The sequence below is a fragment of the Accipiter gentilis genome, chromosome 9 (genome assembly GCF_929443795.1).
Source record: "Accipiter gentilis chromosome 9, bAccGen1.1, whole genome shotgun sequence".
Taxonomy (NCBI): Eukaryota; Metazoa; Chordata; class Aves; order Accipitriformes; family Accipitridae; genus Astur; species Astur gentilis.
In genome coordinates this window covers 38319650-38391738 of record NC_064888.1, presented here as the reverse complement: position 1 = coordinate 38391738, position 72089 = coordinate 38319650, and the positions used below count along the sequence as shown (strand labels likewise).

The 72089-nt window shown below is 37.7% G+C and overlaps 1 protein-coding gene across 6 annotated transcripts; it reads right to left on the bottom strand.

Moving 5' to 3' along the window:
* Positions 1-21085: 21085 nt before the first annotated feature.
* WDR11 (WD repeat domain 11) lies at positions 21086-71639 on the bottom strand. Of its 6 annotated transcripts, none has more exons than XM_049809542.1 (29): positions 71466-71639; positions 70338-70449; positions 62838-62991; positions 59048-59221; positions 57722-57908; positions 55587-55752; positions 54760-54874; positions 53600-53795; positions 51589-51692; positions 50211-50390; positions 48273-48357; positions 42947-43053; positions 40672-40747; positions 39090-39198; positions 38640-38764; positions 38136-38283; positions 37176-37282; positions 36623-36737; positions 34691-34862; positions 33000-33108; positions 32161-32223; positions 30857-30922; positions 29956-30127; positions 29591-29686; positions 27988-28153; positions 26964-27061; positions 25812-25957; positions 24885-24964; positions 21086-23864 (listed from the first exon to the last, which is right to left on the bottom strand). In XM_049809542.1, exons 1-29 carry the CDS (start codon positions 71549-71551, stop codon positions 23707-23709), a joined length of 3672 nt encoding a protein of 1223 aa, XP_049665499.1. In that variant the 5' UTR covers positions 71552-71639; the 3' UTR covers positions 21086-23706. The 6 variants fall into 6 exon arrangements, with proteins under 6 accessions (XP_049665499.1, XP_049665500.1, XP_049665501.1 ...); XM_049809543.1 differs by having other exon boundaries at positions 50211-50387; XM_049809544.1 differs by having other exon boundaries at positions 51589-51689.
* Positions 71640-72089: the final 450 nt, after the last annotated feature.

Below are 72089 nucleotides of genomic sequence, written 5' to 3'. Positions count from 1 at the left end.
AACGAGCTACTTTTTTCTCCTCCCCTACCTGCTGGAGCTCACCTAACGGGCAGCAGCAGAGCGTCCCTGCCAGGTAAGACCCCTACGTGAAATACTGCAAAGCAAAACACCAGCAAGAATTCCAACAAGGGTCCAACCAACAGACTCCGTCTTGCTTTACCTCCCAGAATTATCTCATGTTAGTCGGAATAGCTCCATCAGGACAGATTGCATAAACACTCTCCCAAAGAAGAGCGGTCTGGGGACAAACTCTGCCTCCGAAGACCAACGGTGTACGTTCCTGTCTTTTCTCAGAAAGAGAAGTGTCTCAAAGGCCACCAGTGGTCACTTTTTCAAATATCTAGAATTAAGAGGCTTATCGTGCTGACAAAAGCTTTCCCTCGTAAGGCCGGTGGAGCAGGTTGCCCCAAGAGGCTGTGAGGTCTCCATCCTCAGAGGTTCCCAAGGCCAGACTGCAGGAAGCCCTGCACAACCTGGTGCGATCCCAGAGCTGACCCTGCCAGAGCAGAAGGTTGGACCGGAGCTCTCCTGAGGTTCCTTCCAGCCTGAATTACCCTGGAGTGCTAAGAATTCATTCTCCCTCCCTCCCTCGTCCTCCCTCTGCCCCCCAAATTAAGCTTTCTCTAGGAATATTGTCATTTGTGCCTTAATATTTTCCTCAGGAAGCCTGCTGACATCTAAGGAAAGCTCAGTTTAAACAGAATTACATCTTTATGAACACCGTTAGCTATCATCTCAGCCATAGACTGTTACTTTGCAACTGTCAAAGCCACAACATTTTTCCCCCCCAAAGTGAGAGCTGCCAGCTGCAGCTTCCAAATGACCATTGTAATGAAACGCTTTATTTTCAAACATGTCATTTACAGAAGCAGGAAATGTTTTTCACCTCTTGAACTTTCCAATAGCTCAGGAGCATACTTTTTCCCTCTTAACAAAAGCTTTTAACAATTCAGATGTATAGTCTGTGTGGAGGAGTTTATGGCTGAACACATTGGAATAGCTGGATGCCAACTGAAACTCAAAAGGCAACGTCTTTTAAGCTAAACTAGAGAATGTAATTTATACAGAGAGTGAAAATATTTTATGAAGACAGAAGACTAGAGTGCAAGAGACCATTGAAAGTCAGTCAGTCTTCTGCCCTTGGATAACCAACCTGGGCTTTTCCAAGCATATGTGTGCCTTGGTTTCCTTAAAAATAAACCTTCTCTGGTAGAGATTCCAAAATCTCCCTTAGCAGTTTGTACTTCAAGATGTTAAATGACAAGGATATTATCACATGCTCTGATGGCTTTGGCTCTCATTGTTTGAAACGTATCTTGTTTTCAGTCTGATTTTTTTTCTCTTGTGTATATACTATCCAAGTGGAGCTTATATACCAACTGCCCTTGTGCTAAATAGCCGTGTTTACATGCTGCCTCACTAATCCATACATGTGAGGAAACCTATTCTCTGACAGCTTAGGAGTTGTTCATTTAAGCATCGAATCTCTTGACCACTAAGAGCTGAACGTTTATTTTGCAGGAGATAATAGCATTGACAAGTAGGGGCAAGTTATCAACCACAGACACAAAAATGCATATAACTTGTTGAAGCATGAGTTACTCTTGCTCTAGGATTACATTAGCTCACACATTCCTCTCTTGAAAGCTTTCTTTTATTAAGAATACACTGTGTATGCCTTAAAGCTAGCACTCCCTTTTTGGCTTCATCCCATTTGGAGTATGAATAAACCACTTCAGAGAAAACTTCTCTGGAGACGGTGAGGATAGTATCGGCTAACGCCATGTACTCCCTACTTCAACATCATGTCCCAATGCTGGCTCGAAGTCTGTTGATCTGGTTACCTTATTGCATGATCATAAGCAGACATTGCAAAGGTCTTTTGTGAGATGCTGACTCAGCAAAGATGTAACAGGGTTTAAGCCCGAGTCTCCATCCCAGCTACAGAGAGGCTGGTGGAGGAAACGGGAGGGGGGAGAGAGAGGTCAGGGGGGATTTTGAATTAGGAGTGACGAGACAACAGGAATTCATTCTGCAGTAGTTTGGAAAAACAAAAGGTTATCTGTGGATTTTTGCCCCCCCATACAATGGGAAAGCAGATACTTCTGGAGATTTAATAACGTGGTGGCCAGCTACTCACTTGGTGGTCAGGTGCTCACAGGTACGTGTGACCTCTGGGCTGCTGAGTTGACTCTGATGTCCTCATCTGACCGAGTTCCATCCTAGCCATGACAATCTTAGCCGTAAGATCTGGTTTTGCAATCAGATGCATTGCTATGAGCATTTCGGTCCAAAGAAATTGCATTTTCTGGTGAAAATGCAACCTTTTATTCAGCTTTCACCTTCTGGCCAGCTCCAGGTGAAGGTTGGTTACAGGACAGATGACTTCTTTATCCGGGCCACAGGATCAAACAAACATCTGTCAACAGAAACGCAGGCTCATGGGGTGATCAGAAGTTATGACTACTTTCCAGGGCGTAATGTAAGAGGCAATAGATTTTTTTTAGAAGATGGTAAAGAAGTTTGTGGGACTTTAGCCAACTGAAATGGAAGAGTCACTTTTTGATCAAGTAGACCTCTACAAAACTCTCAGTGTGCTGTGGGCCAGAAGTTGTCTGAAGGTCATGCAACTTCTGTCCTACGTAAACTTAGAAGACAAAGTATAAAACAACACTAAATCAAACACCTGTGGATAGCAAACATCGCTCCTCAATATTGCAGGTACTATAATAAAGGGGAAACCTCACAGTACTTTATGGACATCCCTGGCAGGAAAGATCATTTCCGTTTCCTCATGCGACAAGGTAAAATTCTGGAGTGAAGGCTTAGTGAAGAGCAGCTCTTACGACTTCTTTCCAATGCTGGCATACAACAAAGTTTCATTGACTTCAGATGACCAGAAATGAGATTACAAAGTACCTCAGTAAGGACTAATTATTCTTTTTGTGCCTGTTAATTTTGTGATACTGCTGTATATCTGAATGGATTTATAAGGGGGAAAAAATAGCAGCATGGCTTCTTTATTTTCCTTTTTTTTTTTTTTTTTTAATTGAGATTCTGATTTGTTACCTTTTAGAAAAAAAAAATCAAAATATATGAACAGATTCTTTAAATTAAGCCTGGGTCTGCAGAGAGATCAAACGGAATCTAAAGCAGTCACCACCTTAAGTAGTTCATGGTTTGGTTTGGTTTAGAGGATTTTAAATTTGGCTCAAAATGCTACCAGAGCAAAAGTATAAGCAACAATCCCCAATAAACTCAAATCTATAAGGATCAGCCATGACAATTGTAATATATTCCACTTGCAGTTTTTTGTATGAATACAATTTCACATATGGCAGAAAAAAAATGGAAGTTAACAGAGGAAACCAGACCTGGCTTAGGATAAGGTGTTTTACTAAACGCAGTCTTTGTTTTTCATTGATATTAAAATAAGCATCACTAACCTGTTGTGCATTCGTGTACACCTGAATTAGTGATGATGAACACAGTTTAACTGCCTACATTTAAACAAAAGCCTCAAAGGCTTGAGAGGGGTAGTTAAACCCTGAACAGCAAATTCTGACAATATTCACCATGATTCAAAATCATATTCACCAGAAAACTCACCAGGCCCCACTGACCCACCTCCCTGAAAGTTTTTACTGGAAAATTGTCTTGCTGCTTTTACTGCAGGGTCAATTTTGGTGAACTGTGCATATTTTTTTCATCAAGATTGAGCCAGACAACACTGGAAGAGTCAGGACAAGAGCAGATTTATGGGTACAAGTTCTTCCAACTACTTAATTTCCCTTGCCCTAAGATGATCCCTGTTGCTTATTTTTAGTGAAATTGTCCTGTTTTTCAGGAAGCCAACCTACTTTATGTCTGTTTGGAAGAGTCTGACCAGTCTTCTCAGAAGATCTGTCCTGCTTTGGAAAGCTCATCCCAGCAGCTTTGGGCGTTTCAGTCACAAGAACGTTTCTCTGCCACTAACGGATCAGAAACAGCTCGTATACTTGGAGGCTGTTGACATTGCTTTCTTACGTTACTACTTTGTTATGAAACCTTAACTTCTTCACCTTGGGATATTTTAGGTAGCATTTAGGTTTCTGCGTTGCAACCTGTGTGTGAATCAGTGGTGGCAAACACGTCATGTTCACAAGAGATGCCCACTGCAGGATTCAGTAAAGGTTCAATAAATATGACCACTGCAGTATTTTCTCATCCCATGATTTTGCAATAGCAACAACCAATTATGCAATAAAGTACATAATGTGGTTTTCCACCTTTTTTGTCTTTTCAGTGCTGAATCTGCCACCAGGATCCAGTAAACTCCTACTCTGTTACATAGCATTTTTTAACCTACAGATTTCAGACAATTTGCTATAGGAAGACAGAAATCACCCTCACTTTACAGACGGGTAAGCACAGGAGAATAAGGGGGTGACTTGCCCACAGGGCAGCTCAGGGTCAGAGCAAGGTGTAGAATCCAAACCTCCTGCCTCCTCCTGCTCCTGCCAGGAACGGCTGGGACATTACTTTTGAAATTATGCAGTCGACAGTCCTAAGGAGAAACCTTCCTATGGTAAATCGTTTATTGATATTTGCTCAACTGTACCTTACTTAACTGCCTACCTGTTATAAGTAACCTAGATAAGTTAGTCCAGCCTTTCGGAAGAAATTGTGTTATGCTGTAGGCAGAAACTAAGCTCTGCACCAGGAGCGCTCCTCCGGCCTCTTTCATTAGCTTCACGTCTGACTGACTTAAAACATTTGTTACAATTTTCCTGGAATCTTAAAGTTTAATTTGGAAGGTAGTCACGGTAAAAAGAATCTGCTGGGTACATAATGTGAAAATATGATAGCTAATAAAAAGCGCCGATTTACCAGCAAGAAGACATGACAGCTTCTGCTTAAAAAAACCCAAACCAACCAACCAAACAAATCCATCAAGAAACACTAATGATTCTACAATGTTTCCACTCAATTTGAATTCATGCTCTGGATTTCACCTGATAGCATGGGACAAAGCGAACCCTTGCAGAATCATGCTAAATGCGCTTTAGACTGCCTATTAAATGGTCTGTAAACAATATTTAAAAAGTGAACCATATTCCTTACAGGTATCGGTTGCAACTGCCACTGGAAAGTTTGTTTTATTCTGTGACCAGCAGTGTTGAACACACAAGTCATTTGCTGCCTTGTAGAAGGGAGCAGTGAAGGTTGCCTGCTTCTGCACATCATGCTAGGAGATCGTGCGGAAACGGAGAGCAACCTTATAGACGCGAATTTAGGTTTCTTTATAGCCACTGATATCCATTAAAAAAATAACAGATCAAGCTGCTATTTATGTCCAGAAATGTCACCAGAATGTGCAACTAAGGACACATTAGAGCCATCACTTTCTATCAATTAGCAGCATGGGAAACATTTTTAGCGTATCCTTGTCTGGATTTTTCTGCTTTGGGTAGGTAACTTGCCTGGTACTACAGAAGACTGCTTGATGAAAGTCTTTACCGAAGGAATCACTACCGCTGGGAAGTTCAGAAATGATTTTCAGAAACTGCAATCTGATCGCAATAAAATCTGCGTTCGGCTCTCAGACAGTCAGCGGTAAAATGATGCCTCATGAAAGCGCCTCTAAGCGGGAAGGAGATCAGCTAGCCACCTGGCAAAACTGCATGCAGCGTTTCGGCAGGGGTCTTCGAAAGAAAGAGAGCAACTCCGTTACACAAAGGCACCAGAAACGCTGAATTTCACTGCGCGCATTGTCTTAGAAAACAGCCCTTCGTACTTTGTAAAGAGCTGCAGTGGACAATGATTAAACTCTGTAACCAGGGGGACGGAGCAGTGAAAAACCTCGGGGCACGTATACATCCCGCTGTGCCCACACGATACGCCGGCAGAAAGCGGGTCGGCTCCAAATCAGGTGCTGGGGGACCCTGATAGCGCAACGCTACGTCCGAAGCCATCAGCCTTGCTCGGGGGGTCGGACCTGGCCGGCATCCAGAAGCTCTCCGGCTTTGACACGCAGGAACGCCCTCGGCTTGACATCGTGATGAATGGCTAGAAGCTGAAACTCGACTAATTCGATTGGGAAATACAGCACATGGCTTTTTAGCAGAAGCTGTAATTTTAAATGAGACTTTAAATCTGGAGAGGGCATCTCAGAGATAACCTCCTACCCAACCAGAAACCATGGGGCAGCTGCAGACTCACGTGGCATCTTGGAAGACAAGCTGGCTTTTCTACCCTAAGAATTCATGTGTATCAAATATGAACTTCATTTTTATCCTTTCCCACTGTCCAGAGATGTCAGAAATCTGTTTAATTGCGTAGACTGTCAAGACTCCCTGGGAATTATGTGTAATTTCTCTCTCTCTCTTATAGAGAATCCATCTTTGCTTTGAATAATTACTGCCAGAGCTGAATCAGAACCTGCCAAAGTTGTGGAAAAGAATCCAACCCTTTTCTACAAACTTTCAAAGCAAATATGAATTTGCTTTGCTAGTCCCTTTTTTTTTTTTTTTTTTTTTTAAACATGCACTGTTATTTGATTCTCTTTGAATAACTTAGCATGAATGAATTTAGTGAAGGATCTCTGGGCAGATCCTCAGCTGGTATACAATTGGCTTCAGAAAAGCTCTGCTCAGTTACATCCTGAAGATGCATCGCAATGAATTTGAAAAGCTCTCTTGGAGATTATTCACCTCATGTGAATGCAACTGTTCCCATCAGCTATCTTATTTTAAGGATTTTAGCTATTGAGTCATAGGACAGACAATAGTATGGGATTGAACCCAAGCAATTAACTCTTCACTCAGTTTTATTACTGAATTCTGAGCTGGACTGCCACAGAGAACCTGTAACACTATTAGTCAAAGAAAACAGAGCAAAATTTTGAATAATTAAAAGTTTGGAAGACAAAATTAAACAGCATCCCATGATATGCACATCGACCATTTAAAAAAAAAAAAACAAACACAAACCCAAAAGGACATTAATTGAAATCTTTAATCCCAACAAAGCACATTCTGAGATAATTACTGCCATAAAATCCTCTGCCACAGAGACACTGACAAGAAAACCATCTTCAAAAGTTCCATACGTAAGCAGCATGGAACTTGAGCAAAAAGTTGGCAAGGATGAAACCCTACAGAGTCGTGAAAAGAAGGAAAGATTTTGGAGGGAATTGAGCCTTTCAGCCTAAGTCATTCCTCTGTGAAGACATGTTATTTAGAAGACTCTGAAACAGGAAAAGGATGGGGAAGGTTTGCTAGCAGAAAGCCAGTTCCTCTTATAAATAAGAAACCAGTGGGTAAAAAAACATGAATAGCAACAACTAGATCTTGAAAAAGAGTTGAGTCAACTGTCCACAATACAGGCGATTAAAACTGAAATTACACAATTTCTTACTCATGGCGCATGAAGTGCTATAATCTAAAAAAACAAGAAGGTGTTCTGCTATTGGGATTCCTCCATTCTTTCCAGCTACAACAGTTTCTGAGATGCGCAACCTTAAAACTGTCACTGTCCTTTGCTCCAGTCATGCTTATTTTGGCACTTACTCAAGGATGATAGCAACTCTTGGAGCAAAGCAATGTTCAGTCCCTGCCATAGCCGTGCTTCATAAACGTTGGGTTTGGTTTGTATTAGTGGGGAAATGACACGTGCTTTTTAATATAAACAAGGTTGGCCAATATCTTAAATCACTTTCTCACTCTTTATGTGCTGGCTAAGAAGCTTTAGACTGACAAAGAAATACTTGCAAAGATCTCCAAGGCGCTCTTTTCCTCAATAGCGATATTGGTACAAGCCCCCAAAGAGCGGTGTCCATCGGTACCGTGTGTTGTGCCAACAGCTGTCCCAGGAAAACGCTTCAGTCCATCCTACCAATTACTTACTCCTATATACATTCAGATAAAGATGCCTTTGATGTAAGTTTTTGCTGAAAATTCTATATGGCAAAGGGATATAGTCATCATGGATGATATTGTTGATGTATTTTTAAATGGTTTTAACAGTTTCGTAGCTAGTCAAACATCTCTACAAACAAATGTAATTGCTGAAATTTCAAAACAAAACAATTTGGGCTTTTTTTTCCCTTTTTCTCATCAAGTCTGATTTTATACTTTGAAAGACATATATATATTTGATATACAGAGAGGTAGCCCTCTAAAAGTTACATTGAGTTACTGTGAAAAAACATTCTTTCTCTAGCAAGGGCAAAAATACATACAATATAGAATGTTAGCATTTGGTTTGGGGTTTTTTTTTTCACCTTGCTGGCTCTCAGTATTCTGAATATTATACCAAGGCATATGGTGGGTCTAGAGTTTGGTAGTGATTCCCGTGAATTTAATGCAAACCACCACATAGCTGCACCGCACATTGTAACGAAAAATTGCATACATCTTACATGCATAGACCCTTTCAGAAGCCTACCTAAAGAGACAAGTTGTTCAACTGCCAGCACTGCTCTGAATATCCATCCTGACGAGGGCTGGAGAACAAAGACAAAACTTACTTTAAGCCCTAGAGAAAATTGCTTCAGCTTCCTCTGCCGCAGGCTTAGAGACACAGAGGCTGAGCAGGCAAAATCAGGAGGCAAAACCATTGCCCAGCTTTCCTTTCTCACTACTGCTGATGCTGGGGAACAGCCCTGATTCCCGATTCCCTATCTGCAGGCAGTCCTGTTTCTGCTAACCGCCGCTCTCCAAGATTTTCTCTGTCAGGGCTGTTCTGCAGAGACACAAATTGCAGTCCCATTCAGTGCGTGCGTATATTAGACAAGCAGTGTTCAAGTGCCCGTGCATCAAGGATTAGGTACAATTTTCAAGCTTGGTTTAGTTTTGTGGAAGCCTCAGTAAACTTTTAATCAGGCTGCTTGTCTTCATGAGCCTTCTGTCCTTTCCAGCAGTCAAGGATGAATCGTGACATTTATACTTACCTGTGAATAAATCTACTGAAAGGCGTCTTCAGAAGTTCTCACCAACAGAGCGAGAAGCCATGAGAAAAGTATATTTTAAAAAGAAAGTGAAATGGACTCCTTCAGAACAGGGATTCCCGATTCATACAAGGATAAATGACAAAACCCCAGACAAAGCCAGACCTATAAGCACAGACCAGGGGAACCGACGTCGCCCTGCCAGCAGCGGCCCAACTTTGCTGCTGGGAGAGGGAAATTCATTTCTCGGACCTCTTATAACAGAAGAGCTAAGCACAGACTGCATCAGCGAACCCAGAACTGCTTTTGGGAGGGAGTTTCCCCAACATCGCCAGTGTTTACATCATCTTTATTTATGTAAGCAATTTATCACTCTCTGGGCTGCAACCGCTGTCGGGCTGAGCTGCCTTCAAACTAGACCTGCAGGTGAAAGACTCAGTAACCCTCATTACTCAGAGCACCTTACTCCCTCCTCATGGCAAACAAGTTCAACGCAAGCACGGCTCCCAGGAGCCAAGAAAAAGCAGCTCCCAAACCCATGGAGCGAGGGGACACCTTTCCTCCATCCCCACGCCGTGGTGGGACCAGCTCCGGCCAACAGCCGCGGAAACCAGCCCTCCCGCCGACCGAGCGATGCTCTTGCCCGCTGCCGTTCCCTGGTCCCTCGGGCAGACACCAGCTGGGAGGAGGCCAATTCGATAAGGACCATGAGCTTCTTGTATATAATCATTCCTTAAAGCCCTAGATTCAGGGCGTGAGCACAAGCAGGTCCGTGCGTTACAGTAGAATTCGTTGCTTCATCAAATAAATCATCTGTACACAAAGAAAGGATTAGCCAATACTTACCTTCATGTTCATCACAAACCTGTCTTCTGTAAAGACGTTGCCTAGTATGTGTCTTCAGGGTTTTGGGTGTGTTTTCTTCCTGGTTAGTTATCTTCTTTTCTGAGAAATGGTGTGAGTGACATCCAAGGTACAAACACACCTTCCTTGGTCCCCAACCCATGTAACTCGTGAGCCTGCAATACAGAAAAGGCAAGGAAACGAAGGGGTTCTGGAGAGGTCAGAGGATGGCACAAACTCCTCGGAGAGGCTGTCAGGATAGAGGTGAGAGTACTTTCGATATCAGATGCATCGCTGCCCTTGTTTTCCTAACGCTTTTGACCATGTTAGCTGAAGAACTATATCTAGCAAGTGAGATGCTTTGCTTTAGGCAGAAGAGCAAACCTCCCCGTACCTGCCATCCACCGAAAGATCCATGGGGATAGGCACCTAGTTGGAGCAAAACGATGTGCTTTGCGGAGCTGAGCCTCAAGAATCAGCACCACTATGGATTCTCGTCACTAGTTGCAAATATTAGATGCTTCTACCAAAAAAAAAATCAACCCCTTTCTAGGTTGGTTTTCTTGCTGAAAATACAGGGATTGCTTCCTGATGAACTAAAACTGCTCTGGGCTCAGAATCATCTCACAGGGCTTTAAGCACCGTGGCAAGTCTGCACTGAAAGAGAAATAATTCAGTTTGGTTTCCCTTCAAAGGGGATGCCGATAGGAGCATTCGGCGTGGGATGCAAGAGTTAATAAGCTTTAATAACAATAAAACAACATTATTTCAGCGTATCTGTTGTTCAAAACACACCGGTGCCTCCGGTTGGTTGTGCTCCCAGTACTTTTTAGTTTACTTAAATATGCTAAAATCATACCAATTCACAGACAACAATTCGCCGCTCACCAAAAACACCCATGCCAGCAAGTGCTGAGGTATATTTCTTTTGAGACCATCAGAGAGAACTTTTCCTGTCATAAATTTTCTCTGCTCCTTTCTTCTTCCTACACGTACACACAAAAAATAAGCTACTGTGATCTCTGCTGGTCCTCAGGAATGTTGCCAGCAATTTGCTGTGGATTATTGGCACAAGCATCCTCTGATCCCCCAGGTAAATGCAGAAACAGTTGTCACCTGAAGATAGGATACACTTGCTATAATTTCTGCATGCAACAGATCTGCTCTCCGTATTTTCTAGAAAGGAAATCTTCCCTTTATTTTAAATAATGAATAATTAAGAGGCAATCCTTCAACACAGAAATAAACTGAACTAGACTTGACCACAACCAGCCACCAAGTTTTAAAGCAAACTCTACCCCGCCTGCATTAGATGCAAAGTAATGCTTTAAATCGTACTTATTTATGCATTTTCAAGCATTTCTTACTTGCCAAATCAAAACAGATTTCGAGTGACTTGCAGCCTCATGTTTAATAACAACCCTCGCTCCTATTCCTTGCTGCCTTAGAAGAAAACTGAACGCTCCCGATGTCCTTCTTTCCAAAGAGCCTGTAGCTATTTATAAATGACACTGAAATCCATAACTGAGATTGCTCCTGCTTGGCTGGTGCCTTGGAGCTGCCACTCTTTAAGGTCTGAATATAAGGAAAGAAAAACCCCAACCCTTTGGTTCACGTTATTTCACTGGGCAAGTGACTGTTCCCCCCAGCTCCTGCATTTGCTGATCTCTGCTGCCCTCTCCTGCAGGAGCTGGAAACTCTCCTTCGAGGATTTTAATTAACTAACACGTGATTAGGGCTGTTAATGGTGACGTTTAAAGGCCGAGGAGGATGGGGCAGGAGTTTTAGAATTAGGGAAAACTGAAGCTGAAAAGCGCTCATGACAGCTTACTGAATGGAGTTAGGGACAAAATAATGATGATGATGATGATGATAATAATGAATAAAAGGAGAAGGAGAAGGAAAAAGATATATCGAGATATTGATATATATTTGAAGGCTCTGCTAGGGAGATAGCCATCAAGACAACAGAAAATTTAAAAGTGACAAGCTTCTCTCTTATGTGTATATAAGGAGGTAGATGGTCTGTTGCTCCCAGGGGAAGCAGAACAGATCTTTTTTCTGCTTTGACTTTCTCGTGTAGCCACAGCGCCAGGCAACGGCTCCGAACTGAAGCAGCCCAGCCTTCACACTACCTTCAGGTGGTAGAAGAGGAGTTTTGTAGCTTCTACAGTGTAGAGAAGAAAAATCCATCTTATTCTGCATACTGAATCTGCATACATCTCTCTCCTTTCCTGCAGAGTCCAATCTCCTTTATTTCCATCCTCAGTCTCGGCATTTCATCCTTCACTGACTTTCACTCTACCTACTGGCTTTTTGTTTGCCCCCCCCCCCCCCCCCATCCTGTCTACCTTTTCTTTTGTTATTTAACTTATTCAGCATTTCTTTGAATAAAAGCTGAGGAATAATAAGAACTAGATTGCCTATGAGATCTGCTTGGGACAATAATTTTTAAGACTGATTTCATATAAGCTGAAGTCACATAAGATCTTATCACAAAGTACTGGAATTTCACAGAAACACAAACATTTTAAAAGTTCATCAAAAATGAAAACGTGGTGGGATGGGAAAGAGAAAAAATGGACTTTGCAAATAATTTTGTGGCCGAGGAATTTGCCTGCAAAGCAGTCAGAAAGGATAAACAGATGATTTCAGTTCAGTTCAAAGAACGTGTCTTGGCTTTTTGATGAGATGGTTGTGGCATAAAATAATAATAAAACCTCCTACACATTGGCTTAGTCCTACTGGGAGAAAAAGCTGCTACCAGAGAACATCACAACCAGGACCAGGCGATCACTGACAAATTACCTTCCTGCTCTCTTTTTGTATTAGCAAGGCTGCTTTTTCTTGCAATGCATTAATCTGCCTTTCAGCTTGCTTTTAATCAAAACCAGGCTTAACTTTGCAGAATGGAAAAAGAAAGCAGATGCTGAGGTAAACCACAAAATAGAACTGGAAGAAACAGTCAGAAAGAAAAATCTCTTTGGCTTGATAAGTATTTAAGAACTATTTTTCTAGAGGGAAGGGAAAAAGACAATACTCCATTTTGTTCATTTGGGAAAAATGGCTATGCCTGCCTTCTTTTCCCAAATGTAGGAAGAATGAGCTGGTTTGTACAGTATTGCATGCAGCAACTCCTATTTAGTTGTGTAACATTCAAAAAGCAAAAAACCCCTATGTTGATAATTTGCAGAACAGTCCTCTCGGGTTGTGGAAATAAAATTTTTGGGGAGTCAAGAATTAAAAACCAAGCAAACAAGTACTCCAAATTAATCAGTCATTCTGTGTTCAGCTAGGGAGGGATTGTATGGAGGCACCAGAAGTCAAGATACAATACTTCAATTACTGTAGATAGCACTTAAAATTTCAGATGCAAGAAATGACTGAAATAAGAAGATGGTAAGGTAACCGAGACTCAGATATTGGCAACTTCATACCTTGTTATTTTTCTTTGTGGGTTTTTTTTATTTTTTCCTTTTAATGATTTCCAGCTACTGAAGCTACACACAGTGAGCATCTGATGTACGCTACCTCCAATGCAAGCGATTGCGTTGGTGTCTTCAGATATGGATGTTGGAAATCAAATTTTGTAATTCAAAATAGAAAACAAACCCCTCACATATTTCTCTCTCCCCAGGGGTTTCAATCGAGAGCACGGTTTCATGTCTGCACAGGCAACCTGAAGCCAACCTACCCTAACCCCAAACCCTCACATCTGCATTCACCTCCGTGCCTTTGTAAGTACACGGCGAACCAGGCCAGGGAACTGATCCAGCAAAACGTTAATCTAAAAAAGCCACAAAGACCTTAAAACAAACCAACCCCATTACTTTCCAGCCAGTTCAGCCTCCAGCCCTCTCTCGCGACTCTGCCACACAAGCACCGGCGTGACGTGAGCGAGAACGTGCGGAGGAGCGTGGGCACGAGAGAAATGAACACGGGCACGAGAGCACATCATTTTCTGATCCAGCTGACCAGGGACTGACTTAGCCCTGGGCTTGTGCGACTACGTAGCTCGTAGCCAAGAGGATGGACAGTGCACGCTCCTTCGCTCCCCAAAAGACATTAGATATAGCCAAAGTGCTGTAAAGTTATGCCAGATTATTCAAAGAATTAAGAACAGGACAGAAAAGGCATTTGGGGGAATTCTCCTATCAGGCACGGGAAAAAAACCTAATCAATGCTCCTTATATTCAAGACAACTGGCTTATCTCAAATTGTTCAGGAGAAACTGCAGAGTAATGACGGGGTGTTCTTGGCTCAGCAGAGATGTGGATGCTCAGGGAAACTTTTCTTCAGCACGTGGCTTTGGCTTTAGGTTGAAACCCTTCCAACCAGCGCGGTTCTGCCAAGTCTCCTCTCTCCAGCCAAAAAGCATGTGCTAACAGCACAGCTCAGCCCTGTTTGGCCCCAAACTAGGGAGCAAAGCAACAGATACGCAGCAAGAGAAGTGTCAAAAGCCACTGACCTCTTTAATTAGAGAAACCCTGCCTTGTCATTCTGAGAGGTCAAGAAAAGACTTTCTGATTTTGTTTACAGTCGGCAAAGGCCAAAAATAATTCAGAAGTTGTAAGGGTGCTTCTGATTATGAGGAAAGATCAAATTATTCTTAAAATATGAACTTACGTTCACATGACTCTTGACATGCATAATTCTCTGTTTTCAAAAGATACTTCCTCCGGCAGGCCAAGGCGTGGAAATCCTGTGCAAAAGGGAGTACAAAGCTGCTGTATTCGTAGCCAGTGCCCAGGATGCCCTTATCGCCCAGAAATTAATTTGAAACAGCTTCTTTGCAAGTATTTTCTCAGGCAAGTGGAATTCTGTTAAAGTGGACAAATAACGTATTATTTAATAAACCATATTTTCCACCCCTAAAGATCCCCAATTGTTCTCCAAACATTAGGTCCATTGCTTTAATACGTGTCCTCTTGCTCCCAGGGCCATTTTCTTCTGTGACAGAAAGGTGGCTGGTTACCAAACCACCAAGTAGTACACAAGGCAGAAATTCATCTAGGAGCCAGAGAAGAAAATTGATCAAGAAGATTGCGTAAAATCTGTTTTGACAAAAAAAAAAAAAAAAAAAAAAGAAAAAAAAAAAAGAAAAGAGTTTCTTTTAGCCCAGATTATGAGTTTTCATAAAGCTTGCAACTCTACAGTGCAATGGACGATGTGGAACTTGACTGATGGAGTAAGTCAACGTACTTTAAGAAAGTCTTGTATTTTATGGCTGCAGGTGATGAGTCCTGAACCACCCTCTCTTGTATGTACAAAATTAAAGTACAGAAACAGAGCAAGCTGAGGTGGGGAGAAAGACAAAGATGCCCATGGTGCTACTGGGCAGAGCCAGGTTTGCATCTCCTCCTCCTCCTCTTCCTCTTCATTTCCCCAGCATGGACTGGAGCTTTTATTGTCATTGCAGCAGCCATAGCTCCAACTTGGCTTAGGAGGTGGTTGCTTTGTTTTATTTACTGCTGCCATTTCTGTGCTGGTGTATCATGGCTTAGTAGTAGCAAAGAAAGCAAAAATGGGAGGGTAGCACAGAGGCAGAGCTAGGACAGAACAGACTATTTCCAGGGTCATTTTGCTGCCATTCATCTGCCCCTAACTTCACACTTTGCTCTTCATCTGAAAAACAACTTCTTTGTAAAAAAAAGGGAGGGAAAAAAAAAAAAAGAAACAAAAAAAAAGAACCCCCCCACCTTTCTCCCAAACATAAGAAAATGATATAAAACCCCACAAAAATCAAAACAAGTGTTCAGAGGCGGAGTCCTGAGAACTGAGGTTGGAAGATAAGACCAACTTTTTGACACGGTGAATAAGGAGTACAAGAGCAGAGTGATGTGATCAAAGCTCTGGTCTTGGAACGTGACAGCTGCAGCAGCAATCTTGCTGGTTTTCCAAAATACGAGACAATGCTAGGGCTGAAGCAAGAGAAAAGAATTACACAGTAAATCCAGACAAGAGATACAGAGCTTGAGGAAGATGCATTATACGGAAACCATCACCAAAACTTTCTGGCACAGCTCAGATATAAAGACTAGATACTAGTTCTGCAAGTAACATAAAACACCAGACTAATTTACTGCTTATATAAAACATTGCTAGAGGCAGGAACCAAAAAGGTAGAGAGAGATGTATCTAAATAAGTGGCAGATGTAGAAAATTTGAAAAAGAGAACACGGATACTTGACAATCACTGTTCTCTGGCACATTAAAAAAAAAAAAAAAATCAATCTGTCTCGGTAGCAGAATAGCCTGACCATTTGGAAATGTGCTGAAGAGAGTTAATATTTTATTTGTAGTTAAGTATTATGCCTCCAAACCTGCATGCGTTGTACTGCACTTTGCAGTGAAAATACGTTTGAAAACTTGTTCTGACTCCCAGATAACGCAGGGACCACCTTTCACGGATTCTCCAAGAGAACCAATCTATCTGCCAGAGAGACACCTCGCACCTCCCGTACAGACCGCAATCCGAGAGGCCACACCGGAATGAAGAACAGAACCTGGAAGTCTCAAGAGCCCAGCGTACTGGAACAACCTTGAAGACAGTAACTGAAAAGCATACTCGGAAAAAGACAGGTACGCAGAAATGCAGTAACCTTTGCCTTTATATCAGCGAGCCTCTAGATCCTGCAACCATCAGTGGTGGCAGAGCATCGCTGTGAGACGGCTAGCAGTTTCACCGAGAGGGGATTATGAATATTGGGTATTAAACTACCAAGGAACTGTGATCTGTGAAGACAAACGCTGTGCACATTTTTCTGAGTCGAGATCTGTGCTTGTTACAGGCTACTGTAAAATCTCATTCACAAACAATGGTGGAAGAAATCTTTTCAAAGGGTCAAAAATAAACTGCTATTCATGAGCCTATGATTGGATTCAAAAGAACAGGCCTCACCACAATGAAAGATTGACTCACTAGGGTCATAACTATGAAACAAGTGTTTGACAAAAATGACCACTCGCCAAAAAAAAGCACAAAGACAACCTTCTTTTTGCAACTGACATTTGTTGCCTATAGCTTTTTATTAGTTACAGCACGTGAAATAGGAGCCAGGCGAGTCTAATATAACTCTATTATCTCCTGCTACACTAGGGTGAAAAGTAATGACAAAACACAGCTTTTTTTTTTTTTTTTAAGCACCTGTTGGCATCTAGTTTGAACAATATATAATACTCCCACTCAATAACCCTCTGGAGAGCACTCGCTGAAATGGAGTTTGTCAGTGGGAACCGCGCTGAACTACAGGCAGTATTTGCTAAATGAAATAGTGGTGACAATGACATGGGGAAAAAAAAAGTATTTTCAACTTACGGATCCGATTCCCTGAAAGAAAACCATTCGGTTGGGCCAATAAAGTCACTCTGAAGAAGCATTTAAATGTCCTTGCCTTTACCCCCTGCTGAGTTTGGGGTCTAATAGCCCACCCTCGCTTTACCTGTAGCATCTGCTGCCCCGCTCAGCGGCCCTTCCATAACACGGGTGATTACGATCCCAAAATAGGAAGGTGGAAGGGGAAACTTCCCCTAGGAAAGGGGACCAAAAATTTCAATGAATAGCATGGAAATAAACCTAGTATCACCTAATCGCTTCTGGAAGATTTTCAAGCCTGAAATCAAATTTAAACTTCCCTTCCTCCAGCAGGCATAGGGGGGCACCACTTACCCTCTGTTAATTGCATTTTGAATATGTTTGTTGGTTCCCTTCCCTGAGTATACACGTTCTTCCTTTCCTTCCACAATTGTTATGTCCAAGCTAGAAAGCCATTTAAATCTTAAAACAATTAAAAAAGTTAACAGCAAGTCAAACACAAACTCTAGAATTTAAAAAAAAAAATAAATTAAAAAATCTAGGTGCTCTAATTTGGATATATTTGCATATTTTCTATTATTATTCTGCCAGAGCAGATGGAATCAGACAGACGAGGTACCAGCTGTAATCCCTCCTAAGGTCTACCTATGGCCCACACCAAGGTGTTAATGTTACCCTTTTCAGCCTTTCACAGTTTAGTTGTCCGGTCATTCCGTACCCAACGCATGACAACTTGATTTGTTCGGATGGACTGAGGAGACAGCAAAATAAGAGAGAGCTCTGAAAAGGTCAGTGTTCTCTCTGACAGGAGGTTGGAAGCTGCCTGGTAGTTGATTCTTTCCAACAGACCGCATCCCTGCAACTTCAGTCTCTCTCCGTTGTCCGTTACTGTTAACATTTGCAGGAAGTAAATTAGGGTCTTCCATTTAAGTTGTCAGCATGGACTTTCATAGGATCTCTTAATTCACTACACGTAATAAATACTCGTCAGAAGTCTGGCATTTTTAAAAAGGTAGACCTTGTCTTTTGATCAAAGGAGAAAAATACAATAGGGAAGGACAGTACTTTGCACGTGGACAGCAAAGTTTAATCCTATGTCTGCCAGCATCTGCCCATCCTTTAGGGAAGCCAGGTTTTGGATCCGCAAAGAAAGTTTGTACACGGGTTCCGCAGAAAATAACTTCAGTGTGTCCAAATCCACCAGTCTGCTTCAAAAAAAAATTCAATTTCAGATTTTATCAAGGTCCTCCTTCTCTCTTTGAATCAACAGGTGTGGACAAAATACATTTTGCCTGTGGGGTAACTTACTATTTCTATGAGATTCCACCTACACAAAGCAACATATGACATACCAGCAACTCATGCAAGTAGGTAGGAAGTTGGAAAAGAATCTGAATTATCTTGGGAAATGAACATATACCGACTTTGCTACTGAATTTTTTAGCACTACAGCCTTTGAAGAGGTAAGAACACAGTTCTGCTGAATCTCTTTATGAATAATCCTTTACTAAATCTGACACCTTTAAGCAAAATGTTTATGCTTTGAGTATCTGCAAATACATCATCAGCATCCATCCCAATTTTGTTTTGCTATTCTCCCATTCCTACATTTTAAAAGAAGCCTTCTAAACACTCTTTCTGCCTGACACTAAGAAAAAGGACTTTCAAAGACTTTTCCTCTCTAGTTCAATTTAAGAATTGGCAAGTTCTGTTCCCTTACCAATTTCTGTTAGTTTTTCTCATTCTTCTTGGAAATTTATGCTGAGCTTTGATATCTTTCCGCACCTGCCTTACTGAACAAGGAGGCAGAGATCGTTCTTCCCACAGGATTGTCTCTGTGCAGTAAATTGCTGATATTCTCTCACTTACAAATACACCTCAACCTGTGAAAAATCCTGCAGGATAAGGCCTTTGCACAGGCAATTCGAGCCTATTCGATTTTCCATTCTCTGATTTTTTTTCCGACTTCATACAGAAATTTTAGGTGCCAGTTTTCACCAGTCCTCATACAGTGGAATCATGAAACAGTAAGACATGCCATGTTAAGTAAACTAAATTACATGCCAGCACTTCCTAATCTTAGCTCTTTCCTTCTTAATTCTGCTTAACATTGCTGCCTTAAAGCAGAACCAGGTGAGACACTTAGAAACTATCACAGCTGTGGCTTGTATCTGCAGCGTTTAAGTAGAAACCGAACAACTTACTATCAAAAAGTTCCAACTCAAAAATACTAATAGGTCAGTATCAACCTCATTAAAGAATTTTATGCCACTAGTTAGATCTACGGATACAAAATTTTTACCCTCAACTCATCAATGAAGTTTCTTACCAGGTTCACATTAATATCAAAGTTGTGCTGAATTCTGCCGAGAAAGTAATAAATAAAATAATTCTAGGGGAAAAAAAAAAAAAAAAAAAAAAAAAAAAAAAAGCCCTTACTCTTTTCCAAGCTGTTGTTATTCTAGTGCTCGCCATCAATTAAATTTTTAATTGAGCTTTTAGAATACAATTTTGGGCAGCTAGCAATCACCCAAATGAAACCCATTTCTCATTAAAGAATCTGTGATCGTCCTTGTTTTCTGTCTCTAGGGTCAACTGCTGCAAAACATCATCCTTTATTTACTCGGACACTGAACACATCAACATTCTGGACCGGGTTTCCTTGATGTATAATATATGCCTCTATCTGGCTGCAAAGCCTCTCAATTGGCAGACTGTTTGCATTTTAATGAAAGTAAATTATAAATAATTTGCAATAAAGTACTAATCATTTTCACACTGCAATAAAATAATTCATTTTGTCATTTTCCATAGATTATTCCCCCTGAATCAAATATATGTGTGAGTGTGTGTGTGTATATATATACACACACACACACATACACAAACACAATATATAACTAAATTTTTGGAGAAGTACTTCGGAAGCTGATCCAAGTTCGGCAATTTTAGACACTGTTAATCAATATGATTAATTTACAGAGACTGGCTTTATTGTGAGGCACACCATGCTCCAATTAAAACTCTAATTAGGGCTTGCTTATACTGAAACTAAGCTGCTAGACTATTTTCTAAATTTTTTATATACAGCTAGAACAAGTAAATCCATTACCATAAAACTGAAATAATTCGGACTTTAAGAATCACATCAGGAACTGAAAAAATAACCTTGTTTTTAAAATGAAGTACTATCACAAAAGTCCCATGATAATATTTACCATAAGCTTCTCTCAGGTTGGAAAACCACTAGTTGAACGTGAGCGCACAGATCTAGAAAGAAAATGTCTGCAGGACTGAATAAGCTTCACACAGATGTACAAGTTTCAGAATGTTTCACTGTAATGAAGACAACTTATGCATCCTTGTAGACTCAAATAATTTGCATGTGTTTGTGTTGGTCATACAAGACCAAAATGACTCGTATAATATTATGACCAGGTAATCATCCTAGTGATGCTATAAAATATTCTCCACCTAGACAACCCAAACGTCAAAAAACCCTCCTTATTTATGGACAAAGGCCCTGGCCTTTTGCAAAGGAATCTTAAAATAGCTACCAAATAATCTGCTCTGATAATCAAACATCATGCTTAATTAATGTAAGACCCATGTTGAAAGAAAAATGAATAAAGAATCATTAATACATTGGCTTGCAAACTCAATTCCTCTACAGTTTCTTCATTGCCAGGAACGGCCAATGCCAGGTTCCAGAATTACGGCTGCGTTACAGACTTCACTGCTGACAAAAGCTTCAAAATGCAAAACCTGGAAAATACAGACTATACACTTCAGCTGCTACTTGAACTATTCACAGTGGTTCGAGGAATGAATTCTCAAAGGGATCTAAAGGAGTTAAAATCATATTTACTGGAAACTTTAAAAAATTCACTCCGCTCACTGTATATGTTCCAAACTCTTGGTCTTGTCCTTCAAACATACAAGTGAGAAGCTTCACACATTTCATATTGTACAAACCAATTATACATCAGACAGTTATCTGTATTTTTTTAAACAACTTCTAAGCCAAAGTGACAAAAGAATCCTAAGAGGCAAGAGGAAAGTTATGTGAACTAGGAAGGAGAAAAACAAGACTGCACTGACGTGGATCTCAGCATTGCTGAATGCATTTCGTATTTTTGAGAAGTTGATTACCTACACTGATGTAAGCGTACCTGCCTCCTAGACAAAACCAAGATGTGCAGTCTCGCTGGCATCAGCTGAGAAGCAAGGAAAAGTCTTGTATTACTGTCTGCAGGGTAGCATGAAGACAGAAAGGAAGCTTTTTTCTTTCATCACTTATTTCTGTGCTTTTAAAAAAAATCAGAAAGCCCAGACAATGTCCTGCTCTAATTTAACCTGTACAAATGTTATGTTTGCTAGTAAAGCTACTCAAACCCAACGTTTCATTAGTAATAATACAGAAAAGGTGACTAATATGTGCAAAGGATAATCACTTCCTCTACTAATACCAGCCCTGAGCGTTGTGCTGGCCCAGAAGGCAAAATGACAACAATTACACAATCAGCATTCAATCCCAGTGCAACAGATGATGTTTTTGTATTAAATAAGGACACAGAGATTTTGAAAGTTTGTTTTTATTATTGTAGTGTGACAGCATTATTATCTAAATAAACTTTTCAATCACTTTTACACTCTATTTTCATCATAAAGGTTTCACTTGGGAATGCCACACAGTATTCTGCAACTTTCACGCTTAAAGTTAATAGAAACATCCAGTATTAAAAGGCCTTTGCAATGTGTTTCTTTTAAAAACATTAGATTTATAAATCCAAGTGTACATTAAAGCAGATTTTTTTTCCAGAGACCCATTGACAAACAATTCTAAGAACAAGTTTGCATGTGCTTACATTAACTCTGTAGTAACTTTGTCCATGAGTACTGCTACCAAACACAAGAGTAGGAATCGAGGAGTGTTGTAGTAGTCAATGTGACCCAGAATTTAGGCCATTGTTAATGACAAGTTAATTTTGCTCAACTCTGTTGCTCACCAGTTAATACTTAAGGCAAATTTCATTGTATGCTTGTCTTCCCAAGCTAAAGTAACTATATAAGCACTGTTCATACTACCTTGAACAGAAAGTATTTTGTGGTCTATGTAAGATGTGGCAAGAAGAATTAAGATACATTGCAGTTAAAACACTTTTTCTGTTTAGGACGATGAAACTCGCATTTTCAATTTGTATAAAAAACATCATTATTGAAAAGCCTAACCTTTCGAAATGTTATTTTAGATTTGAACTAAAAGTTTTATGGAGTTAGAGATGTCCTGAAGCTGGTGCTCCTCTAGGAAGGAGTGCAGAATACGTATCCACAAATACTCGAACATAAGGAGAATGTAGACAAGCCATGAATTAGATTCAAATGAGAGACCTTTTACATGGTATGATTGGTTTTACTACTGCGTACTAAACTTCAGTAGCTCCAACAACTTCTTACAAAGAATAGTTTTATTATTTTTTTTAGCCAAGACTGATCTTCACATGCCACAGTCATCAATTTGCAATGGCAATTTAACATCAGCATCCACTCCTTGGCTGTAAAATTGCTCAGTCAATCAGTAATAAATAGAAAAGATATATCTGACATAAGAAACAATAATGAAAACAAGCACTTAAATACTGAAATACTGGCACAAAAATGAGAAAAGATGTGACTGGTGGCATCCTTAAGTATCTAGACTATAAGATGTGTTAGCATAAAAAGTATCTAATTAAAAAGCCAGCATTTTGGCTTTGCACAATAGTTGGGTTTTTTTACCTATTGTTAATCACACATTCAAATAACAAACAAAACAGTAACTGTGGAGATAGCATTAGCAGTCTCCTGAATATTCTTGCAGGAGCCTACCTTGCTGCATTTGAGGTAGGATCTTCTCTCATCCTTTGATCCCATGAACCAGTCAACACAAGGCAGAATTTAGTCCCTAAGGTGTGCAGGGAGTGCACACTTAAGAATAACATGGAATATAACAATACCTTAATTGAAAAAAAGGACATTTTATGGATTTTTTGGAATGTAAGGAGACTTTCGTAAGTAAACCTGTTAAAGCTTCTATTCCAGACATTTATGAAAATGACAATACAGTGAACTGATATATAATAACAGTAATTTTAAACAGAGAAATTGGATTGAGAAAACACAGTGTTCCAGGAAAGAACTGTGTGTTTTGTGATCTCTATTTATTCTTTAAATATATTTATATTTTTATAGTACAGATTGAATCATTTATACATATAAATACAACAGTAGTGAAGAACTATAAAGATTTCATTTTTAAAAGTAAATGGAGTAGACTTTTACACAGGTATAGAACTCTTTCAGCACATTTTTAAATTTGATTTCTTCTATAGTTGAAAAAGTTGGAAAAATTCTTGGGTAATATTGTCATAGGCTTCTTTCCCCTCTTGTGAAAGTGAAGACAATCTTAACATAAAAATAAACATAAACCAGTTCTTAATCTTGCCTCCACACACATTTAACAATATTTGCTCAAATCACACATACCAGCTATTACAGCGATTCAAAAGAAAAATGTATTTTCACACAGTGGAATCTCAGTCTGATACACAACCCAAATCTCCTCATAATCATAAAATTCTTACTCTTGTGTCACTTCCTCTTTAGGCTGTTTGAGCTCAGTCAGTAACTCTTTACCAGTTTCTCCTGCTTTTGAGGCAAAAAGAATAGCTCCCTGTTTAAAGCCCAGAAGCTTCAAGCTTCTGGCATAATCTGCGTATACAGCATGGATCAACTTATGTAAAGGAAGCATTAAGGAAAACACAAATTAATAGCAAAATGAAAAATCTCGGAATCTTTTTTTTTTTCCCACTCCTTAGCTCTCTCTCCCAAGCTGAAAATGCTGAACGTTGCTGCCAATTGTGCTAATTCAGTATTTTTCAGCACAAATAAGACAAAAAAGGTGCTTTAAATTCTACTATTGAATGCATATTAGCATTTATCCGGTAATATGCAGAGTGCTATAAACTACAACAGATACATTGCAGACACGCATAAGTACCTGCCATAACACCATGTCATAACTTGCAAAAGAACTTAAGAAACTGTAAGGTCATACTACAAGATTTGTTCATTAATTAGATATGGAGTTACCTACATGACTTATTAGTGGCTCCATCAAGCTGACATCAGTGATGACTCCATAAAACACAATCAGGTATTATTTACATATGCATTTGTATTATATGCAATAAATAATAAATTAGAGTAACTGTTCGAGTTTCCAGAACATGAGGTTAGATGTGCAGATTGTATTGCACAATCAGCTCATCTGATCTCGACCCTTCATTTTCTTTGTTTTCACTGTCTCAGAACTGACTCCTTCAAAAAAGCCTTCAATCACTAAAACAGTACGTTGGTGTATACAGGGGTTCAGTGAAGGGATTTTTTTCCTGAGATACAGTGTTTAAAAGATAACTGAACCACCAATTTCGCTATACAGGCTGCAGTAATAATTTCCAAGTTCTGCAAAGAACATTTTATCATCCGTTCTTTTCTCTGTTATGATTATTTTTTTCACTTTTACTTTGTATTCCAGTGCCACAGGCCTCAGAGAGCACCAGGAGGAGGTAGTGTTATGGATTTACGCAAATGACTCCTTTTCACTTATTTCCTCACACTACCTTCAACCTACACAACCTGGAAAATAAAAATAGGAACTTCTATTCCCTAGCAGGCTAGTTCATCTAACATTGGCTCATGCATACTCACTGTGTATGAGTACAGAGATGCAAAAACAGGATTTCAGAAAAAGGATATTTGTATCGTCATTAACTTCAAATGCCCCATACTTCAGACAAGCTTCGACAAATAAAGCTGCTCTATCAAAGTACCTCATACTGTTAAATGGGGGAAAAAAACCAAAAGAGAATAATTTGTTAGGACACAAAACAGAAAAGTATTCCAAGACATCGCATCAAAACACTTGCACACAGGCTTTCTAAAACTTTGCACCTAGGTCTGGAGTGGCAAATCTCTTCTGCACTGAGGGCTGAACAAGGCTTCTGATCATCACCAAGGTCAAACAGCATCACCATTTAGCTGTCACTACGGCACATACCCACACTCCCACAACACGTGCTGCTCTCTGTTTCCAGTGTTGCTCTACCTCGCTCTCTGCGCCTTCATGCTTCCTAGTCCTTGAGCGTTCACTACATCACAACAGTGCTGGGTGCTTTCATCACGGCAGTGAATGCTGCTATCCTGGTCCCGGGCAGTAAGTAGCAACAGGTCATACTGTTCCCACGTCCCGCCTCGTGCTCCCCTCGCACCCGTCAGTCTGACGCTGCCCTCTCCCCAAGCTTCTTGCACCCCCTCTTCCTCCTTGCACGCAAGTAACTAACATTCGATGCAAAATTTTTGAAAGATCAAGGCTCAACTTACTCAGAAATAATCATAGCTACTATAAATTGTTCCTGCTTGGTCAATGGGTGCTAGCAACCTTAAAGTCTGCAGTAAATTAAATGCCAGTATTTTTACTGAAATTGCAACAAAAAGATCAGTTCAAGCAGACAGAAATTATGTACTACTGAGGCTACAGTTAATTAAAGAAAAACACGCTAAAATAGAAACAAGTGTCAGAAATCAAACTGCAGACTCTCCCTCTCCCTTGACTTCTGAATCACAAATGCTTAAATAACAAATCTTGGACAAGACAAAATACAGATTGTCGTGTTTCGTCTTTACCTATGCAACATCTCTGCGACTTTTGTAAAGCATCCAAGTGACAAGAGGACAAGAATGGCTTTGGACTTCTGGTTGACTTGTGGAGAGCAAAGGTGGTCTACCCAACGCTTTAACACATCAGCACACTCCTCTGAGTTCAAACGAACCTTTAAGAGATGGGAAAGCCAGTTATGAATTCTCAGCTGCTAACTAAAGAGAGCATTCTGCTCCCGTTTCATTTTTTTTCAGTGAAACACTTTGGGCAGAAGTAAAAGCATCTGAATTTTTTTTATAAAAAGTACACTTATCCCTTGGATTCATAAAATATAAAGGAAAATTAGAAATATATAGGTGTAAAAATACTCCACTCAATATGGAGTGGAGTATGGACTCATATGGCCACTTCATATTTACATGTTTAACATTAGTTTTACCACAAGGCTTTTCTAAAACCTCAAGTATCAAGTTAGAAATCTTTATCCTTTACTGAAGAGTTAAGGACAAAACATCTTTGTTTTTCTTAAGAGTGGGATTCACTCATTTAGAAAATCTGAGTATGACTTTTTCCATACTTTCTGCAGGAAACATAACAGAAATTTTACTTAGAGACACTGAAAGATCATCCTTACTGCTTCCTGTCCACTATAATTTGGAGAATTAATGCTGTGTCTAAGTACTTTTACTGTAAAGACATGTGCATACCAAAACAGAAGTTGATGCAAATTTACGTGGTTGGTGCTAACTTTAAAATCAGTACACATGCTACATGGAGCTCAGCACAAAGTCACTGCCTAATTACTTATCCACTTCCAGGAGTCGTTTTTTGTAGTTGTTTATGAACTCTGTACTGCTGCAGCTATATATGCAACTTCACAAATCACTGCTCAAAAATTAGCAAATTGAGTATTCCAACAATTTTTAAGCTCAAATCCTGTCATTTGGATGATGAGGGCAGACCCCTGTAGTCAAAAGGCTGAAGAAGAATCTGTCAACACTGATTGAATGGACTGGCTTGTTATAGCTGAACACATGAAAAGAACTGGTGATGATATTTCAAATTGATGTTTCAGTTTTTTAACTTTGGAGAACTTTAGCACCCATATCAGCCTTCATACCTACGTATAATAAGTAGGTCATTTATGTTAGCAAACTGAAAATCGAGAAATTACATACCTTTGCAAGCCATGCTGCACGATTCCATTCACCATAAGTTTGCAAGTAGCGACAAGCATCAGCAGCCTTATCGATCAGACACAGTAACTGTACACCTTCTGGAAAATAACAAGCACACTACATAATAAGTTAAGGGAAAAAAGAGTTGCTATATAGGTGTGAGCAGATCATTCATCCCCAGAAAAAGGACCTTTCTTATGTCCTTGGCATAGGAAGATGCTGAAAACCCCTAATTTCTACCACCTGGCTCTCCATATAGACTAGTTGTCAGTTATCATCTTTTTCCTGCGCTACAGCTTAGGACATCACAAAGCTCTCATTTATCTTTGTCCTAAATACAAATGACAAGGAGTTCACTGGACTTCTCATCATAAAGAGATAATGATCTTTTCAAGTCAAATAAACAGATTTCATAAATCATCTTTTATTTTAATTTAATGTTGCCCATAGTGTAATTATTAAGAGTGAAGTGTTAATTGTCCACAGAGTGGAAAGTATTTTTCCAGGCAAGTACAGACATTTGTATTTTCTCTGCATGTCTTTGAATATTTCAGTCAATCATCACGTTGTGAACATCTCTTGCATTAAGCAAAACTAACCTGCATATGGAAGCGAAGTTTACCTGTACATGCAAGTAAACACACTTTTTGAAGCATGTTCTGAACTGGAAGGGAAACTAAGTCCGTATTTCAATTTCAGCAATAAGAAACTATTTTTTAATTAAGTCTTTAATTAGGAAGTGGAAAATAAGTAGCTTTATGTGCTCAACCTCTTTTAGTGGTAGCAGTTGCCAAGAGAAGTATTCCAGAAATACATTTTTCCAATGAAAATTAATCAATACAGGTTGAACTTTATAACTTGAGTTACTGCTCATTTTTGTGGTAAGTACTCTAGATAGTGCATACTATAGCATATGCAACATATAAGATGTTACAACTTTCTGCTCTCCCATCTCCATCAGCAGCCTTAATAAGATCAGAATTACTTGTTTATAAGCAAACATAAAATTAAAGTCACTTTTTACCTGCAAGCTTTCCATTGGCTATCATGTTGGTTGCTACCAGTTTAATGGTACTTTGAGATGGACCTGATGAGGTGACAGTTGTGACCAAGCAAGCTTTGAGTGAATCACAGTAATAATGTGCATTCTCTGAACTTGTTTCTAACAGTAGTTGTACTGCTCTGTCAGTCTGGCAAGAGAAAAAAAATACAACTTTGACCACAACATATTCACTTTTAAACAAGTCTTTCTATTTTTACCCTTTTAAAGACATGGAACAAATAACAATTCTAAATATTAATTAAATATTATTATTCAAAATACATTCTCTATATTATTATTATTCTAAATATTATATTGTTATTCTAAATATGTTAATAATTCTAAAACAGACTACAAAAATATCTACCAGCGTAGTAATAATTAAGATCCTATTTCAATAAAGCATCCTGAGTAAGGATAGCATTTAACACCCATCATGAATATAATATTTAATCACAGGCTAACATTTCTGGAAGACACCAAATAAAAATTTAATTCAGAATATTTATTTCCTTTTTTACATAATCTTTTGCAGAGTTACAAAAGGAAAAGAAGCATTTAAAATAAGCAGAGAAGAAATAAAATTGTAAAGATGCAGAAACTGGCCAGGATCTCAAGTACTGATTCAATACTGGGTATTTTAAAACAAAGGTACGACTTCATGCATTTAAAATGTTTAGCTACAGCTGAGCACCTAACCAGTGGGGCTCATTACACTGGCTGCAGACACCTGTCTCCAAATCAAATGAATCACTGCAGGCATGTCATCTCTGCCTCTTATTAAAATGAGATGCCTGACTTTTAGAGAGGTCAATTTGGTGAGGTCAGTCAACTGATGGCTTAGCTAATTACAGAAATAATGAAAAACCACATTAAATACAGATTAAAATACAGTGATTCAATAAAGTGGCATTTTTTAACTTCTCTAAACTGGCATTTTAAACAGACTATCTACAGACTAAATATTTCTGGCATCTTTTACTGGTAACATTTGTTGACATGCTCAAACGTACAGTGGCATAGAAATCATTTATGTTTGAGCTAGTAACACCGAAGCTATTTTTGGAAATAGATGCAGCACAACTGCATTAGTAGGGAACAGCTCATGATATATACTGTACAAATGCAACAATATTCTTATCAGGGTCTCAGTGAGCAGCTCTGTGTGTGTCTGTGTCTCATTGCTCAGTACAGGTCTGCCAGAAGCTTAGGTACATCCTGTTACCTAAAATGAGAGTACTGAGTGCAGACTGAGTCATCCCAAAGATGTTAAGTTTTAGTTATTTCTGGGAAACTCAAAATGTAATTTTTGCTTTTCTAGTCACAAGATGGAAAGAAAGATTTTTACAGGTTTCCCATGAAAATGAAATAGTCTTACGCAGGTAACACCAAACATTACCATATACCATTTCATTACACAGAGTCTGCAGTGTAATAACATATTAAAGACAGCACAAGGTCTATGCACAAGGTGAATAAAAGTACGAAACACCACACACGAGTTAGACAAAACTTTACTTGAATAGCATAAGTACATAAAATGGACAGGGAAGAAGAATAAAAAATTCAAATATTACCCACAAACCTGGCCCAAAAGAAGAAGTTGATCAGCACATTTCCTGGTATGATCATATGTTGATCTCTTCACTTCCTGGAGATTTACCCTTTCAAGTTGGAATTTCTGCACAAAGAAGGAAAGACATTTTAAATGTAAGACTACCATAAGAAATAAAAACCAAGCATTTAAAAGATATGGAAGTATTTTGAGAGTTTTTGGAACACCCCCTATTTTTAAATAATAGGGCGTGATTTAATTCAGAGTGGTATGTTACTAATAAAAGTGAAATATGTATAGTGAAAAGCTGTAAGATAATACGAAGGTTACAATGCTGAGTGTTTATTGTGCTGATGACATTCTTATTAAATATATTTTTGAACTCCTTGAAATACCTGGAAGTAGTAATTTTCACACAGTATGTCATAGCATATATCCAAGGGATTAACCAACTGTTCTTGAAGGATAGCTGCGTCTGTTGGTTTTGCAGGCTTTTCCTGGGATAAGCTGTGCAAATAGTGGGCAGCAATAGTCCAGAAATGCAGCTCAGATTCATCCCCATACAGTCTGAGAAGATAGGATGTGAAATATGTTCGTATTTTTTCAAATGCCACATAGAAATATTATACATTTAAAATCTCTTTTTACAAAGACCATGCATTCTTGTTGGCACCACAAGTACTTTGCATTATCAATGGGACAAACTACAAGAGAAGATTAAGGAATGACATTCAGCAAGCTAGATAAATAAGACGACTGTTACAATAGTAATTAAATTCAGTGAATGTTCAGCATATAAATATGTAGAAATTGATATTCTATTATTATTTTACACTTAATCACTAATACCCTCTTTCAACTACAAGAAAGTTACCAAGTTTGAAAAACACCTCTGAATATAGACACACTAAAATTAGCTACGGTTTAGGCAGAACAACAACACAGAACAAATACATTTGAAATAAAAAAACAGGCCTTTCCCTGTTTGCATATAATTTATTGTGTGTTGTGAAGCTCTGAATTACATTTTTGGACATTGTACAACTAAATGTAATGCAGTTAGAAGAACTGCATTTATGAAAATACCACCAAGACTGAAGGAAGTTCTCTGCATCCACCAAGCAAATAAAACTGTTTCAGTAAGGTAACATGTCCAGTCTCAGTCCTGAAAACACTAATACATGGGTAACAAAGTAGTTTAGGAATTGCACTGAGTAAAGGAGGATTAGTTGAATACTTAATAGGATCAAGATTTTATTGGGAAATATTTGATATAGTTATCTGAATCTCTACTACCTGGCAACTAGGAGACATCTTTGCAAGAAAGTAAAATCCGGATCAAGGAAAAGTTTCTTTATGTCACTGCAAAAAGAGAAGACCATAAATAATCTGTAAAATGCTGTGCAAGTTTTTTTGTTTGGTTGGTTTTGAACAAAAATAGGCTATTTCACCTACAAATTGAAAAAATCAAACCCCAAAATACACAATTTCTTTTCTGAAATGAAAAAATGCTTCTATCAAAACAATTACCACAGGAAGTATACATAGTTCGAAACATAACTGATCTCAAGAAGCAAGTCACCCTACCAGTTTAAATACAAACAGTGAGTCCATCAGGAACACCTTATTCTTGTAATAAAGGGAACAACCACAAGGGTGTATACAAAGCTATAAATTAGTCTGCAGTGATTCTACAAATTACAAGATTAATTTTATTACAAATAATTTTGCAACTACGCAGTGCCATAGCATAAGAGATCCACATGCATGAATTTAGGTTTTCTACAGATGTTTTAACTGGATAAAAATATGCTAAGTTATCTTTTCCATCCTACTAAACAAAAGGACAAAAGGAAAATGGAAAAACTTCTGTTTACTAGCTTCAAATATAATTTTCATAGATTAAATGGAATGTCAAAATCTGTTTTCTGTGTAAGCAGAGCAATGTGCGTTAACATTACACTGAAAGTATATCTTTAATAAAAGGTTTTTAGAATCGTTCGTCTTGTCTTCCTCAAAGCTTAAAGAACTTAACAAACCTTGGAGCGTTTAAGTAGCAGTGTCCAATGCAGTCTGGACCAACATCAAAGAACCATACTTCACTGAGAAGTGTTGCCTAAAATATTATGAATGCTCACCGGTCAATTACAAATTATATACTAACCCTAATCGGTATCTTTAAATCTCTAGTTGTCAGCCACTACTATAAATCCATATTAAAAATTCAGTACTGACTTCCATCACACTTTACATATTCAGAACAATACATTTTGACTGTTGAGTCAATATTTACCAAAATACTTTGAGATAATTTGCTTATTTAAAAAAAATATTTTTGAGAATGTATTATGGTTTTTAATTAGAAAAAATAGAAATAAAAATTTAAAATCTTCAATAAAATGTATAAAGCACCACCCTCAGTAATTACATAAAAATAAAAGTTAACTGTGTTTAAAAGAAAAGTTGTCATTACTCAAGCTTATCTTTAGAGAAGCAAAAAGTATTCTTTCTTCATTAAGTTGTGAATTGCCACAAATTTCAGATTTACTGCCTTCTCTGAATTCACTAACTTACTTGACTATTAATAGGGAAAGTCTTACTTGGACAATGAATTCAACTGCTCTTGAAGAAGGTTTTTAATATTTTCATTCTCCGGATAATCACTGGATAAAAAAAATAAAAAAGAAAAAAAAAAAGAAAAGGTTTCCTGTATTACCAACACAAGAATATATATGGAAACTATCTAAAAATCTTTAACATTCTTATGGCAAGCCATTCATGCAAGATTCTTCGTTTAGTTACTAGTTCCAAAATAGTAATGAAAGATTGTTTTTGTTTTCTCTCAACCTCAGAGTCGGTGCCAGCAATCTTTCTTTTCCCACTTTTCTTTTATTCATTAACCTTGAAATTAATGAAAATGACAATGCCTAGCCCATTATTACATGACCACCAACAGCACACAAACACAATAAAGGATAGAGAAAGGTGCTCCTACTATGATGTGAAGCATGGTGCACTAAAAGTAAAGACAGGCCTATTAGACTATCAGTTAGACTATCACTTTCAGCTAGACTTTTCACTTACTTTAGGAACCAACTCTGACTATAATTACATTAACTTCTTGAACAAAGAGAACATACAGTTGTTCTCTGAAGTAATATAACCTGTAAATGACATTAAAATATTGCCAGTACCTTAAAGACAGCAGTTTTCAATAGCCAAGTGCTACTGAAAGTCAAAAGAAATGAAACACTTGACCTTAAAGACTTTTCTATTTATTACTTTCAGTAATAAATAGTGAAGCTATTATCTTTTCGATTGTCCCAAAGAGCGAGAAAACTTATATGTCTAACAGGTATTTGCACAGAAAGACTAACAAAAGACACAGGATTTTAAAAAAAGAGTAATATTTTAAATAGAGATATGTATTTCTTCTTACATGTTTATAATATCTAAAGAATATTTCTCATTCCACGGCTGATGCAACAAGAATGCTTTCAAAGCTAATGAAGCCCTTGGAACAAGCAGATAGGGACACCATGCAGGCTCTGAAACAAAAGAAAAACATTCATTGTTGAGTGGCTAATGTGCAATAACACTGTGTTCAGTAACCATAAAATGTACCACCTTGTTTGCAAGCACCAGAAGAAAATCATAAATCACAGCCTTTTCATATATACAGCATTTTACTAGACGCAAAAGCTTATCTTTGCACTCAAGCAAAAACATTTCATAGAAGATACAGGGTTGTCAACCATGCTCAAGTGGGAATTTGAGGACACTCCATATTGAATTTAGCCACACACTTCTAGAATATATTATGCTGGCATTAAGTAGAGCTGTATATGATGATTATTGCTACTACAAGGACACGCTGGAAAATAAGTACAGCTATACCAAAATGTACCGTAATGCATGTTTTAGTTTTACTTTGCAATCGTAGTTTCTACAGTGTAATACCAGGATTAATAGCCATCATCCAAAAAGAATGTTGTGCAGTTTAATACATGTCTATATTAGCAAAGAAATTAGATGGAAATTATAGTACTAACTGCTGTCATACAAATTTAGAAGTTAGTAATTCTGTATTCAGTACAAGGTTTGGATGATATGCAGTAAAAGCTACCCAGTGACTTAGAAGTAAAGCAAGTACCAGCCAGCTACATTATTAAATATTCAGCAATTCCCTGTACTTCATATGCACTGATTGATGTAGGAATCTTGTAAATGTGATTTTGTAATTAAAAGATTATCACAGTGTAGAGGCAGAAGGACAGCTAAATCACAGACAACCTTAACCCTGGCATATCCTAATTTCAGAGTGCTTGGTTTTAGAACATTAATTTTTATAGCTTAATATTACACAACATTCATTTGATAGTAAAAATAGCTGATAGTGACAAAGTATGTGTTTCCTCAACTCCCACACCACAGCTCCCCACATCACAATTTTGTTTATTACACATCTTAGAATCCACATGTTTTAAGGAAATTGTATGAGTAAAGGCAGGATTGACCAAAAAGACCAAAACAAGAGGAGTCATTTGGAACACCAGTAATAACAAAAAAATTAGAAAAATATAGCTTAGTTAACTATTTAAATAGTTAAATATTTAAATTCCCTTCTTAAACATATGGCAAAAAAGTCAAACAGCACTGATATTGCTATTTTAGAGTTCAGTGGGAAAATCTACTTTGAAAAGCAATGAATCAGTCTATAAACTGTCTTTGATATCTGGAAGTATTAGAAAAGTCATTTTCACACATTAACAAATGTTTCAAAATCACGTAACGAGTATCAGTGATGTGGGCACTGATACCTAATTGATGTACAGATGGTTTTTAGGTCAATTTGCTAGACATCTGTACAAAAAGCTCTTATGTTTTTAATATCTTATTTGGAATATAAATTAACAAGTATAGTTTATTTAGGAGATTAAACTTGTACAAAACCCCCATGCATATGACCTAAGCCTAAAAAATTTATCTGCATCTAGGAAAACCACTATAGGGACATCTAACCCTCTGCATGTGACAATTCTCTGTTCTAACAGAAACGCTGAACATTTTTATGGTCCACTTTCAAAATGAAGTATCTAGCAGTCAATAGCAAAAAAGAAATCAACATACCTATTAAGTCCTGTTCATCCATTCTAAAACATGATGGTTTCATGGACAAGTCTAAAACTCTAATGCACCCATCATCTGATGCCAAGACCACTTTGTCTGAAGTGCACCAGTCCACATCCAGGATTCGGAAATTGACGTTTCTTCCACTTCTTAAACTGCTCACCATTTGTACCTTGAAAAGTTGAGTTATTTTTCATTTTTAGTAGGCTCTCCATCACACAGTGTAAGACTCTGTCACATGCCCACAAGGCACACCACAAAATTTGCAATAAAAGGTGTAGTTAGTCATAAATCATTTTAACAATGGTCTCTTCTGGAGAGTAGGGAATTTAGAAACCTTGGAGTAGGGCACATGGTTGCCCTGAAACAATACTTTTTCCCAATTGAGAGCTGAGAAAAGATCCTTTTGAGCACAGCTGTACAGCTGCCTTTTTTGTTATCTTTTCCGACATAAAATTTCCATGGTAAACTGGTGGAAATTTGCACTCCCTCTTTAATTCCAGTCCCTCTTCTAGCATATACATCAAGGCAGAAGTGAGGTTCTCATTAACTAACTCATGCTCTTCATAAACCTTAATATACCTTCTTGATAAATACTGACCATGTCTAGAAATACATTTAGACATACTATTAACATAACATTACGGGACTAGGATGATTTATTGTCCACAAACAAAACAGAGATAAACAAAATGTTCTAAACTGCACTTCTAACCACAGGTCAGTAGTTAGACATTTTGTAACCCTTCTGTAGCACCACAGAACATTACAGTTGTTAATATAAGGAAATATTAACAAAGGCTCCGCTGCAATCATCATTCCTTTCACTTGTTCTAGAGCAAAGCATGGAGTTAGAGAGATGTAAGGGACAACAGCTCTCAAGCACGATTACTCTTAGCAGTGAGAGAATTAGAGAAAAATGTGAAAATATCAGATAACCGGTTGTAGGCAGAGCTGAAATTCTAAAGAGAGGATTATATGGACAGAGAATAAGACTAAGACTATAAAATATTTCTACAGATATTCTGGGAGATTTTCAGCTGAAAATGTGAATTAATTTTAAATGCTTTCCTGTAGGAAACTCCCTTGTCCCAGAAAAAGAGTGGGAACAGCTACAGGAGGAATATCCTATGGCATCAAAACTATTCAAACGTACTTCAAGGAGAGACTCATGGGATAATATTCTGCTCTGCCAACATAATTCACAGTGGTTGGTCATATCGGCTGTCCAACTCTTATCATCAACGGAGAGTTTCACATTGCTCAAAGTAAGTGTCTGAGTTTGGAGTTGGTGCTCATTACAAAGTGAACAGAAAAAAAATTAAAATTCCTGTTTCATACCCTCATACCCTGAACTTACTCCAGAGGGCTAAGTTAAAACAGTACAATTATCTTTCCTTCCCCCTGGTACTATAATCCCCTGAAAGACCTATGAAACAAACCCCAGAAGATTTGTGAACATTACTACAGAATTTCTGAGTAAGATGAGAAGCTATACATTGTTAATTAACAAGTGTAGCTTTCTGGTATTTCCTAACAAATTAAATCCATGCACTGAAGAATACATACTCTTGACTACGCACAGAAGTTAAGAAACCTGTAGTAAAAATATTCTCTTGTCCACAGATTAAATTCTAAGATTGACAACTCCCCCTTAAATTTTCAATGTCTGCTTCAAAAACATTACAAGAGAATGACAGAGTATCTCAGAGACATTGTCAGCTCTATGACTGAAAGGTACTTTTCACTGACAACAGCTCAAAAATGCTTTATAGGAACTAAACATCTTCTGAGAAAAGCCATACAACTTTATCATACAACTGTCAGCAAGAAATCATGACTAAGAAAAACTTAATCCCTGACTTGTTCTGATTTTCAGAAGTAACATGTATATTTTGCAAAGAAATGCGTAACAAAAAACCACACACTTACCTCTTTTGAATCCCAAATTTCTGCTCCATCGTTGTACATTGCAAGAAGTTTTTGATTTCCTTTCCCTGGGGCAAAACGTATCTTTTTCACCCAGCTTCGGTGGGTAGGTATCCCTCTAAGAAAAGCACAAGATTAGTATCAATCACCCTGTACCTAATATCGTGGGTAGTTAAATCCTTTCCATGAATGTTGCAGAACCTGATATTGTACAGATTGAGGAGAACAATCTATCTATGTATATATACACACACAAATGGCTACCCAAATTATGAAAACTAAAAAGATTAAATGATTGAAATGAATACTACAATACTTAACACATTATCAGAAGCCACTGCAGATTTAACGTAAGAAACAAGTTTAAAAACTTTGATAAAATGTTACTCCATCTGAAAACACAAAAGATGAATGTAGAGAATTTTAACACAGTAGGCATTTTTCCCCTCAAACACCACAGACGACCTCCTACAGTGAAGAACAAAAAGGGGGGGGGGGGGGGGAACATTCTAACACTCATTATCTCATGTTTGTCAAACTTAATTTGCATTCATACCTGGATACTCTAGCTTTCAAATCCCAGAAGTTTAAGTTTCCATCAACATCCCCAAGAACCAGGATATCCCCTTTCCAGGCAATACATGTAATGCTACCCATACTTCCCTGGAAATATTTAAGCAGAAGAACAATATCTTGTGATCAATAGAGACGAACATAGGAACAAACATTTCGACATTAGTATTTAATTTTTTTAAAATATCATATGACATGACAGACCAAATTCTGCTCAGTTAAAACAGACACAATTCTATCGAATACAAGCATTTATCAAAGTCAGTCATATCTGCTTCAAAATGCTTCAAAAGACATTTACTTGTAAGAAATTTTGGGTTTAAAGCAATGGAAATCCCTTCTCCGTCTCTTGTTGCAAGGAAGCACCAACATGACAGACCTCATTAATCACAATACTAGCATATACTGAAGCAGGAAACAAAAATAAAAGAATTCCTAACTGTAAGTTCAATTTATCAAAGCCTTCAAGAACAACTAAGAAAAGAAAGACTGTTCTTCAGAGTAACTGGGAAAAAAAATATACTTAAAACTCACAGGGCTCTGGCCCACTCAAGCCCTCCTTATGACGCAAGAAAAAATCCATTAGCAGAACATAATCGTGTTTCTATAACATCCTCTTTGTTATTCAAGATTTTTGTATATGCTTTACGAAAATTCTTGAAAACATGTCACGTAATTTATTCAGAAAGCAAGTCAGGGTCTATGAAGATTTCTAACTTGTAAAAAAAAAATCATTTATGTCAACAGTGTTTTCAATAGAAAAACTGTTATGATTGTGAAAACAGAATTGGTGCAGTTTTTGAAATTGGAATTTTTATTTCATATTTCAAACTACCGCATTAATGACTACTTGCCGCTACAATGCATATCCCTGATATTTTTTCTGGCAATCATAGCTAAGAGAAAAATTAAAGCATCAATGATATAGAAAATTGGAACTCACATCAGGAGGAATTCTTGCACTGTCCTTTACTGAGTTTCCTTCTACTGTGAGATGATAAACCTGCCCATCAGCACCTGTAAACACAAAGTGCTCTCTGGCAGAAATGTTCTGGCTCAGCTCTGATTTACTTTCAGCTTCCTGTAACAAGCTTTAAAGAGAACACAATGAGACACAAGTATTTCTTTCTTGAAATTATAATTGCAAGGCAAATTCTCCCTAACTAATTCACAGAGGCAGCTCAAAAATGCATATATCAGGGGCAAATAAGTTTTACTTCAAGAACCAGGTAACTAATGGACTGCTACAGACACACCTGAGAGAAACAGGTACACTTTCATTCAGCAGTAAACCAAAGTTCCACATCTAAAAGCTAAAGGAAGGCCCATAACGTTGCTTCGCCCGGTATGTACTCAAGAATCAGTTCCAAAATATTTTGCTCTATAGAACAGCACATGGTGGAAAAACAACTGATTCAGAACAGCATTGTATTAGAATGAGAAATACCTGATCACTGAAGATTCTACGCTGCTAACTTCAGTATCTGATGCAACCGTCTGCCGTGCCATGGCCTCTCGGGCTGCTAACTGCTTCTTCCTCAGGCTTTTTAAGTTATGAGAAGGTGACCACTCCTGTGAAAAATTGTCCAGGAAAAATGGAAAAGACAAATGTTTACTCCTTGAATTTACTGGGGATTCTTCTGTTAATTATAACTATTTCGATGAAGATTGCTTTCTATGACACCTCCCTCCATCACCAAGGAGCAGACTAGATTTTTCCACCAGTATCTCCTTTTTTCTTGCCTCTATCTGATGACAAATGAAAACGGAAGGGTGAAAGCACTTACCTGTATGCTACAGATACGGTAACATTGTGCTGCATAATTATTCATCGATTTTTATACTATCTCAATATATTACATTTAATAAACAGCAAGTAACAGATTTTATTCCTTACCAAAGCAGTTGCTGTAGGGAAGTTTTTAGACATTTCTCTGAGCAGAGTGCATGTTCTGACATCCCAGATCTCCAGTGGTTTGTCTTTAAATACTACAGCTAGATACTGCCTAAAACAAATAAGAATTTACTACAGCAAATGTAATCACTCCATTTTAATTTGAGCATTTTACTTCACACTTGTTGTTCATATCAGCACTCTGGAAAGCCTCAAAAACTAAAAGGAAGCAGAGTAAATTAATCTGGCTCAAATCCCACTCTGAAGCTTGTGATTTCCTTGAGTTACTGAGGTGCAAAAGAGTGTCTGAAAAAGAGTCCTCCTTCAAGGCTAAAAGAATTAGAAATTTCTGTCAGGTGGCACTGCTCAAGTAGTAAAGAAGACAAGCAAAGTAACTCAGAGAATGCAGCAGCACCTCTAATTTAGCCATATTCAGCCTGAGCCAATGACTGCAGAAGATATCAGAAAGACATACCAAGACTGTAGGTTGGACAGATTTTTTTTCTCTACTCCAGACGCATGCCACTTCCCTAATCCAGTGATAAATGAACATAAAATCCTCTTACACTAAACCACTTGTCAGTCATGTCTTCAGACCTTTCATGTGTGCAGCTAGATGAGTAAAACACTTTCAATCCACCACTTTCCACATTTAACTTGAAAATACAGCTATATGTACTCTTCGCAACTGCATTAGTCTCTACTCAAATGAACTATCCTCTCTTGTTCTCACTTAACTTTCTAGTCTCTTCATCTCAGCCACAGCTGTTCTTAATTTTTAATGAATTAATAAGACCATTATATGGTTGAACTCTTCCAAGTTCTCTGGAACACATACATACTTCCGAAAAATATTCATATGCAAGCTAGAGAACATTAATTTTTTTCATCCACTGTAAAGAAAAAAACTTTTAAAATTTAGAGACAATGCCTTATTAAATTCAACACTAATTTCATTTACACAGGAAAGTAATCTCACAGAGTACTACTGTTATTATTTTTATACTATAAAGACCAGGGCCTCCTGTCCATGCCTGATCTCAAAATAAGCAAGATTTGATGGTAAACAATTTGGTCATTTATCAGCTGACTTCTCAAACAACTATACCTCACATCTGGTTCTCCAGCAGACAATTATTATAAAGGTGTGAAATACATACTTAGAAAAATTAATAAATACATGAAAAATCATCCCACCTCTCAGGCCATTCTAGTTTTAAGAAAGGCTTATCTTATAGAAAAGGGAACTAACTCATAACATAATCAAAGTTGACAAAAATTGTTCAGCACTTTTATTCTCCCTAATATTATCAAAATGTCCATTCAGTGAACACAATTCTTAAAATAACTAAAATATTAACAAATGATCTTCCAACGTGATTGGATCCTCAAGTGACAAAGTCAATCACAGAAACATTTACAGCTTTTGCACTTTGAACTAATATTGTAAAGTAATTTTCTCTTGGTGCTGTTGCACATCTTTCTGTACTCTCTGGAGTGTTTTTTCCTGGAATTTCTATTAAGTCACGAGGATCTTCATGCAGTACAGTAAGATTTATAAACTTCACAAGGCTAATCTACTTACTTCAAATGAGACACCTTTATCATTTCAATAGCTGGCTCGTCATTGCCTCGCTCCCCACGAAATGCAATGCTCCTGCCTGGAACACAATAATGACATGGAGGAAAACAGAAATAGTTTATAAACTAAATATAAATATAGAAATAGTTTACAAACTATTCTGTTTGTGAACAGAAATAGTTTACAAACTAAACTTGAACATCTCCAAGTAACCTGCTGTATCTTACATTACTCTTGTCATTGCTGAAGTTTTATTGCGTTTCAGAGGACTAAATATAATGTAAAACCTACTGTCTAACACAATATTTGACCCGCTTCCAGAGCACAACTACTGAAATCGATGCATCATCAACATGACATAAATAAAGAGAGAGTTCAAAGAGTTATTATTTTCCACTCAAAGCCAGTGAGATATACTCTCAATTCCCCACGGAAAAAATTCATGAGTACATTTCAAGTTTTGTAAGAGAAATTATCTCTGCCATAAACGAAGTCTGAAAGTATTTCCACAGTGAAGTACTAACTCATTCTACATTTAGCAGAACCATTCTCTCTTTCTTTCCAGCTAAAAGAATAAACCCTAAGAACTTAAAATCTTATCCCCAACAAAACTTTCACCTGTACAAAGTGTTGCAGAATTAAAGGTGTTATACATATCATTAAAATAGTGATCTACAAACAGCAGGGTATCACAGCATCTCCCATGCAAGTTTCATTCGCCTTTGCTTTCAAGGAAAATTCAAGTTTCCAAACTTTAGCTACTTTTATGGCTGCTCATAGCTAAATTACTTATCTTATGCCAATTATGTGAATAAATCTAGTTATCAACAATGCTAGTTAGAGCTCTCATGTCAGAGGCCAAGATACAGGAAACCTTCCAGCTCTATTTTCTTCATTAGTGATGAAACACCTTAGGAATTTTCTTCCTTATTTTTGTTCAGAAATGTAAATGAGAATTTTGTCAAAGTGTTCATTTAGTAAATACAAATCAGCGCAGTTTTCCTAGGCCTAAAATGGAAAGTTGGGCTAATTAGTGATGGAAGAACCAACAATCAAACAGTTAAGTAGTTACGCCTTATAAGCTTTAAAAGAGGAAATGTAACATTTTTTAAGCAAACTATATGCTAAGGTCTCAGGTATTCACGTTTACTTGAAACTTGGTTGCCTGCGGAAATACCGAACCTTTTATCACTTATAAATGTTTCAGTACTGATTTACAAGCTGAGTGAAAAATCAAAATCACATTTTACATGAGATTATTTTTACACAGTATGTATCTTTTTTGTTTTGATTTTAAGCATATGAACAAAAGACATTATATGGAAAAAAAATTACAATACTGACATGTTAAAAGAATAGTCTCTTTGTGCAGCACCCTAGAAATATAAAAATCGAGTCTTTTCCATAAGCTTAAAAAAAACAATTAAAAAAAAAAAATCACTTTATGCTACATAAAGCAATTCAGAATTAGCCATGTGTTACAAGATTCAGGCTCTTCAATTAGAAATTAAATGGTTCCAGGTTTTCCCATTCAAAAATAATTTAAAATTATTGAAGTGCTTCCTATTTTGGGCTGTCTAATCTCCCAAATTATACCTCCTAGTATTGTGCAAATATTGACTTCAATCACAAATATATTTGTCATTCACTACAAGGCCAGAATAGTTGAAAACCACACATAACCTGTTAATTTTGCTATCAACAATACATTTTAAAGTAATTTATTTTTTAACCCTTCCAATTCTTTATAGAAGTATCAGATTTTATTACTAAAATACCCATTTTACATTCATACACACACTCAAATTCTGGCCACGTGCCTGGCCCACCTTGAAAAATAATCTGTTGCTTATACAAACCACAATAAATGGTTCAACACTGTTTCAGGTGCACGTGAAACAATGGGCGTAGACTGTGACAAAACCCACTTGGAAAATACGCATTTTGGGAACAAAATACACCACTAATACCCAAGCTGTGTGAATGCTTCTAAACCTCCTGCTGACTCATATTCATTCTTTTAATAACAAGTCCAAGTCACAGACATCTTTGCAAAGGTGTTGTTTCAAGTCTGTCTGTAGAACACCAGATGGAACACATTACGTGGCTTCACAAGGACAGAAGAGCAGAACCAGTTAAAATTCCTCTTTATTATTTTATTTTGTCATGACAACAGAAGGGAAAAAAAAAAAAAAAAAAGAAAGTAGTAAGAACTTACGTTTGTCATTCCCCAGCAAATCTGTCAGCCTCTCGTACAGATTTCTCAGGAAATACTAACCTGTTGGTAGGTCCACCAGCTGCAGCTCATTCCTTACTAGCCCCAGATTGTTAGGTGTTGATGTGGCAAAGGAAATAAACCCAGTCAAGCTTATCCACTCAATTCCCCTGTCATCAGAAGAGAGTACACGGAGCACATTAGCCAAAATATTTGAATGGCTAGAAAACAGCCTGGACTGAAGCACAATTTTTTTTAATGTATATTCTTCAATTTGGAAACAGCACAGAAGTAATTTTCTACACTTTATGGAAACACTTTATTTAAGCATAAAAGGAAGCTACACATTTACAACTATGATGTAAATATAAAGTTACCAAATTAAATTACAGAGTTTTCTTTCTTTTCAGACTACACTAGTTCTTGTTTGGTTAAAACTAAAATTTCAGTTAGAAACACTGGTAACTTTTGCAAAAATCTCTCACAGATACTCAGCGCTAGAGTGGACTAAAAGCGCTGCTCTCACTAAATCGGTGGTTTACCAGATGGGAAGAACTATCAAGTAACTCAAATTTGCCAGCATACAGAAAGAGAAAAATATTCATATGGATAGCAGGGTGGGGAGACTTGATTCTTTCAGTTCAGAGGGAAGAGATATCAACAAAGATGATAATAAAAGAGAGGCCCTGAACAGATTTTGAAGGCTATCACAAAAGAACTGAAAACCTGGTAATTTTTTTTTTTTGTTCTTTTAGGTCATGCCAAGGCAGCCACAAACCATATTACCTTGAAGTGTTGCAAGGATGTAAAGTTACACTGTATACAACATATTGTCAGCACATATGGATTCTAAGCAAACTCCTCAAATATACCACAGGCCACAAAAGGATAGAAAGTGGCACTAGGTGGTACTGTTACAAAACAAGATAGTCTTCTGTCTCCATTTCTATCACACATTTTGTACCAGCATAAATTGTCGAGTGCTTTACCTGTGAAACAGATCAAGGAACTAATCTAAAAGAAAATTGAGACTGTTCTAATACATATATATGCCCAAGTTCATTTTAACATGGATAAAAGGATTTAGGTTTTCCTCAAATCCTTCAAACACAGATTACTTAAGAACTATTTTCAGGATAACCAAGTCTTCCGTTAACATCAATTGTAAAATCATGGTCTGTTTTGCAAGAATGTGTGTGAAATATGAGGAAAATAAATAAGAGTATTTATGATTTACTGTCAGTAAATCCAACTCACATTGTATTAAGTAGAAGTTTCCTAAATGCAATGTAGATGAGTAAAAGCAAAAAGCACTCCCATAATATTTTCCACATGTAAGTTACAGCCATATTTCTCTTTATTTTTTTAGTTCAAGGTTTAAAAAAATGGGAAGCTTTATTTCTAAGTCCTCAAGTAAATTTAAAAATTTAGGACCCAGTTCTTTTCCCACCAGGACCTATGAAAGTTCAACCAATAATTTTCATCAAAATGAGAAGTATTCAATTATTAGTTGAAACGTTACAGGAATGATTGAATAGAAATCTACAATTGCAATAATGTGTGACATTGCAAGTCTCCGAAGGGTCGTAAACACAGGGAGCTTTCAGAAATGGAAGAAATATGAATTCTGACACTTTTCTAATTTTTATCTATTATTCTACTATGTTTTTTGGAAAAAGCACAGAATACTCATAGTGCATTGTTATTGCCAGTAGTTATTCACCATTCTTGTTCAAACACCTGAGGCACCTTCTATACCTCTTCCAGCAGCTGAGATTTAACGCAAGTCCTTGTTCTTTGCTGCCGCCTGGCCATCTGTCAATACCAATAAAAATCTACAGAAACCCAAGACACTTATAATCAAAAGGAAACCTTAACTTAGCTAACTACTTGCACCTGAAACAATAGTCACACATGTAAATTGCAAATCTGGAGACGGTGGTTCAAGTTTTAGTGAAGGAAACAAGTAATGCCTTCTCTACTGAAATATCTCCATTTGCAAAATTTCCTAACAAAAGACACCTTTGTCTACTAGAATTAAGGGTTACATTCAGCTGTAAACTATTTCTCAGACTGGATGCACTCTTTCAAAATATGAAATTCAGGAATTCTAGACATTCAACTTGTCTCAGTTACTTCACGGGTAAGATTCAGCCATTTTGATTAATGTTTCCAATACAAACAAATTACACAGCGTACTGAAGTGGATAAAAACACAGATTACTTTTCTCTTCAGGAATGGATTGTTGTGACTTTATGACAAGGCAGCTGCTACTAAAATCAATTATAAGAATTATAAGAAAAGGAGAACGGTAAAACTGGAAGTCAAACCATATCTTAAAAAATAGCGTATTAAAATCTCAATCATATTATCAGAAAATACTCTCAGCGTCAATTTTTATTATTCAAAAAGAACTCTCCTTGTAATTCAAAACTATTTGTATGGCCTACATGTCCAAAAATGAACAACAGCAATGGAACAAGTTTTTCATTTTTAAGAACAGGAAGGTTAAGAAAAAGAAATTACAATTAAGTGCTGAACATGGTACATCTGAGATAACGGTACATCCTGTAATAGCAACTTCAGAACTCAATTCCGAATACACAGGATTTCATTGCAACTCTGCTTACGCTTGTCAGGTAATGCATATTTACTAATGCACAGAAATAAATCTAGCACACCAACCTGTTGACAGAAGTGGTAGGTATTTTTCATTTATCTTTCCCTACACGAGGAAAGTTTTTTTAACGAGGTGATGAACATTTGCAAAGCAGTTTCCCAAAGGGGAGTCCGAACGCATACACATTCTTGTTACAGTCAGTGAGATTTTAATTTAAAAAATTCAAGCTGTTGCAACCTGAACTAGCTGAGCTTCAGCAAGAGAATGAGAAGCACTGCTTGTAGTCATAGTTATCTATCAGAATAAGCAAAAGTAACAGTGAGAAGCATTGCAGATGCACCACTTTCACTGAACTAGAAGCTACATCGCAGGCATTTTATTTACGTGTCTCAAATATATTCTCCTCTACATTGAAGATGTATTATCATCTCCTATCTTAGCACAATAGCTTAGATTGCTCCACTTACAATACAGAACAGGTATCAGACAAGTTATTTCATGGTTGTTCTAACTCCTCTTAGTAACAACAATTATTTGCATTTCTCTCTATCCTGAAGGAAGAAAGACTGAATTGCTCACAGCTTCTTTCAGCCAGCATATATGCTAGAGTTCCTGTCTGTTTTTTCCCCTCACTTATGCTCCTAGCAGTAGCATGACTGACTTCTCCTCTGTGTCTTCTGAAGCATTTCTGCTGCTTCTTGACTCAGTCTCCTACTAAAAACCAAATTGAACTCAAAGGTAAAGTATTTAGTCACATAATTCTAAACAAGTAGTGAAATAGCTAAGTAATAATCATTGACAAAATGAATATTCAAGGCTACTCATGAGTATGAACTATCCTAAATGAAGGACAGAAGAACAATTCACCCTACTCCTAATCACAATATAGAACTGCAAAGTTTAAAAATAATTAAGAAAAAAAAATATAAAAAAAATCAGCATGTGACTACATAGGTAGCTTCTAAAAAAGAACACTTTAATCTCAAAAGAAAGTCAATTACTAGCACCTAGACAACTCAGTGGCTGTTAATGTAGCACAGTTGTAAAGCACAGTTGCCATTCCAAAGTCCTTAGTGTTACTACATTCTTTTCTTAAACTACAGGGCACTGAAAAATGCTGGCCTTGAGTTACAATTTCAGGGTATTCTCAATTACATAGTAAAGTAATGGTGTTCCCTGAAGGTGTATTTTCAGTTAAAATTGAAATAGAGGCATTATCCAATCTATCTGCATTTTAGAGGTATAAGAATTCAATTCCCACTGAAAGAAAAAATGTCCATGAATGTTAATTATAAAAAAATAAATAAATCCCTATGCCTTATTCTAAATTGCTTTAAGCATTCCCTTGAACTTGTAAAGATTATGTAGAAAGTCACTCAGACCATTAAGAGCGGGACTGAGGCAATTAAAACAAATATTTACAAGAGTTACCCAGATAACACCTTATGACTAAACAAAATTCACAATCACCTGAATTTTTTTCTAAAAATACCATTTGTGCAAGAACAGCTGCTAGAAAGACAATGTATTCTTAAAGTTTTTCTAAAGTTGCAAAACCTTTGCAAAGTGAAAAGCCCAAACTAACCATACTTCCAATAATACATGAAGTCTAAACAAAAGATAAAGAAGTATTTTTTCAAAAGCGTATTTCCTCCTGTCTCCCCATCTTAATTTTTATTATTTCTTTTAATCTGTGAACGTTAGCAGTGGTTTTAATTTTGAATTCTATAATCACCTTAATGAGAAAAAAAGCAGTATCCTCTTGTGCTGCATAACAGGACATAAAATGAAAATAATTTTGTAAGTAGTTAATGGTATGAAACAAAAAAATTCAAATGGTTTAGAACAGAAAGAGAAATTCTATTCTTACAGCGCCTACTAATCACACCAGAAAAGTAAACATACGTACGTGATTTTGGTGGTAGATTCAAAGCAGGTTTCCATAATGAAGTCTTAGAGCTATCTATTCTCAGAGACCTATACTTTTCTTATCTTTTTGTAGAACGAACAATAAAATGAAGACCCTACCCTGATGAATGCTTCATGCCACAACTCTAGTACAAATTTTTGGTAATATTACTACTAAAAATAAATAATTTATTTCCTATGCTTAAATCTGTCTAGAAATATGTATCCAGCGAGCACCATCTTGAATATCTTTGGCATTAGTTACCCACAAAGTTATACCATTGTGTACACACAAACACACAGTACAATAGCCTTAAAACTTACCCTGTTCCTTACTTAGGATGGATAAATACTGAGTGCTGTATTCAGTCTTTAAAATCTTTTAACAATAAAATTATTTTTACTTCGGTTAAGATTAGAACTGTTTCAATAGCAACTTCAGCCCCAAGGGTGAAAAGTAAATAAACCTTTGCATACAAAACATAATTATTTCAAGGACACAATCTGTGAGTCACAACAGTTATATAAACAAGACCCTGTAATAAAGTTTCTTGTCCTAGAAAGACTTCTTTGTACTACAATGCAGTAAAGAAACTGAAGTAGTAGACATGCATCCTAGATCAGCATGTGCAGATACAATTCAAATATTTTGTTCAATGTTATTTTCACTCTAATTTTGTCAGTGTGCTACTGCTTATACATAGCAAAGATACTGTTAGGGCAGACCACTCAACAGGCAATTTTCCTGAACATCATTAACAATTAAACAAGGCACCCACACTGCTAGTACAACGTTAGTTAGATGTTCTAGTATTTGTCTCCCAGAAGGATTATAGCAGGAATTAAAATTAAAATCTTACTTGACTTCACAGGAATGGATGCTTAACTCCTTGTGTAAGAGTCCACTTGTAAGATGAAACACCAGGACAGAGCCATTACTTGTACCTGTAAAAAGGGATTTAAAAAAATAAAATAAAATAAAAATATACAGAGAGATTTGTTTCATTCTTCTCTTCCATACTTTAGTGAAAATGCAGGATTTACAGCTATTTCTTTCTTTTGTCTTCCCTTTTTTTTCTTTTTTTAACACCTGTAACTTATATTTTACAATTTTAGAAGAGGTGTTTTGATTTCTAGTGCTTAAACACCAAACATTAAAACCTCCAAGGTTCTCTGCAGCCAGTAAAATCCATTGGGTCAAGACGTTTTCCTGAACCTACTTCTAGAGCCTATAGAAAATCTGTTCATTCTTGCGTTTTCACAACATACCCAGCTGCAGAAGAAAGGAATGTTTCTTTTTGTTTTGGTTACTCAAGATGAGTAAATGCCTCAAGGAACAGTATTTATTAACTGTTATGCACCAATAATCCCAGGGGAGAATCATGGGTAGATTTTACCAAATCATTTAAGTCATTTGCTTTCTCATCCCTGAAATAATGACCTCTTTCAAATTACAAATCAGTACCTTGGTAGGTATTACCTTCAATTAGATCGAATACCTTCTGAAACACTGAAAGTTACAATTTTCTATTAGACACTGGGAAGACTTAATTGTTCTTCTCTTTTTTTCCTTATACTCCTATCAACTTTATTAAATACAGAGCCATTCAGGTACCTTAAGTCTAGAATGCTGCAGACCTTGCTGTAAATGCACTTTATACCTACCTATTAGTTTCCTAACCTTTATACTTCACCTGTTTTAACAGCTACTGCTTATATAAAATCAAAAGTTACATTTTAGTAGCATCACATCGTGTAATGACAGCTTGCCTACATTTTAGAGTGCAACTGTTAATGGCACTTTTAGCTCAGTAATAATAGAAGTATTATGAGAACCGCACACATACATACACGTGTTAATATGGCGTTTTCATTACTGGAGTGAGATCGTCTTTGGAAGCTCCTGTATAACATTCACTTCACAATACCTCCCTGCCCTGCCTAAAAACTTAAGAAGGCAAAACTATAGCACAGGCAACCTTAAGAATAACAAGAATCTCCCAAGTCTGACTTGCAACACGCACAGTCTTGACTGGGCAGCCCAGAATCAAGTGATACCTTACATATATCAAGAGCACGTTTGAACAACCCAAATCTGGAGGTCTAATTTTACAACCTACTACAATCTTTAAATTACAGCATCTCTGTGTCTACTGTTCCAGTCCACTGACGGGAGAGAAACACAGTAGTCTGTATGGATACACTGTGAAATCCCTGATGTAGTCTGAAAGGGCATGCTAGATAAATCAGATTTAAATAGGGAGAACTCAGAGTTAATAAATCAGGTGCTCACTGGCAACTATTCTAATATCTAGATGAGTTTAACTACAGTTGTAGTAAGACAGAATAGATTCATTCAATAAAAATAATGTGCTTTAGGTGTATTCTCAGGTACTTACATCAGAACAAAAATACTGTCTCTGTTAAGTTCATTTACTTATTCTAGGAATGCCGTGCTGCAGAAGTCTGTATTTACAGATGTTTAGAATGAAGTGAGAGCAGCATGTAAAATGCTGTGTGTATCAAGAGACCAATATCACAGTAAATGAAAAGATAAATACAAACTTGCTAATATATTGCAATTTTTCAGGTAGCATTACTTAAACCCAAGGGACAAAAAAAAGAATGCGAACACTATCATGGATGCAAACTAATATAAGGGTCACTTTCTGTGATTAGATACACAGGATCAAAAGACTGTTTGGTTTTTTTTTTCCCCCTGTATAAGTAACTACATTTGTATTTAATATAGAATACATTATTTTCATAGCAACTAATAACCTATTCAAGGCACTTACCAACAGCAAGGATTGGCTCATACTGTTTAATGTTTTTTGTTGTAAGAGGTGGGCACATGCGGATAGCAAAAGGAGGCAAAGGAAGTCCTGAAAGAAGTCCAGTCAGCAGAAATTTGAGGTGCACTTCTTGCAGAAAAGAACTCTTTAACTGTTCTTCTCCAGCATTTGTGCCTTGCCCTGCTTAAAAATTAAAGCTCTTGTTAGTAGTAAATTTTAATCAGAGATGTTATGGAAAATTATCAGACACAGGAGTTTATAAAATTACAAATAACCTAACATATAAACCAGCAATGTTTATTTAAAGATGCATTCCTTCCTGTTGAACTCTGTATGATGAAACTTTTTGGAAGATTACACTTCTGCTAATTTCTCCAATACTAACCTTCTTTCCTAACACTAACAAGGAAAAAAAAAGCCAAAAAGTAAGGGGGAAAAAAGCGCCAAAAGTAAGGAGGAAAAAAAAAAAGCCAAAAAGGGGAAAAAAGTAAAAAAGGAAAAAAGATTTCAGTCGTCTTCTAGAATTCAAGGGTAGCTTTTTTTTCTCCTTTTGTTTTTTTTTTAAAGTTAGTTACAAATATTTTAAAATTATTAGATCAATTCAAAGACTTATGGCGGTTTAACTCCAAACAGTAAAAACTGAGTGCAATCTACTGGTAGAAATAAGAGTGAATTTGCTCAGATACAACAATAAAGATCGGCACAAAAGAGAGGTAATTCTACTGCTGTATACCTTCTGCAGTCAGCTGTACCAGTCCTGAGTGATGTAAGGCACAAAATAAAAACAGCTATGATATCTGCATTTCCTGTAGACATTGACAAGAGAAAAATCATGCCCTAAATGCCATCTTTAAACATATGAGATGAAGTGCAAAAGAACCTCCCACAGTGGTAATCTGCCTGCACCAGCTAATACAGACAACTTTTACCAAAAGCAATTCTAAATCTGCACCTTTGTATCTCTGAGCAGCACTAGTTGCTTTTCCAATAAAAATGAGTTTTAAAATGTAAAGGTAACCATCTTCATGGAACACTTCTCAATATTTAAGTGTTGGTAGCTATCTAGATTTCACAAAGATGGGATTCATCACATAAATTGCCTTCATCCGTTTAATATTATTTTCAAAAAATGAAGGAGTTTTGGCCAAATTCCATTTTAAATTACTTTTAACTTGGAGGAAATGAGCTTTGAACATTGGTCCTCAACATAAAATCCTCAAAAAGATTAATTTGATAATTTATTTAGCAAACAGGAATTCTTACTATTGAAATTGTACAGAAAATAATTCTAACATATGTAGTTCTTAAGTAAGCCAAGATGTACAATGATTCAAAAATCCTAGAAATGAGTGGCAGTAATATTAGTGAAAAAAATACTTACCAATCATGTTGTCCAATGAGAGGTCTGGAAGTTTATTCTGGAATGCTCCTACAGGAATTCCACAGAATGAGACTGGGGAATACAAAGGTGATGCACTTGAACTGCTGTAAAAGAAATGAAAACAAGTTCCTAATACAAACTGGATTGCCTGGTGACTTAGGTCCTTGATTTTATTTTTTTCCCTAGACTGTTCTTTCAGTATTCCTACCACTTACTACTTGCAGCGTATTTTGAGATTATTCCCACCATCAACTTCGATGATCAACTCTACCAGGAGATAATGCACACAAAAATGTACAAAATTCAAAATAACTTCCATCTTCCTTACAGACCGATTTGTAAGTAATAGAAAGAGACAGATGTATCCCTTGTTCTGAAGTAACCACTGAATGGAGGCTTTTAAATATATTGTGTATTAATATGTAGAGCTATGTTAATGAATACAGAACAATCAGAAATATTTCGACATTTAAGAACAGAGTCCCAAACTTTGAGAACAGTTCTTGTTAACCTATACAAACTTCTTATACAGGTTCCAGATGGCGAAACCCATAACTGAAAGCAATGCCATTCACCTAAACATATCAATCATGAGTGCCTCTGCATATACAGCTACAGCAGAAATGTACAGTATTACCCATGTTTAGAGTCTTGTGAGATATCTATGCATCAGTTTTTGGTGTTATTTTTTCCCCCAATGACTGTGACTGGGTTCCAGCACGATCTCCGTCTAAAAGGGACTCAAACAGCCCTTGCAGCCTTGGCAATCGTATCTTGCTGGTCTAAGGACAGATCTATGTCATGAGCAAAGACCAAAGACTACTGACTGCACCTAGCTGGACACAAAAATGCAGTTTAAGGTACGTACAAAGCCTTTTTCTTTAAAATCTCACTTTAACAGACTTTTGTCTTCAAATTTTCATTAAAGACCATCAAATCCAGCAGGATCAAGAGCTAATGGAGGAAGACTCTTTCAAAATCCATTAAAGACTCTGTGCCAGCTTGAAATATGCTTTACTTTTCAGTACAATCCAACCATATCCAGAATCCTCTAGGCTCAGTGGGTTTTTTTTATTACATTTTTCCTCGTTATATAATCATGACAAAGATGAATGTTTTAGAAATGAGTCTAAGAATACAAGAAGGAAAACCCAGCAACATATGGATCCTAAACAGCTCTCTTGGATACGCATCACAAAGAATCCATCTAACAGTATTTTTGAGAATATCAGGAATAAAAACATTAAATTACTGATGAGCAACAAAAGGATCTATGTTGAAAATCTGGTACTACTGACATTTAAAAGTATACTAAGAATTCTATTTAATTTTTTTTTATGGCACTAAGTTATTTATTTTTTTCAATAGTACTTTCAAAGGTTTATTGCAGCAGCATGACCTTAATACATTGAATGTTCAAAGAACTATACCACTTCATAAAGCATTTTTAGAGAGTGCTCAAATTCTAAAACTCTAAAGGCTTTGTATATAAAAATATTATTTATACCACTGTATTCCAGCCATCTGCTGTGTAGCCTCATATTCCTGTGTGTCAAATTCAAACAAATCCAAGAGAAAACCTTTCCCCTACTAACAATTTAGTCCCTTCCAGACTCATTCTGAAATCCTTTCATGTGACTGAAAGTGAGGGATCCATTCCTGAGGAAAATTACATAGTCTGAAGAAAGCCAAATGAGAAGAAAATGTTTCCTCCCAAAAATGTGAATATTCATTCTATCTTTTGCTTCCTTATTCCAACCCCTTAGTATGGAATTATTTTTTAAAGAAAAAAAGAGTAAATAAGTTCCTTCACTTCCCCAAAGCAAGGGAACTCATCTATTTGGACAATATATTTCATTCCTCTTCCTTTCATTCATACACATGTATAGCACATGTCACACTACCACACATACAAGGATATCACTGTTGCTTTTAGAATATAATTAAATACTGCACACCACTTGTAAACGTAACAAATGGAAGCTTTGATAAGAAAAATAAATCCCATTACCTGTTACGCACATTTCTGCCAGAAATACTGGATTTTAATTCCCAGATCATTACCCTGCCATCACTGACTATGAGAGCTGCAGAATTCTCATTCACTGGGCAACACACCATACTGAAGGGTCGAACCGTTTTTGTTACCCTGATTGCATCACACTGACTTCTTAAATCGTAAATCAACTCTTGAACTGGGTCTGGATCTGTAACATCAACGTCCCCCAAAGGGCAAACAATTAGAGTGGAAAACATATGATGTGATCAATCAACAGAGGTAAATTTGCAGCACGACTGAGCTCTTTGGTTGAAATCCACATGCTTCCTGTGCAACAATTAGGAAAAAAACAATCAAAAACTGTATACTGTTGATCTTGCTGTAGACAATACAGCTCTGAAAAGTTCTCCAAAATGGAACTTTGTCTTTAAAATATCTTATTGCACATGAATCTTGCAAAATCTAAAAAATGACTGGTTCATATCTGGGCAGAAAGTGCATCTGTTCTCCACAATATCAAACTCATTTAGTTTATTGGTATACCTGGAATTATGTAATATAGCTCACTAGAAATTACCAAACTGCCAAAACCAAACCAAACAAACTCTAACCAAAAAAATCACTTACTTACATTTACAGAACTGTTTTCCTTTCTTTTTTCCAGTCTCCTCCACTATATTTAAAAGGCCATTCTTAGTAACATTTCATAAACAGGACAAAGGTTTAATAATTTAGATTTTAATCTAAATTTAAGTCCCTGTCTTAGTTCCAAACCCAATTCTTCCAACTGACCAAATGACTTCCAAAACCTTGTGTTTGCCTGAAAAATGTTTCTTCCTAAAGATAAAAAGAACGCACTAATCATCTTTTATCTAAAACATTCTTGTATATGTGACTATTACGCCACTTGAGGTAATTAAGGTAATTATGGTATTATTTAGTGATAAAGGGATTTTCAGGATATTAATATATCTTATTTTGCACTAAATATCAGAGAAATCAAAAACAATTTGGGGAAAATGAAGCATAAATTTAAATTTAATGTACAAGAGAAAAAAACCACTAGGACTGTAATTCACCATCCTGTACGAGGTGTTATGGTTCATATTGGTGTTATAGTATTAATGAAAATGCCTCAAAGTTTGTTTCTGGACATTTTTGACAAAACTTACCTGGCTCTTCATTTGGAGTTCCAGTTATACTGCAGCTAGATCTGCGAACTCTTAAAGTTATACAACCATTTTCATGTAGGCAAAATAACCCATCACGCTGAAAACAAGGAATTACCTAGGTAAAGAGATAGTACATTATATTGCGTTACCAAAATTTTATCTTTTGCAAAGTACACTTGCAAATGAACATACAACTCCTGATGTATAAGCAAGTTACTAAAAAAGTTACCATTAATGCAACAGTTCAATGAATTTCTTTAGCTATTGTACTTGTGACTAAGGAAGTCAATTAATTAGAGAAATTCATTGAAAAATTTTTTTTAATTGCTTGCTGGTTTGGGTTTTGTTGTTTGGTTTTTTTAAACGTTGATGTACTAATATATATTCCTTTTAGCTATCACTTTTTTTAAAAAAAAAAAAGTTTCTCTTTTGGTATCAGAATTCATGATTCTGAGAGAATAAAGATGCATCAATAAGACCTCAGACTAGACTTAGCTGTCTAATTAAGCAAAGGCTAATCCTCAGAGAACTAGTATTAACTTGTGTATAAGCAGCTTAATAACCAGAGAACAAAATATCCTTTTTCCACAGCACTATTTCCACATTGGTAACTTTTGTAACACCGCAAAATGAAGTGGGTTTACTGCAGAGTTCAGAAAACTAAATTAAACAATGTTTGGTTCAGAGGACATTTTTCTGCCTGATGACCTAATTAACTTCTTTTCATCCTCTAGAACTAATCAAAACACAACTATCAGTGGGTCACGAACTAACATACGATCTTAATAAACTACTACAATAATAGAAACTAATCAAATTTTCATTACCTGTAAGAAAGGCACACCTGTTCTTTCAATTGCAATCACACCCACTGTCTGATTCACTTCCAAGTCAAGAATCAAAATTTCTCTGGGATACAATAACAGCATGTAGTTTCTTTTGGAAGGCAAATATGATAACTGAAGACAGTCATTGAGCGTTACAGATTCAGCACTGTAAAACATCACATATAAACTTCAAGCAAGTTGTGTCAACAATTACTTCAAAATAAAATTAACAGTATAAATTTTCCTGCAGCCACATTTTTTTCAAATATTTCCTATTTTGATAACTAGGCAACTGTAGATTTCCATTTAATTGCTACAGCAGTGCAAAGCATCACTGACCTTCAAGAGACACACACTCTGTTGACTTTTATCTAAATAAGATTATACAGTAATTTTTAAAATAGCAAGTGATTCAAATGGAACAAGTGTAATTCTTGCACATCTCAAACACAAAGCAATTCAATTATGAACAGTCCTAGCTGTCATGACATTTACTGGTATTCATGGGAAATTACCCTTAAACATACTGCTTACTTCATTTTTTATATTATTATGCATCTTTCTTTATTTTGAAATGAACTGAACTAGCCTATCAAGAATACCAGTTTTCAAAACTCAGAGAAAGTAGCAAAGAACAGTAAAGTTCATCATTTTGTTGAATGTTAACAGAAGATTGGCTGCAAGGTAAAGAGGTTCATTAGGTACATGCATTCCTATGAACTGTACTTAGGTCACATTGAAGAAAAACATCATCATACTGTGCTCAGTTTTGAAAGCCTCTGAACTCATTTAGTGTATCATCCCTTTTGAGGGGTTGCGTTTGTTTTTAATCTCCTCATTCCACCACACACTAACCCCCCCCCCCCCCTTACACACTTCTTGCATCTCACTCCTTGCTTCAGGAATATGAGTCTACTTTTGCCTGCAATCACTCTACCAACAATCTCCTGCTCCTCTTTCCTCAAAGTTTTCCTAAACTCATATAAAACCACATATATCATTGCTGCTACAATTTTTCTTCCCTTTTCCCCGTTCTAGTCTTTTCAGGTGTTCTGGATGGAAAAGGAGTGAGAAAAGAGAAGACTATCATACCTTTGGTAATATTCATATACAACTTAAAATGCAAACAGGAGAATGTAGAAAAATAGTATCTGTTCATCTGCTGTTATTACAGAGCGTACATAAGGCCGCAGCAGTATACTCTCTCAGTATTTGCAAAATCAGGTGTTCTGTCTGATGCAGCACAAATCAGGCATCATAGAACACAAAATTACAAGATCACGCCCATTAACTTCATATAAAAATCACTATTTCTTAAATGATTACCAGAGGAGGTATCAACAAGTCTTCTCTGCAATCTGCAATTTAAACACTGTATTAAAACAGAGTATAAATTTCATATCTGCACTAAATTTTGGTGTCAACTGCTAACTGATAATACAGTCTGATTAGTTTGTTCTCACATTCACTAGAGCTTTGAGAAATACTTTTATTACTCAAATAGAAAATGCAAAAGGAAAAAAAAAAAGAATTCTACCACACAAGAAAGTGGCCTAGAGAATGTCTAACAAAAATCATCTCAAAATGCAACAACCTTAAAGTCAGAAAATAGACAAGTAGACATGTATAAATTATAATTTTATTTATACACTATTAACTTAAAAAACACCTCCTACTGTAGTAGCATGTACAGAATAATTCTTCTCAAATATCAGTACTTACATAATTTTTATTCTCTTATTATATATCCCTTCTCATTCCACAATTGAAATGAATTATGTTAGCCCATTTTCATCTTTTTTTTTTTTTTTTTTTTCCCCCTAAGATGCTTCTGAATTTACACCTGCATGAAAATCTGTTAGTGAAGGGAGAACATTATATCATTAACTTGTATAAAACATGCTGGGATGATATGGCTGTTTTTATGAACAGGCTGTTTTTATGAACAGAACTGGATGAATGACTCTCAATGTTATATTCTTAAATAATGTCCTCATATGAGCTATCCACCTATCTGCCCACCCCAATGAATTTTCTTTTTTTAAACTAATTACCTTACAGGCTTCAACCCAATTATATCTATAAAATATATAGATATACAAAACATTATCTGAGAAGAAATATTTGCAACCTACCTTGGTTTTTCATTACTGATTAAGATTTTTACTTTATCGAGGGCCTTTTTGGCCCCCGTAGCAGCAGCCAACTTGTTGTGAGAAGGACTGGAATGGGGACTAGAGATGTAAACTTTCTTTCCTGAGCTGGCAGGAGCTTTGGAAGGAGAGAAGTCAGAGATGAAGACTATTCCTTCACTGGTGAGCACTGTACCAAGAAAAACAATTTTTATTATAGCAAAATACAATCTGCAATTTGATTGTGGCATTCCATTGTAATGAAATTTTGGTGGGGAGAAATGCTAATAACTTTAATAATACTGTATTAGGTAGAAAACTCGTAATTCTAGACAACCAGTACCTTCTACTGAAAGAGCAGCAGATGGTACATTACAATTAATTAATATCCACACAACTCAATTTTTCAAAATTGACACTAAAAAAATACCATGGAGATTACTGGCAGAAACCTCTTGGTTGTTCAGAACAGTTACTCTCTCTCATCAACTATTTTTCTTAAAGCTTCACAATGCAAATAGAAGGCAGGGTTGCTCACATTGGCTGTATCACCATTTTTTGTTCTCATGCAGAGCATGGCTCAGAGAATCATTAACTCACATTATTTATGTTGCAGCATAAAGATTCAGCTAAGCTGTAAAGATGTAGCTAAGATTTTACTACCTGATTATAGAAGGTTGAATGGTATGGCAGAAAAAAACCCCAAAACACCTACAAAGCCTGGAAACTGCACTGTCTCATTACAGGTCAGAAATTAAAGAATGAAATGGTGACTCTGTTATTTCTCTTAGTTTCTTTCTGCTAAAACGTGAATAAATCTGCACTACATCCCCCTTGACATATGAATTGCTTCTGAAACTGATGCTCACACTTTATTCCTTTAAAAAAAATTCCTTTCTGTTGAAAATAATGTTTATTCTTAGTCTACTCATCTCACTGGATTCTCCCTCAGCATCCATCCTTTTATAGCTTTTTATGGCGGTTTAACAGGGCTCTCTATACTTGGCTTCCTCCAGCTCCCTACCCCTATCTACACACTTTACACTGTCTTTTGTAAAGTCTCAGACATTTCTTTTCAGATCTCTAACTTCTCTACTCGTGCCTACTTTTCCCTTCCCCCCACACAATGGCATCTTATTTTAGAAGATTCCATATTGGCCAAAGACTCCTCGTCTTTTTTGAGACTTCTTGGCATTTGTGATGTTGAATCAAATAAATGTTGAGTCTCTCCAATCCATTACTTTTAATCTCAATATTAACATTTTAGTTTAACATTTTTTTCCTGGTCACACACATTCAGGTCACACTATTTTATACATACAAACTTACAAGCTAAGTGTGATGGATCAAAGGGGTCAAATGAAAAAGACAGGATATTTTCAGCATAACTTTTCTTCCAAAGTTTGGTGCCCGTGTCTGCATTCCACAGCACAATATAGTTAGGTGGGTGAACTGCAAGCAGTAAATCTCTAGAAGCATCTTGATTCCACAACCACTGCATATCTGTCAAAAGAAAGAAGGAACAGTGACTTTTCAAAAAAAATTTTGTTCTATTTTAAAACTATTCTTCTATAATACCTCATCTTTAAAGAAATGAATAGTGACTTGTTAGTAACAAGATGCTTCTATTTCACAATTCTAAAAAATAAGTTCCTTTTATGGACTGAATTTATGTTTTTAACAAGCAGCAATAAACTGAGTTACACACGTCCACACAGACACGCACAAGCCACATCCTATCTGAAGAACTCAGATCTTTTCAGCCAGTGAATTTCTATCTGAAACAACATACCATACTGTACAGAACCACTGTAAAATCAAAATGAAAAGAACCACACACCATCCCAATTAATATTTGGGGTGACACCATGAAAAATAACACCACCCCAAATTAATATTTGAGACAATATCAGTATTGAACCTGGAAACAAAGGTCTTCTCCACTTCAAATACTTTTTAAACAGTCGCAAGTTCAAGAGTAAAATGAAACTGACTGTAACACACAATCAAGAATACACATACAGTGCTTAAATACTAGGGTCAGTCTGAAGAGGTATGGTTGCCAATCATCACGGCTGGGCATCATTGAACCATTTAATATAAACGGACATAAAAGACTATGTTTTCTGTCAATAAGAACAGAGAGACACCTCAGTTACTTGAAAGAAGCTGGTATTAGAGCTACCTATATGGTCCGTGGGTCAATGTTTTAGACAATAGAAAGGGTCAGGCAGGCAATGGATGAAGTGCCCCCAGTCCAGCTCCTACCACTCACTGCGTGACCTCACTAAGTCACAGCTTCTACACCACATTCATACACATTAAGATGCTGAAAAAAAATTCCTTCCTCAGCCGTTCTTGTTTTATCAGTACAGCTTTTTCAGAGCTAGTAAGTGCTTCTCCCTGGGTTTCGGGGGGGGGGGGGGGGGGGGGGGGGGCAGAATCCAGCCATGTGTGTCCTAATCAGTTACACTGTAAGTTAACAAAAGGTTAACTCCTTCTCAGCTGAATGCAGAGTTTGGATCAAATAAAGAAGAGTGCCTTCCACTGATGCACCACGTTTCTCCTCATTGAAACAGTGAGGCTCCAGCTGTTACCCTACAAAGCTCTTGCAGATAACACAGAGAACCAGCAGATCACTCTGGTGCTCAGATCTCTGTATTTGCACCATTTTTTACAGGCTTGTAAAAAGCCAGAGGCCTCAAACAGATGGAAAGGAAAAGAAGCTGCTTTTGTTAGAGGTTATTGCTGAATCAAATCAGGGACTGAGACCAGAACAGAATTTTAATTCTGTTGCTTATTAACTTTTTTTCTCACCCAGCAGATTGGAAAGCCTTCATTGCAACTGAAAACCTGCAGAAATCTTCAAATGGCACGGTCAAAACTCCACCAAACATTCAGTGAATTGGTGTCAGGAGTAAATATAATGCAACTTATAACAAACACACAAAAAGGAATAAAACTAGTAAAATTAACTGCAGTCAATATAACAAATTTTCAGTGTCCTACTATCAGACTTACAATACTGTATCTACTTTCACAGGATTTATAAAAACAGAATAATAACAAAAGCCAAACAACTTGATTTCATAAGTGGGCTTTCAAACAACAGAATTGAAAATAAAAAACCCCCACATATAACACAAGCATCATCACAAGCTTTTAAAATAGTCCAAATAACTATGAATTATTGTTAGAAAGCCATTATGGTAGTTTCTTGGTGGGGGCGGGAAGTGTTCTAAATTTTACTTCAGAAATAATTTGTAGACATATCGCTAGCGTGGACAGCAGTAGCAATGAACAAAAATCCAGAACATGCAGCAGAGCATGTAGATGCTGCTGTACTTGGGGAGTTATCCCTCCCAGCTAATTCTGAAAGAACCAGTCTGATGCTGGAAGCAGTCCACTGGCAGCATCTGCTCAGGTACTGGAAGCGGACCGGCCACAGGACCACGGCCACAAAGCTAACCAGATTCCACCAGCCTAGCCAGTCAGCTCCTGGTCAGCTCTGTTAGGGGTGGTGCCAATAGACAAAAGAGTGCCTACCACAAGTAATTAGAAGCAAAACCCCAAGTTTTACAATAGTAGGAGAGTACTACTATCAGCTACAAACTGCACCTATTAAAGCAATAGTAAAACTGATACCGAGCGTGTGATGCACCAAGCAATGAAGCCTAGATCTTTTGAGTCCCTCCTTCTGAGTCCTAACCACTACCTTAACTTTTTCATTGACAAAGTACAAGATGCTACCTAATGAAAGGGAGCATTTGATGGATGACACCTTACTAATAGATGAGCACAAAAAGAAGCAAGGATAAAGACACTTCATTATTCCTTTCCAATATCTCTTAATTGTGTTATACCTGGCCAGTGGCTACATTTTCCATTCTCTCTCCTTCATCAGGCCAATTAAGATAGTACTGACCTCTATGCCAGGCTTCTAGACATTTCTCCCTCTAGCACAAGCAAACATAAAACTTCTATAGCTTACATCATCATAAATGCATAGCTCCTTTCTCCAGGCTTTCTTTGTTTGTTCGGGGTTTTTTTGTGGGATTTTGGCTGGTTGGTTGGGTTTTGCTTTTGTTTTTCACTTTCCCCAGAGACTTGTGAAATTCCTGAATGAGATCATGATTTTTTTCTCTGGTAATGGCATAAAGAGTCTTCAAATATCCAGCTGCCCAGAACTCTTGGGGTAGAGTTTACTGGGTATTTTTAAGACCTTCTCAGCTGCACTGGGCTACCACCCACAGAACAGAATCAAAAGCAGCAAATACCACCGCTAACTTCCTCAAATAAAAGCCAGCACCAGTTATTTATACCATCTCAAAATTTCCTCTTTCTCTTGACTGTGTTAACTCTTACCATTTATGTCCACTTAATTACACTTGAAACCTAATTCATGTGTCATACTCAGTTTCAAGACCTCATACTACCAACTCTATGTGAAACCTACCTTATTTACAATTGTCTTCTACACTAAAATTTACACGGTATCTTGTTCTTTCTCCATTGCACTTTTAATATTGCTACGCATAGAAAAGCCTCCCTGCTGCTGTGAATCAGACAACTGCACAGATTTTCAAAAAACCCTTCTCTTTAGTTATATTGCAAATGTATGTTATCTTGCTAGCATATTTGATCAGAATTAGCTATATAATGAACTACCTAAATAATTATCAAAGTATATGTACATAATCAAAACTCTTAACTTACAGCAATGTCATAACTGTTAAAGTACTACACCACTACAGATGGCATTAACATGCAGGTGCAATGCAAACTGCACTACATCCGCAATTCAAAAGCAGGAAGATGCACTTGACACTGTAAATATTATTATTTCAATCAATAACATTAATAAAAATAGATTCTAACTTTTTTGTCAGAAGATCTTGGAAAATATTACCGTAATGAATTATATCTCACAGCATCCCTCTGGGAGACAGTAAATCTTACATTTACACATAAAATAAGTAAACAAACATACAGAAGGCTAGTAATCGCAACAGTAAAATTCAATGGCAGAACTGAGCATAGTTTACAAAACCTATGTGATGGATTTGTACACAATGCTCCACAAAGTAACTTCCATGCAAACATCATGCACTATCATTACCTTGAATTGGTTTTGCATGTTCTTGTATTTCACAGCGAGCTGTTCCTGTTGCCACATCCCATACAATTATTTTTCCAGTAACATCAGCAGAAGCTAAACGTAAAGAATATGGAGAGCCAATATTGTGATGGTAATTTTCTTTAGCCCATTTAACCTGAAGATACAGATGATAATTGGTCAAAGGAGGCAAACATATATAACAAAGACACCATACTTCATATTTTCAGGTGGATAAACAAATAACAAAAAAGCATAGTAATAGCTAATGTTAATAGCATCTGTGTAGACATACCTTTAACCTACGATCCACCATGCATATTTAAGGTATGTTGCAATTGTGCTGCATGACTGCATGATTGATATTTTCAAATTACATAAATCAACAGTCCTTGTTCCTGAAGGTAACTACAACAATCCATAAATATATGCTATATATATATATGTAAAAAGTTTACTCAAATATTTAGAAGAATCTCAATGGCAACGTTTAAGGTTCTGTGGGCATCCGCAAACCTATACCCACTGATTTCCAAACAAACAAAAGTTTACCACCGAACTTTTATATACATCTTAAAACATGTCATTTTCCTAATCTGTCAAATACAAGTATATTATGGTGTTGGGGAGGACGGAAGGTTAGTTTTTCATCTATGCGTTGCCTCTTGTTCAGCTATTGCTGACATTTGCTATCTTTTTCATCCTTTTCAGCACGTTGCCACTGCTGATTTCCACATACCACTTCCTGGCTTGGGATTTCAAGCTGCACAGGCTTGCCAGTTGGTGATACTTACAAAAACTACACGTCTTGAAATTTGAAACATTCTGTCTACAATTCTCCAGAAATTATAAAGAGATAACACTGGCTCCGTCCTTATCTATTCAATATGGACTTGTTTTGCTATCTGCTTTAAAGGCAAACTTCTGCCCCTAAAAGAGGCTGAAGATACTAACAGAATAGAGAAACCTTAACGCTAAGCTAAAGGGAATTTACCTGCTACAAAAATGATATTGTAGCTAGCTAGCTGTGTTCTGTCATAGTACGCGACAGAGAAAGGATGAGGCCAAACACAACACTTTTTGCAGATATTGAAAGCAAGACATTAAAAGAAATAGAATTATCATTAGCACCACTAACTTTGCAACATGAATTAGATTTATAACAGCATTCAGAAGACTGTAGCCACCTTTGTGCTACCCCTCTCAGAGGTGTGACCAGGATGCATCTCAAAAGCCTAGCTGAATAAATTAAACAAACATTAAACATGTAGAGCAAGCAATCTTCAAAGAGCTCTAGCTATAAACCCAAAGTGTGTTTCTACCAGAATAACAAAGAATTCTTGGGAGACTCTCCTCTACCTTCAAATTTCAGTGTTGCAATTCCTGCTTCCCTGCTGTTCAAAAATATTACCCATGAGGATACCTGCATGTAGCTATGTAGCTATTAAAAAAAAGTAATTATAGAAAACTGCAAAGCTGTTTCTTCTTCAGTGAAATATGTATTACTTTGAAGCAAATTCCAAGCCTGGAAAGCATCATTTCCCAAGGGAGGACTTGTCACCAAGCTATGAACAACAAAAAGGAGACCTTTAACACAGCCAGTCTCAACCAGAGCTCATGTGGCTTTCTAAGACCATAAGCCTTCTTTACGCACTGTAGTTGCACTGCTCCAGCAAAGTCCCCACACATGACCTGATCCCTCTGCTAAAAGAAATTATTTTCTTACTGTACTGGTCCCTGCCTCTCTACCCTGACTTCAAAATACAGAAGAGTTGGTCAGAAACAGGAAACAGAGTTGAAATAGTTTTTAATTTTCACAGTCTATCTCACCTGATTAAAAGAACTTTATTATCACTGTTTATTAGCATATCAGAACAGGCACAAATGAAATTTCAATCCTCAATCAAAAAATTGCTCCTGTAATTACATTTTATTTCGTAAAAATACTCTTTCAACTACTCTTTGTAAAGGTACAAAAAAAAAAAATATCAGATATAATCCACTCCATACAAAGTTATCGGTATCCCACAAACACCATCTGGACATACGGACAACTAACATGGATCCATTTTCACTAAAACCATTACCTATTCCAGACACTGTTACAACAGCCAAGGGCCAGGAAGTATTTAAAGAAAAGTAGTTAAACAGACTATAGAAGTATTATGAAACAATAGCTTTTCTCTTTGCTTTCTTATTGTAGATAGTGGTGTGTTTTGAAATTTTTCAAATCTGATGCAGGGATTTTGGGGAAGATCCCCTGTAGACTGAGTTTGCTGGTGTGAACCTCTACACAGCAGACTTCTTACAGATCCCTTCCAGCTTATCTATGCTCTTAGCATTTAAAAACAACAAAAAAATGTCAGTTAGGAATTGAAGAAAATTTCTTACAAATGCACATATAGGTATCTGCAATGATCATGGCCTCATAATGTAGTCGCGGTTTAACCCCAGCCAGCAACTAAGCACCAAGCAGCCACTCACTCACTCCCCCGACCCAGTGGGATGGGGAAGAGAATCAGAGGGGGGAAAAAAAAAGTAAAACTCATGGGTTGAGATAAAGACAGTTTAACAGGACAGAAAGGAAGAAAATAATTATAATAACAATAATAATAAAATGACTAATAATAATAAAAGAATTGGAACACAGAAAACAAGTGATGCACAATGCAATGCTCACCACTTGCTAAGCAATGCCCAGTTAGTTCCCAGGCAGCAATTCCTCCCAGGCCAACTCCCCCCAGTTTATATACTGGGCATGATGTCATATGGTATGGAATATCCCTTTGGACAGTTTAGGTCAGCTGTCCTGGCTGTGTCAGGATCAGAAATATGATCAGACCTTCTACTCTGTTTGGACACTGGAGTGGCATTTCTCCTGGAAGAATCCCCTTTTGTGGTTATTTTTTCCCCTCACAACTCACGTACCCGTCCATCTACGACTGAGGTAGGTTTTCCATCCCACTCCCTCACGTCCTCTCTGTGGTCACACAAAACCACAGGGCACCTCGTGGTGTGTACTTTCTATATTCTCTCTCTTGGGCAGAGGAACACTCACTCCTAATAGCTGAGATACTGGTCCGTACAGGTGAGGAGTAGGACACATCCTCTTTGAATTGCTGGAAAACCCAGGACAGCTTCTCCACAGCCGAGATGCAGGCTCGTAGGGAGGAAAAGAGGTTTTCTTCATATTGCTGGAGCTGGCGAGTCATTTCATCCACCGTTGGTGCCTCTTCATCCTTCCAGGTCAGTACTGCCAATGGGTTGGCATACGATGATGTTGCGCTCCGTACAAACTTCCACCACATGCATCATGTGCATTGGACTTCGTCTGGACCTCTGGGTAATTGTGGGTTGTCCAAGTCATAATAAATCGTGTCTAGCATGGCTAAGTCCCTCAGGTACTGGATACCTCTTTCCATAGTGGTCCACTTGCCTGGTTGATATGGAACATGTTCCTTGAAGGGGTACCTTTACTTCATGCTTGACAGGAGCCACCTCCAGAAGCTAGATGAGGGCTTGTGTCCCTTTTCCAATTGCCTTGTCAATGCCACTTTCCCTAGAAAGCGATCCCAGCTGCTTGGCTTCCCTACCCTCTAATTCCAGGCTACTAGCCCCATTGTCCCAGCATCGGAGCAGCCAGGTGATAATGTGCTCACCTGGACGATGGCTGAAATGTTTTCACAATATCCCACAACTCACTCAGGGATAGGGATCAGGAGATTACCTCTGGTTCTGCCTCTTCCTCCTGCTCTCGTGATGACCCTGGTTCATCTTCATCCCTCACTAAGTGAACTGATTTTTTTGTATATTTCTTCTTCTATATGGGGGCAACTGATACTGGCAGGGGTTGGTTCTCTGGTTCAGCTGTAGTGCCTGTTGCTGGAGCTGGAGTGGCCGCAGTGCCTGTCATTTTGTTGTCAGATCTAGAGACCTTCTCTTCCCCTTGAGGGTACTGAACAGCATTGAACATGGCTCAGTAGGCATGGGCCAGGCCCCAGCACATTGCAGTGATTTGTGTCTCCCTGGAATTGCCAGGGTGACATCATACTTTTTCCAAATGTTCCACTAGTTTTTCAGAATTCTGCACTTGTTCAAGGGTGAAGTTCCAAAATGCTGGAGGTGCCCACCACCCTAGGCATTTGCTCATACTATCCCACACAGCCTGCCTCAGGGAAGATCTCTGGGTGATATTCTTAAATAGTTGTTTAACCCTAAACAAGACCTGAACCACATTCAGGAGCATGCTAGTTCCTAGCAATAGGATCATGCCAGCTTCAACATCCCAAGGATACTCAAAATTTTCAAAATTCTCAGACGCTATTGTAATTAGCCTGGAGGAGAAGGGGAAGGGGAAGAAAGGTGTTTCACCCAAAGATTGGCGCTCTGAGGAGAAAAGGAAAAGGGTGTAATTATTAATAGTTTCCCACAGATGGCTCCCGAAGTATACATTAGACAACAATGATGAGTACAAATACCGGATTAGTCCCACAACCGATAATTTTATCATACCATATCATACCATAACAGTGTTACAGTGTACATCAAAGCAAAAACCTTAATCCACCTCCCACAGATGATAAGCAGCAGCACAGGGACTATATACAGCAAGTGAGGTGATACATAACTAAAAATGAGCGCCACAACTCTAAGAGTCAATAAATCAACATTGTGACCACCCAGTGACTATTAAACTAACATAATGAATGCTTGTAACAAATTTGTTTTAACACGCTCTGGTCAGATCTGTTATCTCAACCCTTCATGCCCCACGTTGGGTGCCAAAAAGGACTGTCATGCTTTAACCCCAGCCAGCAACTAAGTACCATGCAGCTGCTCACTCACGCCCCCCACCCAGTGGGATGGGGGAGAGAATGAGAGAAAAAAAAAAAGTAGAACTCATGGGTCAAGACAAAGACAGTGTAACAGGACAGAAAGGAAGAAAACAATAAAAATTATGATAATAATAATAATAATAATGAAATTACAATAATAATAAAAGGACTGGAACCGACAAAACAAGTGATACACAATGCAATTGCTCACCACTCACTGACCTATACCCAGTTAGTTCCCGAGCACCGATTCCCCCCAGGCCAACCACCCCCAGTTTATATACTGGGCATGACGTCACATGGTATGGAACATCCCTTTGGCCAGTTTGGGTCAGCTGCCCTGGCTGTGTCCCCTCCCAACTCCTTGTGCCCCTCCAGACTTCCGGCTGGCTGGGCATCAGAAGCTGAAAAATCCTTGACTTAGTCTAAATACTACTTAGCAACAACTGAAAACATCAGGGTGCTATCAACATTCTTCTCATAATAAAACCAAAACATAACACTATACCAACTACTAGAAAGAAAATTGACTCTATCCCAGCTGAAACCAGGACAAATGTCTACTTCTTAAAGCAGAACAGAACTTCTCTTCATTTTTCCTCCTCATAAATTTGTCATTTTCTTACAGTCTATTTCTGTTAATAAAGCACCAGATAGTGATTTTGAAAAATTATCTTATAAATTACATAAAAACTATTTGGATTTCAGCATTTGGTTTCCTACTGAAATAATGTTACTTCTCAAAGCTAGCGAATGTAACTGAAGCACGCTAAAACGCTATCACTAGATAGATCAAAAACTAATTTTGCTACAACTTCTTATCTAACCTAAGTGGAAATTTTAAAGCAGAGTCATCATTATAGCTGCTACCTCTGTACCACGTACATTTTCTATTTTTTTTTTTTACACAATTATAGACATTGGAATTGATTTATTCATTTTAAAGGGTTGCCTGAAGACAACTGAGGCTAAGGATAAGCTTACCCAAACAAATTGCCAAAAGGAAAGCAAAGGTATTGATTAACGGAGTGCCGCTTGCTCCATGGTTGCTGTTGTGTACATACCTTTGCTCTGAGATAACAGAAATAACCTCTCCTTATTGAGAGTCAGGTAAATTGCCTCACATTTGTCCCCAGAGAGATTATTCATATCAGCAGCACAAGCTCTAAGCTGACAGCAATGTTTGGGCAACTCTGACAATCCTCAAAATTCAGTGAAAGATTTGGGCAAGTATACAAACATGCTGGAAGAAATCAGTTTCCGGTCTTTTGTACATTTTAGCATTATTATTAAACATGTCACAGCACACAAGTCTCAAAAAATGACATAAAGTATGTATTTTGAAACCTAACCCTTCTACCTTCCTTTTTGCCAGTCAGTTTCAAAATTCTCTCTAATCAAGCAAAACTAATTCCTAAACCTTACGACCATTTTTAAATGCTACAGTATCATTATCTATATGGCTCCTGGCCAAGATCTTGTATGGATCTGTAACAGTTTTGCCCTACCCCGTATTTTCACCCAGGATAGGAACAGTTTGTTTATTATTATAAAAAAGCGCACCTGGACTCTGTAGCACAGAAATACATTATACTATATAAAGATACATAAACACCACCACCTGTGTAACTACTGAATGTACTGAAATTTTAAAACAATTCACCAAAAAAATTGAAGCTCTTCAGTATGCAGAAAGACATCATCAGAACATGATGTCGCAGAAGTCAGTAAATTATCAAACCCAAAGACAAAATAATTGTGTTTAATTTTAAAATACCAAAGTGGCCTTTGTGATATAGTATTAGTGCATCTATATGAAGATGGCTTATTTAAAGGAAATTACACATGGGGAAAAAATAGCGTGCAATTTCCAGAAGGCATATTCAAACTTCTTCTTTTACTACAAAAAACCACCAAAATCTCCCTATTTAAAAATCTGTTTTTCTTCATAAATTACTGACTGCCTTCTAATATAGCATTTGGGCTAGGGACTGTCAAACATTACATCTGCCAGCCAAACGCTCCGATAAACCCTGACTGAATCAGTCATTCTCCACAGTCAAAGAAATGATGTATCAAAGAAATACATCCTGTTCCAGACTTGACCCAATGTCAAATGCTCCGCAATTTCAAGTCAAGAACCTTCAAAGGAAAGTACAGGTACCCTACACTTAAGCTTAAATTTTAGCCATTTTTTTATCGCTAAAATAAATGTTTGGGTTTGTCTGCTGTTGTTCCTTTTCTATAGATAGGAACAGAAGTAAAAACTACTAAAAATTTCTAGTGGAATGCTATACTGGTTACCCCCACAACAGGAAAGATCAGCAAGGGCATCAACAAAGAGATTCATCTGATATTTTGTAATGTTCATTTGAAATTCTGTCATGCTAAGAGCTTTCTTAGAAACATTTCTGTCTGCGCTCTATAACACTACCAAACGCTTCTGTATATTCCATGCATTCTACAAAGGTATACATCAACCTCAGCTCAAATTCCAGCACGTATGGGTTGATTTAGCTGTAAAAGAGGTCACGTAAAATACGGGTATTTTACAACAGAATTTATGTGAAAATCAAGTGCAACAGAATGTCAAGTATTTACAGTGTTTTAGAAAAATAATATATATACCAGAATCAAGTAATATACATTAAAAACATGTACGTCTCACCTTGACAACACTAGCTTTGTGTCTTTCCAAAACCTGTAAAGTCTGAGCAGTATTGGCATCAACTATCAGCACAAGAGAATGACATCCATATGCAATCAAACCTTGCCAGCCCCTAGAAAAGCATATATCATCATCATCAAACAAGAAAAAAGAACAAAAAGCATTTCACATCAAGAATGAGGCTTTTTTTGGCGAGTTGAATGCATGCTACTAAACACAAACATCAAGCAGTAAAAATTATTTAATAATATAAAACTCAAAAGCATTATAAAATGCCACTGCTGCACTGTCTGCTGAACCACTTGCTGATGGAACCCTAAGCCACTGCAAATTACCTATAAAACTCCTCTTCTGTAAATTTAAGACTTCACATAGGAATTCATGAAGAGCATTCCCAAATTTTTTATATAAGCATGCAGGTAAGCAATATATTTGCAATTGTATAATTGCCTTTTTTTTTTTTAAAAAAAAAAAAAGGCAAAAAAGGAGGATGTGAATAATTGTTACAGTAATAGTGAAAATCTGCTGAGGCTTTTCTGACTTCAGGAGAGGTTGATGCGGCCACTGATGACAATTATAAAGCTGTGGTGAACACCAAGCATGTGGGGACAAAGGAGGAAAAACTAAGTTTCAAACTAAAAACTTCAGGGAACTGCAGTGTTCGCTGCCTTGCAAGCCAACAAACCTAAAAGCCACAGTTTTAAAAGAACAACTCGGTTCAGCTCATTTATGTTCTCTCCCTAAGATTCAGCAGTATTAGGGTAGTGCTTTACAGCACAGCTGGGTGAACTCATCGTTCAGAGCAATGAATACAAAAACCCAACATATGTACTGGCTTTGTACATCAAGTCAGGGGAACAGACACCAGAAGAAGCTGCTCTGACCCCTGCAGCTCACCTGCACCAGCAAGACCCCTGCCCAGAGAAGCCAATGCCATTGCCAGCAGGGACTAGCCCACGCTCATCTACGGCCACGGCTTCGTTCTTCCTCGAGAGCCGGGCAGCAGCAGCTCCCTGCCGAGGGAAGGGCAGCGGACGAGACCCGGCGGCCGCCTCAGCCGCCCCTCAACCCTCCCCGAGCCCACCACACCGTCCACCGCCCCCCAGGCCCCGCGGCCCGGCCCCTCACCAGTCCGCCGCCCCCCTGTTCGGCGCGCTGAGGGCCCCCGTCAGCGTCCGCGCCGGCAGCTTGATGTTCACCGTGAAGCGCTGCATGGCCGGGCTGCAGACAGACGGCCGGGCGATCCGAGCACCGGGCAACCGCTGAACCCACCGAGCCGCGGCCCGGCCCTGCACCAGCGCCTCCTGCCGCAGGAAGCGCCGCTCTGCGGCCTGTACCGCCGGTCCGTACCGCCGGGCTCCGCCGGGGCCCCGCGGCTCGGGAAAGGCAGTTCCGGGGCCGGCCACGCCCGCCGCCGCTCGGAGGAGCTACGCTAGGCCGGGGCGGTCAGCCCTGACCCGGGCCGGGCTCCTCAGGGGGGAGGCTGCTCGCTTCCCGCCATCTCGGGTGTCTGGTGTCCAGCCCGGCCCGCGGTGCCTCAGGGTAAACGCTGAACAGCCACCCCGGACCTGGGGCCACGGGGTTTTTTCCTGGCTCGGGGGGCTTTAAATCACACAGCCTGGAAGGAAAAGGGGCCGTGGGGGTGGCTGGGGCCCCGTCTGCCTTCACCGAAGAGCTCCGGGGAAACCTGGGCTTGTGGGGAGCCCGCGACTGGGGCGGCCGAAACGCCTCACGGCGCAAAGGGCTCCCTGT

Bases quoted from the DNA above. Each gene is read 5' to 3' on its own strand.
- WDR11 (XM_049809542.1), bottom strand. From the start codon at position 71,551: ATGCAGCGCTTCACGGTGAACATCAAGCTGCCGGCGCGGACGCTGACG. The intron at 55,753-57,721 runs GTAGGTTGCAAA...GATGTTTTACAG, and splicing joins ATCAGTAATGAAAAACCAAG to TGCTGAATCTGTAACGCTCA. The intron at 54,875-55,586 runs GTAATGAAAATT...CTCTTTACCTAG, and splicing joins CAGGTGTGCCTTTCTTACAG to GTAATTCCTTGTTTTCAGCG.